The sequence below is a fragment of the Dermacentor albipictus genome, chromosome 1, assembly GCF_038994185.2.
Source record: "Dermacentor albipictus isolate Rhodes 1998 colony chromosome 1, USDA_Dalb.pri_finalv2, whole genome shotgun sequence".
Classification (NCBI taxonomy): Eukaryota; Metazoa; Arthropoda; class Arachnida; order Ixodida; family Ixodidae; genus Dermacentor; species Dermacentor albipictus.
The window spans coordinates 457884730-457956818 of record NC_091821.1 but is presented as its reverse complement, the minus strand read 5'-3'; the positions used below and the strand labels follow the sequence as shown (position 1 = coordinate 457956818).

The window sequence follows — 72089 nt, the reverse complement described above, 5'->3', positions numbered from 1 at the left end:
GTTACTTGCAGATACCTTCCACTTTGCCTGAAAAGAAAGAAACACCAATTTATTAAGGCTGTTCACTTATTACCGCCGTCATCACCATTGTTACTCAGATAAACAATAAATGATTTCTAATTCACGACTGTCATTACAAGTGCTCTCGTCAAAAGGAATGGTTCAGACTACGCCATGCTGGTATATATTCCTTCCTAGCCTTATAGCATAAAAAGCTTGAGATGGAAAGGACCCAAGTAAATTCACAGTTTGCTTGGGGCAGGCAAAGATATCACGTGCACATTATGACATTCAGATATTACATTTCCCGCATTTAGGTAGAGCTGTCATGGCCACATACTGCGGACCAGAGCTTTCAACTTTCACTGCTCCATTAAACAACTTTGCAGATTTTACTGTTTCCCAAAACAAGGTAGCACTCTTGAAACAAGCTCAAATCATGCATGTTGTTTACTTCTGATTCAGAACAAGCGAGACAAAGATACTGTCTAGCTGGCAGGCTGGTAGAATAGAAACAATACAAAGAAACCATGCTTGCACCACAACCGTGTCACAACAGCCATCAGCCCCTTTCAGATATGTTGTGTCACGAAAGTATCAATGTGTTATATACTTTTTACTCAAACAGTCTACATTGAAAGACGGTCGTGAATGCATCAACACACGCTTCCCATCTTAAAAAGTGGTAATATTGCACTGTGTTCACCGAAAAATTTGCACTTTTGTTGGTGCGTGCTTTTCGAAGCAACTGGTAGAATTTTCATGACTAAAGAAACCTGAAACTGTGCCTGGACCCCATACATGGCTTTTGCAGGCAGTACTGTTTATTCTGCCCGTTTCTTGACTTGCAATTCCACAACCAAAGAAATAATGCAACAGGTATTTCAAGATTGCGTTACTTCATGTGAATGTGCTTAATTCGGGAACTTTATGAAATGAATCAAGCTTCTGAAAAATTTTAGAGTAGACTAATTCATTACGATGTCCAAACATGAGCACTTCCTGTATATATTGATAGCCAACGAGGACAGAGCTATTTGCTCAAATTTCTACAACTTTCGTGGCGACAGGATGGCCAAATTCTGTGCTGGTAATAAATGCAAAGAACAAAAAACTTTGGCCAACTTGTGCAATGTTGCGTTCGAAATTTTCTCTTCTTTATACCATAGTGGAGATACTCTGTGGTAATTAGTTGGAATTAATGCTATTGACCTGCAATCTGGGACAAAATACTTTTGAACCCGCAACGACAACACTTTTTCTTTGAAATGAAGATTCTGTATAATGCAGGGAAAATGCTTCTAACTAAACAGGTCACTCTATATTGTTTTTTGCAGAGACACCTTTTTTCTCTCGTGAAACTAAGGTTCATTTCATTGTCGCCAGGCTCAGGCAGCAAAATAATTTTTATGCGAAGCATATTACGAGGGCTCAACCCAGCTCCTCAGGCGCGGCGGTGACCATGAAATCACGTGACACCGTGACGTCACGACAGAGGAGAAGTGGCTTTGGCTCAACTCTTGCAAGACGGGCTGGGTGGGAATCGAACCAGGGTCTCCGGAGTGTGGGACGGAGACGCTACCACTGAGCCACGAGTACGATGCTTCAAAGCGGTACAAAAGCGCCTCTAGTGAATGCGGTGTTGCCTTAGAAACGAGCTGTTTCTAAGGCTCAGGCGTGCGACGCTTGCTCAGGCGCAGATTTCGTTGCCGCGCCGAACGCTGCGTTGCTCGACGCTCACCGCGTCCAATGCGGGGCGCGTAGTCGCTGGCGGGTCGACGGGAACGCTGTCGCGTTCCACTCTTGAAGGCGAAGCAGGGTAACGCATGAGTTGTTTCTTCGTCTAGCCGAACCAAATATAGCCAAGGAACAGCAGTTCACCAGGCTAAACAGTGCTTCAACAACTAAAATAAAGGCTAGTATGCTTCGCATCCTGGGCTTAACCTTAGCTAAGCCACAGCCATTTTTTTAATCAAATTTAAAAGTGGTCGCCAGGCATGACCAGTTGAAATTATGTGAACATGCCATACTGTTTGCAGTGCACATGTTGCCGCTTTGACGGCCTGCAAAAAGGCACCAATTATATCTTCTAGGGCAAGAAGGCAATGAAATATGTTTCTTAAGGCAATTAGTCACAGGAGTCCTGAATCAGTAGAAGAAAATTCAAAGACTAAAAATTCTTTGCAACAGTTATATCACACACTGCTCAATCACGATCTATAGCTTACCATTAGTCCTAAAAGTACCATCTTTGCATTGTGGTAAATCTAACCTAAGAGACTGAAACCTTGATAAAAATAAAGCTTGAGAATAAGGCTTGCTCAACAAGCAACGGAACGACGAGAAAAGTGATATGCATGATAAATAATAAAAAGGTGCTGTTGAGGACGGTAAAGAACTAGGCACCATGACGACATTTGTAGATATGCAAGCATAGGATAGAGTCCGTTGACGCGAGCCAGATATATTTACAGATTACTAGGAAAGGCCTTCGTCCCGCAGTGGTCATAATGCATGTGAGAGCACTGGGCCTCTTCGATTATGCAGTCCCAGACTGTACGCAAACTGCCTGTGGCTTCCCGTCTGGCTAGCACTAACAGAAGAGTGCATCAGGGTCATGTGACCAGCTGTCTGGGACTGTCCGACGTTTTGTTTGAAAGCACCGTGATCGCAAGTCGCTCCCCTGGCTGCTGTTGTCTGCTCTTAGCTACTTGTAGACAGCGCCCTACCCAGCATATTCAGCAGTCTGGCCTCCAAAATGGTGCAGACTCAGTGGCCACGTCGCCGACACAATCAGAAAGCTTCCATAATGTAATCGCAGCCTGAGCATATTGAACATGTTCACAAAGCTGAGTTCACGTCCCGCTCTCACTCTTCGTGCCCCTTAACCGCTGTATTTAAGCAAGCTCATTCATTTCTTGCGAAATTTAAGCGTCATGGCCACACGGAAATAAGCGAAAACACGGTCGTGCCACCTTCACTATTCACCCTCAAAGCACATACCAATATGCTCAAAGCTTGTGAAACCATCTACTAAAGGCATGACATGTGTCCAGGACAGAGTGCCTCTGCACTGTCTGCTAATCCTGCACATCCCAAAGTAAAAGCTCGAACTTGGGTAACAGAAGGAATCAACGTAATGTCAACAGCAATCGGCGAAGCTTTTATTATACAGGTTGTCCCATTTAAGTTGAGCCAAGCATTACAAATATCCAAATGCGACGTAGCTCGACAGAACCAAGGTAATGTTTGCCGTCGCTTGGAGATACTCAGATTTTTTTTTTCGTTCTGCCAAAACAAATATTTCATCTTCGTTAATTAATCAACATTTCAAATATTATAATTAGATCAGAAGTGTCCATGAGAAAATTGTAGAGCAACATGAATAGCTCTCCATACAGCTTTCTGTTGTTCGAGACATGCAGCATAGAAGTGTTTTTCCGAACGCGAAAGAGGCTCGCTAAAAGTTCCGCGAATGGCCAGTCGCGCAACGATTTTGTGTGAGTTCGCAGGCTTCTAACACTTTTATGTAGCACGTAATAGTGCTACATAAAGAACGACGGAATTGCGACGTCTTTGCGAATCTTTGAGAAGTTGACGAATTAACGAAAACTAAGTATTCATTTTGGCTGAATGAAAAAGAAGTATGCGTATCTCCATGCGACAGCAAAGACGATTACCTTGGTTCTGTCCAGCTACGTGGCAGTTGCGCATTTTAATGTTTGGCTCTTTCAGGAAGTCCAGAGAAATGCCTTACTTAATCTCTTAGTACATGTGAAGTGCAATGATATTGTCTGTGACCGCTGTAGCCAGCCTGCAGGAAGCCTTATTAAAATGTTTAGTCGCCAATATATCTGTGATATATAAGTTACGTGAGACACCCTGTGCACCATCCCAGCTACCTGCATTAAATATCAACATGCAACATTATGTGTTTCCTGACACACTAGTTTCACTCACCTGAAAAGCGAAATCTACCTGTTTACTATGCATATGAGAATGAGCATGACTCTTCTAGTCTCTTCTACGGCTTCCTTCAACGCACGCTCTTCCAGAAAGACATGTCATCCATCAATATGAGGCTGCTGCACTCAGGATGAAACTTCCAATGCTGACGAGAAATGGAGAGGCTGCAATGAAGGAGCGAAACTCCGGAAAAAAAATCCGGAGGAAACGGCACAAAGCAGCAGGCAAAGAGCCGGAAATGCTGCGCATTACCACAAATTGCCACATACTGCAAGGCGCAATGGAATCAATCGTGTCCAACGCTCTTACGCTCTCCGAACATGTCGAGAAAGCCGACTATCGGGCTCTTGCATTGGCCAGGGAGTGCTGCGAAAATGGGGCTAAAAAGCGCCCTCTGTCCTGCACTGGGTAGTACAAAGTTCGGTCGTCTGCTTCGGAAAGCACGTTTACAATATGGACCCGCCACATTCGGTTTTCTTGTACCACGGCTTGGAGAGAATATCGGGCGCCGAAGATTTTTTTCAGGGGTGGCACGCTGCGTAAAGGCAATAAATTAATTATGCAACGCCGAATACGTATGCGCCGTTAAAGAAATTAGCAGCGAAGTTTTAGCGCGGTGTCAATCGCAAGTGAAGCGAGTCGAGTACGAAGTTGAACTTCAAGTACGGTTTGCAGGCTGCTAGATTCAGGCGCACAAAAGCGAGGAAATGCTTGCTATAAATGATTTCACAGCAGCGATAAGCAGACATCATGAGTACGGAACTGCTCGAGCGCACGATCGTACGCGCCGCGACTGCAGCGGTCTTTCGACATGCCGCGAAACGGCGGGCCTGCTGCAATCTTTGTTGACTGCATGCCGCTAGGCAAGTAGTTATGCCTGCACTGTAGTAGCGGCCAAATGTCCCTTTAGCAACTGATAAATAACTGGTGCAATGCATATCAGCTCGCAGTAACGTATACGTGCGAATCGCGCTGCAGCGCGAGCTCGTGCACTGCTCGCTTGATGTAGCTTTTAATGACAGCGGTCGAATGTGCCGCAATCAATACTACCTTGCTGCGCTGCCTCAACGTGCTAGCTTGAGGTCAAGGATGAGCACATTTAACTCTCTAACCTGTGCTGCTCGTAGTGGGGTAGTGAATTGTCACCGAATCAGCCCGACCATTTGTGCACGGTCATTTGCATACACCTGGTCGCTTCGCACCAGTCGAATTGTTAACTGTCGCTGTGCCCGGGTCTCGAATCATGAATCACCAGCCATACCTGCTGCTATGTCGGTCTGTCGTCGGGACTGTAGGTGCAAAAGAGCGAACTTTAGAACGCAGATAATAACGCAAGGTTCAAGAAAGGCGAAGCAGTCAGCATGGCGTGAAGTTTCGCTTACCCAGCGCGACGAACTGCAGCTATCCAGCGCACCCGACGCTCCGTTTCGTGAGGCCTTGAAGGGAAACGATAGAATCTGATGCTGGGATTCAGGCCTTCTTGTTGGTGGCAGCCGACGACGCAGAAGTAACGGCGGTGACGCCTTTTCGAGGCTGAGCTAGGTCTCCGGATCGGCTTCGCCGATTCCTTCTGCTTCCAGCATTACGTGTCATGGTGAGTCCGTTTTCGTTAAACTATAGGCTGCGGCTAGCTCGCAACGGGGTCGCCGTCGTCTGTGAGAAAAACTGACGAGCCTTCTCGCACTCGCAACAGGGCAGAAAAAAGTGCGAATCGACTCAAAACTCGGGCTAGAAACGTGCTTCGCCACAGCCAGGGCTCAATACTACCCACGCCGGTACTACCCAGATAACGTTTCGCGCTCCACTACCAAGCTCTGCTACTATACCTCAAACTCCAGCGCAAGCCGCCCATTGCAACAACTGCAACGGCAGCAACCACTGCTGTAGAACGGAGCAGTGATGCCATTGTCTGTTGCATGCGCGCTTTGCGCTAGTTTTCGCATAGTCGGTCACATGACTTAACACCGCGGTTTTATTGGATCTCTCCGCCTTTCTCTGTAGGCTCGTAATGCGTGAAGGTTGGGGCGCCCTGCGCTCAGTTCGCGCGTTTTCTCAGAGCATGGGGTTCATGTCATGTGCTCCTGAGTTCCAGCGTAAACGTTTATCGATTCCAGGTGAACCTTTTCTTCATGCGCTTTAGAGCTACATATCTGCGGCGGCTGTACGTTTTACGCCTATCAAGAGGTAAATTCAGTTCATGAAGTCAATTTTTTTTCTATTAGCAGCCCTGCAATGTTGCATTCGACTGAAGTGTTGTCGTGTTTGCGCGTAATCGAATGACGGGCATTGTACATCCCTATGGTTTGCCGCGACGATAGCACCAATCAATGATTGACCATCCGCTGTGCGGCGTTTGGTCACATGGTGCTGCTTTTCTGAAAACTTCCAAGCTTACTCTGTCCTGTATTGTTTCTGCAGAGCGCTGAGGTCCGTCAAAAAGAAATTTCTGAATTCAAAACTATAGAACAGTTAAATGCCATGTAGCCCACAGGATGGGTCCGCGAGCTTTATCGTTGTAGCTTTCCTGAACAGTGGCGAATAATAACAAAATTAATATAAATGATAACAATTTTTCTTGACACGCCCTGTCCGGGATAGCCTTGCTTGAGCTTCGTTAGCTTTTTGTTTGCGTAACCGCGATTGAGAGAGAAACCGTACAACTCTGTGAGGTTGGAATAGCTGAAATTTTGTACGTATTTGCGTCGCCGTCAGGACACTTGCTGCACATTATGGCCGGCCGCGCGGCTGAATTTTAATACGCATGTCCTTAGGTCTGCTATATTGTTCTTGCCAAACAGTGCCATGCATGTTTCGAATGGCAGTATCGAATGGTAGTATGGTGGTGACATCACGTGAAATTTGCTCCTTAGCAGTCTGTGGCAAACGAAACTTTTGCGCCGATTGAAATGCTCGTTCACAGGTGGTCGTAATTTTTAGTACGTAACAGTGAAACGTTTTCTAAGTTGTCGGTTTCTTTCACGCGCTCATAGTGATAACCATGTAGATTGAACTTTGGTACCTGTGATGTTCGCGTTTTGTTTGTGTAATGGTGATTGCCAAAGTAATCGTAAAACTGCGTACGTCCGGAATAATCGAACGATTGTTGTCTTTTGTATCGCGATCTGAAAATTTGCTGCCAATGATGGATCGGTCGCGCTGCAGAAAATAACCACGCGTGTATTTAAGGCTGGTATTCCGTGTCCTAATGACGAAAACTTTGGGCTATTTCTTAGACGCCTGCCTATTTACACGTGAACGGATTGTTCCAGAGAAACTGGCCACCCTGTGTACGCAATGCCGCATGACCTCGAGCGTACCGGAATCTTGGAAGAACGCTAACATAATCCTAATCCATAAGAAAGGGGACGCCAAAGACTTGAAAAATTATAGACCGATCAGCTTACTGTCCGTTGCCTACAAACTATTTACTAAGGTAATCGCAAATAGAATCAGGAGCACCTTAGACTTCTGTAAAGCAAAGGACCAGGCAGGATTCCGTAAAGGCTACTCAACAATAGATCATATTCACACTATCAATCAGTTGATAGAGAAATGTGCGGAATATAACCAACCCTTTTATATAGCTTTCATTGATTACGAGATAGCGTTCGATTCTGTCGAAACCTCAGCAGTCATGGAGGCATTGCGGAATCAGGGTGTAGACGAGCCGTATGTAAAAATACTGAAAGATAACTATAGCGGCTCCACAGCCACCGTAGTCCTCCATAAAGCAAGCAACAAAATCCCAATAAAGAAAGGCGTCAGGCAGGGAGATACGATATCTCCAATGCTATTCACAGCGTGCTTACGGGAGGTATTCAGAGACCTGGATTGGGAAGAATTGGGGATAAAAGTTAATGGAGAATACCTTAGTAACTTGCGATTCGCGGATGATATTGCCTTGATTAGTAACTCAGGGGACCAATTGCAATGCATGCTCACTGACCTGGAGAGGCAAAGCAGAAGAGTGGGTCTAAAAATTAATCTGCAGAAAACTAAAGTAATGCTTAACAGTCTCGGTAGAGAACCGCAATTTTCAATAGGCAGCGGGGCACTGGAAGTCGTAAGGAAATACATCTACTTAGGGCAGGTAGTGACGGCGGATCCGGATCATGAGAAGGAAATAATCAGAAGAATAAGAATGGGCTGGGGAGCATTTGGCAGGCATTCTCGGATCATGAACAGCAGGTTGCCATTATCCCTCAAGAGAAAAGTTTATAATAGCTGTGTCTTACCAGTACTCACCTACGGGGCAGAAACCTGGAGGCTTACGAAAAGGGTTCTAATCAAATTGAGGACGACGCAACGAGCTATGGAAAGAAGAATGATAGGTGTAACGTTAAGGGATAAGAAAAGAGCAGATTGGGTGAAGGAACAAACGCGAGTTAATGACATCGTAGTTGAAATCAAGAAAAAGAAATGGGCATGGGCAGGACATGTAATGAGGAGGGAAGATAACCGATGGTCATTAAGGGTTACGGACTGGATCCCAAGGGAAGGGAAGCGTTGCAGGGGGCGACAGAAAGTAAGGTGGGCGGATGAGATTAAGAAGTTTGCAGGCACGGCATGGCCACAATTAGTACATGACCGGGGTTGTTGGAGAAGTATGGGAGAGGCCTTTGCCCTGCAGTGGGCGTAACCAGGCCGATGATGATGATGATGGATGCATCCTTGAATGGTGTTAAGGTCAATGTCACGTCCCAACTCTTTAATGAAGAAACGTGTGCGCTGATTAGCTCGTTCGCACGTGGTAGCATTTTTTTTTAATATGAAGGTTTGTCAGTGTTGACTGTCGCGCGCTTGTAATGATTAATCGTGTCGGTTAAGCTTCGTCTGCCATTGGCGTTTTATTTGCGTAACGATTGCAATACCAATCCTACAAATGATCAATTGATTAAGATTAATTAATCAATTAGGATTAATTGAATTTTCTTCATTTCTTTGAATGCTCTGAATGTCACTTGAGGCGTTACAAAGAGGAGTGGGACTCTATACAGTAAGTGCAGATCGTTGTTTTGAAGCACGATGGAAGAGCTTGTCGCTGTGCTTAGAATGAATGAATAAGCGCTCACGTTTGTGCGTGAACTTGTGACGTGGAATACAGATGTAGGTATCGATATCACAATCAGAGCACCTGTTGCAGGTGATGATTAATTGGCTGGCTGAACTGCTGAACTTTATCACGCTTGACTTTACGGCAGGTATATTCGTGCCACACACCGTGATGCACATTTTTGGAAATTACCAACTTAATAGCATGCATCCAACCACATGCAAATAGACAGCAGCCTATTTGCATGTGGTTGGATGCATGCTATTAAGTTGGTAATAAGATCAAGCTTAGGTCTCAGCTTCCTGTAACTCTAAATATTTACGCTAGTTAGAGTATAGCTCCTTCGCACGTGGTCGTATTGTTTAGTATTAGTAATAGGATACGTTTGTCGATCTTTGTGGACCGCTAAATTTTTGTCACGCGCTCGCCATCAATGATTAACCGTGTGTCTTGAGCTTCGCCTGCCGCTTGAGTTTGCGTAATCGCTATTGCGAGAGCGATTGTAAAACGGCATACGGTTCAAGTAATTAGGTTTTTGTAGGCATTTGTATCGCGATCGCAGCACTTGTTGCACGTGATGGTTGGACGGCGGTGCTACTGAATTTACTACGCGTTTCTGTCAAACCATGCCGTATACGTTTGTTTCTGAGAATAGCGAAACTGTAGGGCAACTTGTGGACTGCTGCTTATATAAACGTTGTCGGGTGCATGGTAATATGTTTGTGAGGATAAGATTCTACGTATCAGCTGTCTGTTAATATAGAAACGTTTGCGCTGCTTGTTAGACTATTGCTCGTTCGCACGCTGTCATAAATTTATTAATGGGGAACGTTTGTCTCGGTTGACTGTTAGTTAAATTTACGTGACGTGGCTTCGCTAGTTAAGCGTGTCGCGTAAGGTACGTCTGCTGTTTGAGTTTCCTTTGGTTGACCGCGCGATTGCGAGAGCAATCGTAAAACAGCGTAAGGTTGGTATATCTAACCTTTTAAGTACTTGTATCACGATTCGAGTGCTTTCTGCTCGTGATGGTTGGGTGGTCAAGCTGCTGAAGTCTCGCGTTACTTCTGGGCGGGTATATTGCTCGCGAAAAAAATGCCGTGCGCTTGCGTTTCTGGAGATTACGAAACTTTTGGTCGATTGTGAAAATACTGCTTTACACGTTCTTGGGTGCATGCTAGTATGATGGTGAGGTCAAGCTTACATCTCAGCTGTCTGTAATGGTCAAAACGTTTAAGCTCCTTATTAAACTGTTGCTCCTTCGCAGTTGTCGTACCTTTAGTAATGGAGTTCCGGCCACGGCGCCCGCATTTCAACGGGGGCGAAATGCGAAAGCGCTGGTACACTTAAATTTAGATGCACGTTAAGAACCCTAGGTGGTCAAAATTATTTCGGAGTCCCCCACTGTGCTGCTGTCATAATCAGATCGTGTTTTTGGTACGTCACACCCAATAATTTAATTTATAGTTATGGAGAACGTTTGCCTCTGTTGACTGTCAAATAAACTTCTGTCAGGTGATTTACTGTGTCGCTTAAGCTTCGTCTACTTTTCGAGCTTTCATTGCATAACCATGATTGCATGAGCAAGCGTAAAACCTTACAAGGACCGAATAACGGAACAATTTTAGGCATTTGAATTTCATTGGCAGCAGCTCTTACACAGGGCTGACCAACCGTGCCGCTTCAGTTTTGTTTTCTCTTGCATTTTGTATCATTTGGGCCAGTGTCTGTGCTTATATGTGGGCCAACGCGCTGGACAATATTAGCTGTATCCCCATATTTTCATTGTATTTTCAGTGAAGCTGTACGTCGAGATTTGCCTGATTTTTTTAATATTGCTATTGAAGTTGTAGGCACACCCCTGACGAAATTCTGCTGGTGCTAACGTGCGCCGCGGTGTGTTGTGGCTTCCCGAGCGGCTGTTCTCGCGCATCTGTAGTGTCGGAGGCTGCGTAAACTTGGCTCTGGAAACGCATTGTGGCGGGAAGCAGCAAGAAGCGATCGTTTGTCGCTGCTACTTCGCTTCATCATGCCAGCGTTCCTATGGCGAGTTTACGGTCAGTGAGATGTGTTCATGTCTGGTTTTGCGCACGACACCAAGTTTGTTAATTTAACAAGGAAGGGAAGGTTTCTCTAATGTACACTTGTGATGACACGTACAGGTGCCTAATTATAGTTGTCTGGTAATCTGCCGTCGCAATCACTGCTTCCCTTTTCGGGTAAAATTGCGTCATTTTTTACGGTTATCGCTCGTTTGACGAAGATATGCTGACGTAGAGACTAGAAGAATTCCTTTTATCTTTGCGGACTTTTGAATTTAATACACGTTATTTTCTGATTACTGTAGCTCAGGAAGTTTGCATAAAGCTACAAGGAAGCAAGTTATTGTTAGAACCAGCAGATTACTGTTAAAAGTGAAGGTTGTTAACACGCACATTGTGAATAGTAATTTTCGTACATGTTTCTAACACGTCTTTCTTGCGTACTTTACAGCTATGTTGTGTTCCTGCCATCAGCCTGGTGTCTGTTTGGGTTGACATCATTCTTTGTTGACGATCAGTACAAAATCAAGCCCACAGAAATCTGCTAGCTTTTTTGGTACCGCTGACCTTAACAGTGCATTTTTGTGTTTGCGGCCACTGGAACTGATCCTGCAGGATGACTAGTAAAATGTGTAGTGTGCCCATCGTTTCGTCTGTTCTGGATTTGCGACCATGAATGAAAGGCTGCAACCAGCGTGTGGTAAATTCCTTATGAGCCGACGTACCTGTAAACTCTGGGTTAGGTTTTGACTCTGTGACTCTTGAAGGGCGTTCACAGAAATGCCTTACTTAATCTCTTAGTACATGTGAACTGCAATGATATTGTCTGCGACCGCTGAAGCCAGCCTGCAGGAAGCCTTATTAAAATGTTTAGTCGCCAATATATCTGTGATCTTTTCAGAAGCATTTGTATCTGCTGCCATCAAAGAAGAGTCGCACCCTTCCTCTGGTACCTCCCATCAGGCTGTCCATACCACTGAATTTTCATGATGAACTTGTGTTTGTGTGTGACCGCTAAAGCAATCCCACACCAATCCTCTGTTAACTTTTGGTACAGGGGAACTCATACAATGCATTTCTTTGTCTATGACTGCTGAATCGAGAATGCTGCAAGCCTTTGGTTATTTCTGTAGTCGCCAAGGTACCTGTGACAGCTTCAGCAATATTTGGCTATCACCACGGGAAGCACGCATGCAGCTTGTGTTTACTTAACTAGAGGCCTTCGAGCCTGTGAACACTTAAGTTGAATTTGTATCTCTGACAACTGAAGTACAGCAAATATCTTGTAACGTCTAGTACCTGTGAAATCAGTTTGGTGTTGTGCTGAAACAAGTGCCTTGTAACTGCTTTTGTACCTGTGAACTCTCCGGTAATGTTCGTCTCTGCAACTGCATAATTGATAATTTAGTAATTTATTGATGCCCAGGGTATCTATCAATATTTAGTACGTTTACTGTGTGCGACCACTGAAGCAGACCTGCACAAACTCTGGAGTAGCTTCTTTCATGGCTAAGACACCTGTCAACTTTCCAGGAAACATTCGTATTATGTTCCTGTGACCGCTGAAGTGAAACAGTCGGGAGTAGGCCTTCTACTATCTTCCTTTGTACACCCCCATCCTTGCAGAGGGATTTTAAAATTCTTTTACTGACCGACGTGCATCTGCAAAATATTAGCTCAACTGAAGGGGTCGCTTCACTACACGAAAGTGTCAATGTTTGTTCTGGTGACCATTCCCAGAATTTCTTATTAATACAGAGCGCATTTGCTAATTAAGTGGATGATCACACAGCAGCTGTACGGGTCCATATATGACCACTGAACTAGTCCTAAGTAATTTCGTTAATGCCTAATGTAGTTGAGACGACTTTAGCATAATTCGTGTAAATGTTTGTAACTACTAAATATGTCCTAAAGAGAGGCTCTGGCAACTATCCTAAGTAAGTGGCTAACATATCCTAACTGTTGAGCAAAATTTTACATTGATGTGCCTGCGACGACGAAAATGAGCCCACAGCAAGACTCATGGTAACTTCTGTAGTGGCCCAACTGCGAATTCTTAAATTTTTTTGCAAACCAAATTGAATTTGTGAACAGTTTAATTCATGCACACTGTAACTAACCGTGGTGCATCATAACTCCTAATGGCCGAGCTTGTATGATGAAAATATTAAATTTAAATTTTTTGCATTGATGCGCTTTACTGAAAACTGCTGAGTGCATTTGAGAGTTGAACTTATGATCTTCCTGCAACTATCCTATTGAAATAAATGCTGTATTTTTAAAGAGATTGTCAAATAATTCAGCAGCCTGCAGAACCTAATTCTGTAGCTCCGTTCCTGTTAGCTAAAAAAAGTAGAGCTTGCATGTCTATATGTTTTCATTTAATGCTGTTTTATCAAGCTGTATGTAATGCATTAGCTTACCGGAGCAGGAAATTGTGTGCACCATACCTAACTGCACTTCAGCCTTGTTTAGTATGCTTTGAGATGCGGTGGGCTTTATTCCTGGCATGTCGCCTGGTACTTGAGCTTTAACGTGACAAAAATGTTTGGTCACATTATTGGACGGCTGGGATGGATCTTCAAGAGCCATGCAATTCCTCTTCATCGTTGCCCCACCGGCCAACACAAAACCATGCCAAGCTTTGTTAATGGTTTCTAAAGTGCAGGAAGCCTGCTGCACTGCTAGGGCACATTATGAGGAATGTTCCTATTATGCTAATTTGTAATCAGTGTGCACGTCCTGTGTATATCTTAAATTCACCACCAAATGTCCCACAAATGTTATTTGGACGATAGTTAACACAAAAATGTCCCAGAAGCGTTCTACATCCCGGCAGAATTGTCCTTGGGACGTACTAGGGATTATGCAATAAAAAGATTTCATATTTTGGCATCACTTAGACGTCCGAATATCCCAATATGACGTTTGCGGGACGTGTGTATGAACGTCAATTCGCGTGCATGGGACAATCCCATGGAGATCCAAGAATGAACCACAGGTTCCTTACATATCTCCTAGGGACGTTCGAATGTCCCGTTTTGGATCTCTGTTGAACATCTGTAGACGTTGGTGGTCCAATGGGTAGTAATTACGTCACAGCAGACGCTCTACAACAGCAGTTGGCTGAAATATGGTAGGTCTCACTGTTGCGTTTGTGCGCTTTCTCGTTAAAATGTGCGTCACAGGATGCTGCTACCACCATTGTTGCTAGCATCCGCCTGCATATCCCCAGAAGTACATGGAGAATTTCTGCGCGTACCGTAGCGTACTGCCGGGAGCGATCTAACGAAATTTCTGCATTGTGTGCAATTTCACAACTGCTCCGAAGCCGCAAGTTTTTCTAACGCCCCAGCGAAGACAGAAACGAAAGGATTTTAATTTTATAGGCGCGCAATATATGGAGGAGCAGGTCTATTGTCTAATTCGGCGTTAAAATCTGCCACATTGGTATCTTCCAGCTGAGACTAAAACGTCGTTATATAAGCCTTTCAGTAATGTCGCCTAGCCTCCCTGCAGTTTCAAAGAATATGCTGTACGGAGTAGCAAGACGCCGTGACTGCTACAAAACTATGGGCATTGTAAATAAAACAACGATAAATGAATATGAAGAACAAAAGCATTGTATTTTTATTAATTTTCTCTTTTTCTGCAGGCGGGAGGGTTTCTAACGAACATTTGAGGATCGCTCTACACGAGCTTACGTCCGGAGAAACACACAACGTAAGAAGGCACTCACAGGCAGACCAATTGGCGGCTGCGTGGTGATGCAACTTCATCAGTCGGCTTATTCAAAGTCAACTTGCAGTCGACTTTTTCAACCATATTGGGACATTAGAACACAGAAGCAACCTCGAAGCGCGCAACAGAGCATCACGTCTGCTAAGGGGGCTAAAAGTACATAAAATGGAACTAATGCGGATATAGGGGCAACGAAAATTGCAATCTGGCTTCCTGTTGGCATTGAAGCAGCACAAGCTTACATTGGACGCACGAGCAGCAACAAAAACGCCCGAGGACATCTAAGCACATCTTATGAGTTGTGAATGCGAACGTATTAATGTCCAATAGAATGCCACTGAGCGGTCCTTCAGGTACGAGCACCTCGTAGGCTAGCGTGCGAGTTGAGACGCTTGGTCATTGCCTCTTTGATAGCAAAAGAGCGGTGCACTTCTATCCGTGACGCATTGCTACCTGCCCAACTGCCATAGAATCTAGTGGGGACTCTTCCGACCGCTTTCGTCACGGCGGGTTTTGTAATGAAAATTCCTATACAGTGTCCTATAATAATTGAATTGAATGTTGGTTGTTTGGTGGCGGAAGGGCCAGGTGTGGCCAAAGAGCGCCCAGACACTGTTAGTGATGTCGCGGTGGAATGATGAGTTCTGTGAAGTTGATGTGACGTGGCTGTAAAGTGCGTAAAATCTACGTGCAATAGGATTATGGCGATGACTAATGATGAGTACTATGAGCCTTGCATTGCATCGAGGAAGATTGATATGATATGCAGAGCCTGTAAAATGCAAAAATTAGCTACAGCACAACTACCTCATCAGAGCCCTTGAAACACAAGGGCCTGGAGGCAAGGGCTATACAGCACGACTATCACAGCGGCATCCTCTGAAGAGAGGAAGCGCTACGAATGTATGGGACTAATAACATGTAAGACCTCATATTTCAGGAAACCTAGGACTGTGTCTGTATTAAAAAGCGGTTCTGGACCGAGAAAAATTGCCTAATAAAGAGGAATGTGCTGCCGGTATGCTAAGGAAAAACGTCTCTTTCCCTCAGATTTGGCTTCCCGACACTCCAGGAGGACGTGGAGGACGGTCAGACTCTCCCCGCATCTGCACAGGTTGGAGGGTCATTTCCCGTGAGTAGAAAATTATGGGTGCCAAATGTGTGTCTTATTCTGAGACGACAGAATATGACATCTGTTCGGCGCGATGTTGTGGCAGCGGGCCAGAATCATAACTGTGGCTCTATCAGGTGGAGCTCATCATTTGTGTCCGCGTCCCACATGCGTTGCCAGTGGTTTCGCAGTTTCCTTCGTAAGGAAGGCCTGCGATCTGTGACAGGCACATCAGCGGTAGGGTTAACAACTTGCGATGCGATTGACGTGGCCATCTCGCCCTCCAGAACGTTACCCTCGATGTTGCTGTGGCCAGGCACCCAGCAAATAATGATATGTTGGTTAGATATGTACGCTTTACACACGACGAAATAGAGTTAAATAAATACTGGATTTTTTGCGTGTATAGAATGATATCAGGCCTTCACGACCTTAGGGAGTCTGTATATATCGCTGATTTTTGAAGTTTTGATTTTCCTGTATGCTTCACACGAAGAATTAATGCATACACCTCGGCCCTAATGATACTTGTTTCCGGATGCAGTACATCGGATTCTGAGAAGGATGGGCCGACGGCTGCATAGGACACCCCGCCATTTGACTTCGAAGCCTCTGTGTAGAACTCTGCGCAGGAGTGCTTGTGCTGGAGTTCTAGGAAATGCATTCGGATAATTACTGGAGGGAATTCTGGCGCTGCAATCAATCGGCCACCATGGGAATGATGCGAAGTACATGGATTTGCCTGACCTTCGTGCCTCTGTATTCAGACCTTCTTGTGGATTTGTTTATTACGCTTTGTATGTCGTCATTGTTGTAAATATCAGAGCAATGTATACTTGTCTAACTGCAGAATCTCAATTAACCTCCGAATAAAGCAGTTATTTCGGGCTGAAGTTTCGTGCCCGGTTGTTCTTTCCAAGAAAAAGAAACAAAAGCCCGCGAAATACACGAAATATGAAATATTTTGTGCATTTTGTGCAAAACAAAAGCTCGCGCGCCACTACTCAAGCGCCTCCAAGCAACCTTTGAAAGATATACGCCTGCATTGGTTTGTCGCCACATCGTATAAGGCTTCGTCCTGTAGGATGGCTTGAGAGGTTTCGCGACCTAATTTGCGTGGTGCGATACGCGTCACACAAGGATGTTGTGCTCGGTCATGGGGCACTCCGGATGGATTTAACGTTCGCGTATCATGAAACGAAGCTACAAAAAAGTTTAATGAATGCTTAAAAGGAAACAGTGCGCAAAAGAGCACTGAAAAAGAAGGCAGCTGTGGAAGAAACAGGAAAGAGCTGCTCGGGAGTTTATTTCAGTAAAAAACAAACCAAGAGCACGTAAGGCTTCTCAGCCGCCCAAAGGTGCAACCGGTTTAGCCATTTGCCCTTTCTATCTCATGAACTCCGGAAAAGAGGCAAAACAGAGCAGTTTATTACCTATTGCTATCTTTGTCGCAAGCTTTTTTTTTAATGAAACGATAGGGTGACATCATAAACGCGCGTTGAACAGTCACGTTTTACACCTGTTTTGAGCAGTTTTTCCCCCTGTCAGTTGTAGCACGTGCTCAAGTAGGTCACAGATTTAAGCAATACAGTACTTACTTCTTTCCAACGCTTGCTCTGTTGCAGCTTTGACCAACGAGATTGGAATCTCACGGAATACTCTGGTTACTTTTGCCATTAGGTCGTCCGGCGTGATAGTTTCGCTGCTATACATGCGATCTTACACGTAGCCCCACAAGAAGAAATGCAGTGGTGTCATGTGCAGCAGCCTATACAGTCTAGGGTACAGGTCCGTGCCGGCCAAGTCACTGTGCAGGAAAACGCATGTCGAGCTACGTTCCCGGCTGACTACTGCTATGCACAGGAGCATCATTGTGTTTAAACCAGATGTTTCGAAGGTGCGCAAGTGGAACGTTGCAACAGACGTCCTTCGCGGGGCCCTTGGGGATGTCGTTGACCTAGCGTTGCGTGGTTAGTATGTTTTCTAAAAAGATGGGTCCGGTGATGTAGCCATAAAAAGGGCCGCACCACGCATTAAACGACCACTGGTATTGGTGTCGTGTTTGTGCCAACCAGTGGGAATTTCTATCACTCCAGTACTGCGCGTTGTGGAGATTTACTTTGGAGTTTCTGAAAACAATTGGCCTCATCCGTCCTATGTACGCGAGTGATAAAGTCCGGTTCTTCACATTTGGTGAAAATCCAATTGGCAAAGTTAAGTTTGTTTTCAAAATCTCGGTCTTCAAGTTTTTGTTGAAGATGTCGATGGTACGGGTGCCTATGACCTTTTTTTTTCAATCCTCTACACTGATGACCTTGTGGTTCCAGCCTCCACACTGGCGTCACGCATACTACCCTGAGGGTTAGCAGCAAAGAATGCGAAAACATCCGTTTTCGCTTCCTGAACTACTGTCACAGTCCTGTGTCGCTTTCTTGTGAAGCCACCCGTCTCGCAGAGGACTCTGTATTGTCTAAGTGTTGTTGGCGGACTAGGGCGTCCTCTAAAATGCCACATCTGCAATAGCTTGGCTGCCTTCTTCTTGTCGCGGTGCGCCGCCCCATGAGCCAGGATCATTTTAGTCTTCTGATTATGCGTGAAGGGCATGACTGTCTTCTCGAAGAGCAGGTCGCTGGCGTCGTACTGTTGCAGCTCCAGTTATCATCTACGCCCCCACACGTCAAGCAAAAATGATTTACGTAATCTACAACAGGCATATGCTAGCCGCATCAGATGGACATAGCTTGTGCAAGGATTATTTCTAGTGCTAAAAGGAACAAAAGCAACATTATTTCAGGCGCGCCTATCTACAGAACAGGATGATGGCGCAAAATTACAGTCCCAAGTGCGCCGTCGCGGTTTCCAGGCTTCGAAATCCTCCCTCCCCCATTACCGCTCCGCTGCGCTTACCATTGCGTCAGCGGCGTGTTCTCCATGATGCCGCGACGATCACGTAGCGTGGAGTGTTGTATCCAGCTGCCGCCGCTAGTAAGGCCGTGTATCCGCTTGGTAGCGTCTGAGTAGCGGAGCCGAGCGCTTATCTATTTCATATTTTGGGTGTTTCGGCGCTTTTGTTTTTTCTCGGAAAGAACCACCGAGGCAAAGCTGATCACGAAACAAACGCTTGATTCGGAGGTTTTTTGGAGGCGCCCTACAACATTGTAATTGATATGTTTGCGATCCAAGCAAAAAATAAAAAGTTCAGTGGTTAACAACACTTCCTCAAGTAATACTTCATGATGAAAAAAATACTGGCTGTAAATACACACGAGTACGGCTACTATGCAGTCGGTACGATTTATGTAGAACTCTTGTGTGTTTTTTTTTTAAATCTTGGTCCAAGGTAACTGGGGACCAGTTAACAAAAGGCTGCGCAGCATTACGTTACGGCAGCGCATGTAACGCCACATGCAATAGCTGTGCTTCGCTGTTTCTTTTTTTGTTGTTGTTGATTATGAAACTGTTAGCGGGGGCGACTGCGGTGCGTGCGGGCGGTCCGCTCACTTGAAGTGATGTGAGGATCACTATGGCAAGAACAAGAGCAACAACACTGCATTATCTCGGTTCGGTAAGTGCTTTAATTATACGTAAGTATTCCTAGTTTGCTGGAAATCATGTTACACGATATAAACGGTAGTGTTTAAATTAGAGGAAAACGTTTTTAGTGCGCAGTTCCTAGGAAGGAAGCAAAGAGGTGACAGGAGAGCGCGAACACCAGTTAACGTTTCAGAGTATCGCTTCGATGCAGTTGCTGGCGCAGCCTGCTTCAGATTGCAAATTTTATTAGGTTTTCTAGCATAATTTTTTTTATTTTGTCTCTTTGTAACGTGAATATGGTGATGACTTGGATGCTATGATGGGAGCTCTATAATTTTATTGCTGACTCATTATGCTGTGGCCGATGGCCAACCATGTCCTCTTGTTAAATAGCTGCGGTACTCCTATTCATCATCATTTTTCAGCATTGTAAATAAAACATGATCGCGGAAATAGCTCCTGGAGGGTGCTTCTACAGATGAAAAGTAAGCGACACCATAAAAAAGTATCATTAAAGTCGCCGCAACACCTTTGGTTGACCTGGAAAATCGGAGAAACGAACTACTAATGTAACTTCCCTGCATTTAGCTCATAGCAGTTTGTCCACTCCACTGCTAGGCTTAAAGGAAATCCAAATTAAAGCAACGTAATGAGGGAAGCAGGTGCGGTCGCGATAGGTAACGGCCGCCCGCGGTTGATGCCTCTTTTCTAGAATGATGCCACTAACGAGATAAGTTAATTACGCTGTTTTAAAGATAGCCTCACAGGAGTAAATCAAAATCCTCAGAAGCTCGGGCTGCGCCTCGACATAACATATATATGCAACATTTCATGAAAATTGAACCTTTAAAACAGCAGTTCAAAAATCAGTCCAGCACTGCTATTCTACATGCAAAAGAATTAGATCATTTGCACATTAACTTAGTGAAACTTGAGTGCAATTTTAAGAGCTTTTGCACGGTCGAACTATCTTCAGCGTTCCATTGTGAAATCGGCAACTCATAGTAAACTTTAAAAACTTTCACATGCATTAAGTGCTTTAGTTGGTGATGCTATAACTTATTTTGAAAATTTGTTGAACTAAGACACCTAAGTCTTCAGTTGGCTTTCTTTATATTTACTGAATGTTTACTGTGCTGCACTGACCCATGTCAGTAACAACACAGATGTATTGCTTGCAGTGTTGTGTCACTAAGTAGTGTGAATTCAATGTTGTCTGCATCGTTCTCCATTTTTGTTGTTCCGAGCGCATGAATAGTTTTTTAAGAGCAGCCGTCTTCATTTGGAGGTTGCATTTATAATTCTCTCTAAGCTATCACTTTTCATATGACTTTCTGTGCCCATAGTAAGTACATTCTATGCCGATGTTAGAGTGCAGTTCGGCGCCATTTCTCACTGCAAGAGGAAAACATTGGAAGAAGCGGCTCATAACTCTCATTGTATTGAAGTTATGTAAGGTTCATTTGGCAGCACAGGAAAGCAAGTACAATATATTTGCGACACGAGCAGGAATAGTGCAAGGTTCGTTTTGTTTGTTTAATCGCGAGCTATCACATTGGCACTGTTTACTTGACATAAACCAGTTCAGCTTGACGCTATCAGTAGCAATTGTGCTTTTATTTTCCTCTTCTACTTGTGTGCTACCTGCATCAGCTGATCATTTTTTAAAATCAGAGGCTACAAGAAAAACAAAATGACAAACGGTAGCTAATATGCTATCATACTCAAAAAGCAGCGCTAAGCAGCTGACAAGACTGCTGCTTGAGGGTCATCTGCGATTCAAAGGTAAATCTAATGCATTTTATAACGGTAATTACGTTCAATTCTTACTGCGTTTTCTCACATATACGAAAGTGAGTTATACTCTACTTACTTGTAGAAAATCTTGTAGCTTTTTTGCATAGTTAGAAATGTGTCTCAACGGTACCTTACCAAAGTATGACGTTGAAATGCTGTCAGCTTCAAGAAAGGGAGCTTTATGTTGTGCTACATGTCAGTAAGGAAAATAGGCTTTCCCTTTTGAAATTTACTGCGTGTAATGTGAATTCGATATCAAATGAATGACAGTGGGGTTTTTCGTGATTGTGTCTGCTGACAGGGAAGTACTTAGTTCTTTTTTAGGGGCATATCACAAAGCTTTTGTCTGGTTTTTGCACTTGTTCTCGATAGCAGTCAACCCAATATTTGTGTTATGAAGCATCGTCTTTTTGCTTCATAATTCAGTATCAATGATAAGTCATATATTACCTTTTACTGTGAGAGCTCAGAACATGCACCTAGTGTGGCTTCGGAAGGGAAGTAGGAGCCTATCGTTGTCACCAAAACTAGATGTCGGTGTCTTGTGTTCCACGACAGAACTGACACACATGCACACACTATGACCATGCTGCGAAAGCAGAGATCATGCAACACTCGACAGAATATCGGGAGAGAGAGCCCTTCACTTCAAAGAGAAGGGCGAAATTGGAAGGGTCTATTAGACAGCGTTTAGCGACGCGGTCATTGTGTGACTGTGGACTGTCAAAGTGAGGTACGGGAAAACAACATATAAAGCACAAATGCATTTCTTGAAAGTTGGGACAACTATTTCGGTACTGCTGCTGCGTTTTGATAAAAATATTCTGTTGCATTGTGTTTCTTGCGCCTTTAGATGATGATCTGGGACATTTGCTAATTTTACAATAGTACAGTGGCATGAAATGAAGGGCTTGACAAGAAGCTCATCGGTTACGGAATGAACTTGTCACTAGAACGACGCTGTTCACAGTCAAAAGGAAAATTTTACTGTGGCCGTTGCCTTTCTTGTGCTGTTTTAGTTACGTGTTGCCGAAGTATTCAACCTTCCAGGATTGTAAACATGGCAAGCAGAGCTAATAGCACCTGCTAATCCGAAAGAAGCCTGTATGTTAAATGTTTATATTGCAACTACAGCAGCGCTCCCCAAGGCGGCTGCGACCGTAAGTCGAGGGATCATTATCTGCGTGACCAACTGGCTTGTAGACGTCTGGGCTGGAGTACAGCTTACGAAAGAGGGTTACTCGTCCTACTCTTAGCCCGATCAAGCCAGAAGTTAGATTTCTACTAACTAGTTACCTGCTTCCTGGACATTAATGTTGTCGATGCTTTTGACGTTGTTTTACACCAACTATAGCTCATTCTCAGCGCATGCTCTATTGTACGTATGTGCGATGTTTGAGGCTTAGTGTCATAATTGTCACTTACGGCTCCTTTGTTCCGCCGGCACTGTTTTCATAAGCATGAAAACGCATATTAGCACACAAACGCGCCCCCATCTTGTCTAGAATTTCTATACAAACAAAATAATTTATTCCGCGTTCACTATATCGTTGCAACTTGCGACGTCCAAAATACATGCACAGATGCCACTGCTCTCAGAATACCCGCGGAGCGCAAAACCTTGCACGAAATGCCCAGCACTGCTGTTGCGCCACAGCTCCGTGGTTAGCATGCTCGACTCCCAAATGCCCATTGTTTATCACTGGAACCGCGGGTTCATATCCTACTGGAGGCGGTTGTGGAGAAGTATTATTTTTGTTCATGCTTTACCAATGGCGAAGCTGGGTATGTATGACGAATAATCCTTACGAAAAAAAAATGCGCAGAGCACATCTCCCGATGAAAGGGGTAGTTAATGCAATTACCATTGAAACAATGTAGTGACAGACCGCATCGCCACCACCAAACAGGCGTTCTGTACGAGGCGCGTATGCAGCCGCGCTTGTCCCTCGCGCTTCCTGCCTGGAACGCCCGCATAAGCTCCCTTCGTGGAGCCAGAGTTACGCTTCTCTTCCTCACGCCGCTCTCGATCGTGTGGTCAAACAGGTTCACATGCGCTGCCCAGTAGCCAACACGAAACCTCGCAGGCGACGCCAACGCACCTTATCCTCCGGTTGTGCTCTAGCGCATTTGAGATCGGCACTGTTTTCTGCTGGGTAAGCAGGTGCTCGCAAGCGTTGACGTGTTTGATTGCGCAGCCCTCAATTAATTTCTATGATCGCTGTCGCACGGCGCAGTAAGGGCTCTGGGAGTATGACGCGGTGTAGAGTGCCAAGCTTTCACAACAATGGCGAATGACGGAAAAGCCCCTTACCCAATGCCACGCGGGAGGTCGGCATCGGTCGTGCGGCGGCGACATTAGTCTGCTCACGTCAGACGAATATGAAGGTCTATGACCCATCTTAACAACAGGAAATAAAGGAAGGCTGATTTTTACTTATGCGGGCGTGGCGCCGCTAATTGAAACAGGACCTGGAGTCGTCGAATGCGCTTGTGCTTATCCGGCACCTCGACTTCACTCAGCACGTTAGCGATACAAAGAGTACAAAAAATTCGGGCGACCATTGAGGTTTGTGTTCGCGAATGTACAGCGACTGTTTAATGCACGCGTCCTAGCGCGGGTAAATTCTCTACGTGACATACCAAATCGGCCAAATTGGTGGTGGAGGGCAATGCCGTGAAGCGGCGAGTACATTTTCTCGCAGCGCGGGCACGAGTTAAATTGAGTTCCTGCATAAACCACGCAGTGATGGATGCGACCGTGCACGCCGTGTTTACGCGGGAAATTCGCGTCCTTTGGGTGCTGCGAGCCGTAGTCGCATGGCTGCGTGATCAAAATTTCAGCAAGTCATTGCAAGCTTGATATTTCCCTCGGCACCTAGCAAACTGATTTGAAAGGTTCGTCGAAGCAGCCACGCTATGTCGGTATATGCGGTGCGCAGCGTTTTTAGTAATCGTAAGTACGCAATTCGGGTGCGCGAACTGCAATATGTGTCACGTAAATGGGAAGTCATAAATATAAAGCGCAAAAGTGAGGGGGGGTGGGGGTATAGTGACCAGGCCGTGGCGAAAGCACTCCATTTTCAGTGAAAATTAGGTGACTGATTGTTATGTTGATGGCAATGATAGCGTTGACCTGCTTGATGTTTTTTTTTAGGTTTTTAGTTGCACCTAAGTGCCTTGCTAATGTTTTTGTGTGTGTTTGTGTGTGTGGCTACGGAGTTGGGCTGCTAAGCACCAGGCGGCGGGATCGAATCGCAGCTACGGCAGCCGCATTTAGATGGGAGCGAAACGGGAAAACACCCGTGTACTTTGATTTAGGCGCACGTTAAAGAAACCCACGCAGTCAAAATCGTTACGGAGTCTCTCACTACGGCGTGCCTCATAATCAGAGAATGGTTTTGGCAAGAAAAATTCCATAATTAATTTTTTTGATTTTTTTCAACTACAGCTGTAAGTAGGATCATGAGCTGGCCACTAAACAATGGGAATGGCATAAGAAAACGTAACCACAGGTCGTTTAAAACGAAATCCGCTCTGAAGATGGTGCTTTACCTGAAAAGTAGCTTTGATGTCACTCAGATGACTCATTAATTAACTATTCAGTATGTCCTTAGAAGTAGCGACAATTAAAGGCGAATGATATCACCCTTGGAACAATATGTGTAGGAGAAATTAATTTGAACAATGCTTTTTGGAGAATTTTACCAAATCAAATTACTTACCATTTACGTGATTAACAGTAACATATAAGACTGTAGTGTAAATTCCCTGTGTCATCATAATCATCATCATCATCGTTATGCCCACTGCAGGGCAAAGGCGTCTCCCATACTTTCCCAACTACCCCGGTCATGTCATAATGACCGGGGTAGTGACCGGGATATCGTCCCTGTAAACTTCTTAAACTCATCCGCCCACCTAACTTTCTGCCGCCACCTGTTACGCTTCCCTTCCCTTGGAATCTACTCTACAACCATTAATGACCATCGATTATCTTCCCTCCTCATTACATGTCCTGCCCATGCCCATTTATCTTTCTTGATTTCAACTAAGATGTCATTACCTCGCGTTTGTTCCCTGCTTACAAGCAAAGGTGGCATATTCTGAAGGCCAAAAAATGTCCACTTCCCTTAGAGTACACTTTCTAACCTTCTGTTTGTCTGTAAACGAATATTTCTTGCTCATTTCTGTAAGCGTTTGTTTTATTTTTGTTGGGGCTGCACTGACTTCTTCAATGCCTCTCCAGAGTTTCAGTGGGTTCAACCTTTAGTGATGCTTTAGTCATTTCTTTCCCTCACATCAATTATATGCCCCACAGCGGAGGATGTACAGTCAAGAATATTATTACTCTTTAAGAATACTTCTTTACAAACATAATAAAGACCTTTACAAACAAACTTCTCTTCGGAAGGTTTCTTCTCTGGAATTTCTCGCTGGCTCGTATCAGCGCTTTGAGATTCTGTGACTGCATTCTTTCAGTGCAGGAAAGTTGCTGACACTTTTTTACCTTTACGGCTACCCCAAAGACAACGAGGCTTATTTCCTAAGAATGTCATCATTTATTCAAGAATGACAGCAACATGTAATGCTACCAGCGCTATGGCTGCTTGTATTGGTACCACTACTGCTCCTAAAACTATCGGTGTTAATACTACTGTTATTATTATTATTATTATTATTATTATTATTAATTCTTCTTATAACAGCCCATGAGCAGCTGCTTAATTTTTTAGAGTAAAGATGAAGCAGAAATTATTACCAGAGAAAAACCGCACGAAGGAAAAGTAAGAAGAAGAGGAACCAGAAGAAGAATCAACCGATTGGCGAAGAGCAGCTTTACAAGGCTCATCCAGAGACCGTCGAAGGCTTGTAATTTCTCCTGCAGTGCTGAAAATGATGCACGAAGATGTGCACCGGGAGAAGGAGGCACACCGTCCAGCCGACGCTGAACAAGAGCACGACAGCGGCGATGAACGTGCAGGGGCCGGAGGCCAAGCTTCGCCCACCGGAGAACCAGGGGCGCCCATCGGAGGACTAGGGTCGCCCACCGGTGGCCAGGGGTCACCCACCGGCGGCCTAGGGTCTCCCACCGGCGACAAGCCCGCACACAAAAACGGTGAAATCCGGCACCAGGATGGCGAACCCGTACACCACCGCGAAGGCGGTAGCGGAGAACAACACTCGCCCGAGAAACCCAAGAAGCCAGGTGAGCCCGGAGACGCAGCCTCTGTGATCGCACGGGAAGCTTTTGAAGACACCATACTGCTCGACGTCAATCCCATGGTAAGTCGACGCATAAACCATACAAGGTAGCTTAGAATAACTTGTTGCTGGGCGAGTGACTGCACATTAGCAAACAGCTTTATAACTGCGCGAAGAAACGACCACAGATGGACTGCGCCTGTCTTTGTGTGCTCTCTCTCTGTGGTCGTTTGCTCGCGCAGTTATAAAACTGTTAACCATGCAACGATCGCATAAATGAACACATCGTAGATAACTGTATGGTTATCTAGGAGGTGTGGCTATAATGGCCCAAAGAAGCTGAAGCGTCTCAGAAGGTAACGGATTTGATCGCATACCGTGGCGTTTCTTTCTCAAAACGGCAGTTTACGTGCAGCCACAATGGCAGTAAAACGCATTGTAGTGCATGAAAAATGTTTTCACAGATTTTCGAGTTTGTTCTGTCTCGCAACAATAATCATCACTCTTTCGAACGCTTCCTTTACGTACCGCGCTGAACTAGCTATGCATTCCTGTCAGGAGCCCTCAGTCATGAACGCAGATATCCGCATCCAGTTAGGGACCTGTATATACAAAAAAAAAAATTATTCAGGATAAATCATTTGTTTAGGAAGGCTAAGAGTAGGAAGGCTAAGAGAGAATTGTGTGTTGAAGTAATATTAATGGCATACATATTAAATAAGGCGGCACAGGCAAGACGGAAGACTATCAAGCGCCGACTAACAACTTTCTTTCTTGCGCTCCTTTATTTTACTTTATGTACAAGATTTTGATAGCCTCGTAGCGCGAGTGTAAACCGCGCCGCTACCCTCGAAACCAGGTGCTGCCACGTGGTGAGAGCTGCGGGAGGCTGTGGCAGACGGGAGAGAGTGTCTGCACCTGCCGTGCGTTCTCGCATGTTGCATTTTTAGAGGTATTCTTGCCACATCTGCTGAGTGGGATTTAGAAATGTTATTCGTGCGGGCGTCCCTGGGTCGTCGTTGGCTGCACCAGCAACTAGCGATAGAGCACGGTGCTTATTCAAAAGCCTGGCGACGTACGCGGATACACGAGGAGCGTGTGTTTGTGTGGTGTGTATTCGCTGCATAAGGTTCCCGCGGCGATTGAGAAACGCCGTTTAAAAAAAGGAAAATACTCCGTGCCCAGCAAATTAGTGCGGGTAGGTATTTGTTTTGCAGCGTTCCACCTTTCCACGCGGTGGGCCGGCGATAACAGCGCCATTTACGGATTTTTCGGCGCCTTTACTTTTGGGCCTTCTCGGTCAACTTTCGGAACGGAAAGTCCACGGATGACAACTGTGCCCGAAACTGCGTTTTGGATACGAAAGGCTTCGTCAACTTCGTACCTTGCGCAAATAAAGCGACTGCAGGGAAGCCTACGGTTCTGATGTCCTATGTTTTTTTTTCGTGCACGTGAATAACCCGCCGTCAAGCACTCCTGATCGTGAAAAGTGAGAACCGCATACAATTATCGTGCAAAGGGACAGAGCTCCACACGCGTCCAAACTTCACTTTAATCTTCTTTTCTTCGCGCAGTGTGTGGATGGTTGAACTGTTATAGTTGTGCCTAAGATATTGCTCTAAATTAAGTACAAGAGAAGCATGTTCAGTCATTCTTAACAAAGCTAAGGTTCCCTTCAGGGATTTCGTACATCGATAACCAAATTATTGTGGGCTCTCTATTGACTAAGAGGGAGAAAATCATAAAAAGCCTGTAACTAGCTGCACACGTAATATAACACTAAATGCTAAGTCAAGTGCATAACGCGGGCGCACCTTCTGCGGAGCGCGGTTACGCTACGCCGGCGGAAAGCGGACGGTCTAAATTCTTGCGGATGCGGGAAGGAATAAACTGAGGAAATGCCGATCTGGAAGGGGGAGGGGGGGAGGGGCTGCAAGCTTACCCAATCTACGGGCTAGGAGAAATGTGTGGAGGATGTCATGCGACATTGTTTTGCTGTAGCGGCCATGTTGTCGAGGCACAATCACGGTTTTCTTATGGTGGCGTGAGCTCAAGTGTGTGCTGGTTCGTTGATGTGCACTGGTACAGACATCGTAGGTGTTGTTTTTGGGCTATAGTCTCCGGGTTCTGTGCCGAGGTGTAGCTAGGCCGTGCTCTTCCGGCTGTTGGGACTAGGTTGCACTCGAAGAAACAAAAAGCGTGAAACGAGAGCGCACACAATGCTGCACACCACGTACCGCAATCACGGCCGACATGGGAGTTCTGTTGGGATCTTCGGTGGATTCATGCTATGGTGTCGTCAGAGACTGAAAGCGCTGTGCTTCAGAATGTGCAATAAACACATGGAAGTGAGTGACAATTGCGCCGTGTTCCTTCTCTTGGCGATGGCTGATGCACTTTCGGCTCGCAAAACAGCCATGCAGGTGGATGAGAAGAAGCGGCTGCTTAGAGTAATAAAGTGACACAAATGACCGCAGACATCTTGTCTGCGCGCCCTTGGCGCGCAAGGAAGTGAAAGTTCGCGGATGCGGCGCGAGAAGAACGTATCAGCGCACATCAAACGGCTGATGGTCGCACGAAGGCTCGGTCAACGCACTAACTCCATGCATATGCGCTTACGGTTCAGCACCGCGGAACTTTGTTTCCGTGAAGCTTCACTTCGCGTGAGGACAATATACATCACGCTGCAGCAGGCGTGTAAGGCGACAGCGTTAAGGACCTCATGTCGCAAAAAATTGGGCGGCGGACGCGACGCCGGACGAATTACTCACGAAATTCCGTACCACGCATACCCAACCCGTCTTCGACTAACAAAGTTGCTCATACCTTGTCTTTCATTCTTTACAAATTATTCCTAGGAATTTGACAATGTCAGCCCACAAACAAATGTAATGAAAAAGAAAGAAAGCACACCGCCAACGCATATCTGTTATCTTAGCTCGTCTCGGATGGAAATATTAAAAGTGCGAAACAATAACAGGAGATTAGACCCACGCAAGAGGTCGAATTTCTACCAGAAAGCTGGCCTTCGTGCACAAAGTTCGCCGCCAGAGTTTGCCGGTAAACGTTACGGTTAAATAAGCTGCAGTTGTTGGGAAGCATGAAAAGCAGGTAGGGGTCTCTGAATGCTATGGCGCTTTTAAACGCCTAATGGCGCTTTCCTTTGCTGCCCTATTAACGCGAAAGCGTTAAGGGCCCCTTGTCGCAAAAAAAAAAAACCGCTGTCGGCGTGGGACACCGTTTGGCGAAAGGTCGTTCCGAACCACAACCACGCAGGTCCTGCGAGTGGCGCAGACGCTTTACTGAACCAATTGAAATCCTCAAACTAATATACGTCAGTAAAATCGTAAAATGCGACCTAAACACAACCTACAGAGGTGATATCCTCGGAGTTTAATTTGAATTTACCAGGCAACATAATTCTGTTACGCAGAAACTCAAACAAAAACGCCTTTTCCGGGGAGCGCGGCTCCTTGCAATGACACCATCGCGCTCGCGCCTCCGCGCAACCGCAAGAAAGCTGCGCTTGCCGGCAAGCGTGACAAGCAGCCGGGGATCTTTGAAATCTGTCGCGTTCCACTCTTAGAGGCGAAGCTTTAAGCGTAATCCAGATTTCTTGAAGGCGCGCTGTGCGATGGTCACGTCTCAGCGGCACGCGGCAGCTCGAAACTTGTTATGTAAGTGCCGAAAGTGCCCGATAAGGTTATATGGCCGCGCAAATAGTTCTATTATAGGCAATAAACCCATGATCTCCAGCACGTGCCACTAGCCAATGCCTGAGCGATCGGCGGCAGGGGCGCTCTCCTGCTGTTCAGAAAAAAACCTCAATTTCCTTCGGGATAGTAATGCATTTATAACGCCTACACATCAATTTGGCGCAGTGATTTCTCGCGGTTTTGTGACCTAGCGTGAGAGAAACGTGGGTGCAGCCCGAATGTTTTATTCCAATAGAAGAGGGCTAATGGTGAAAAGGTGTCAAATGAGAAATAATTATGTTTCTTTTGTTCGGTCTCATCATGCATAATCAATGTGTTCACGTCAATTTAGATGGGGAGCTATTGCGGTTTCCCTGACATCGCGTGAGCGACAGGCAAAATGGGGTTGGTCCCAAAAAATTTTCGGCCGATCGTGGAGGGCTGATTGCGGAACGGAAGAGAAAACATTGGAATAGCTTTAGGTTGTAGCGTCCCTTGTTAGACGAAAATTCGTAGTCTTTCGTTCGTAAGACATACGTGTAGTTTTTTAGGCGAAGATGTTTTTATAACGAAAGCGCTGTGTAGCGGCGGCATTATGGCCAGTTCACAATTAGCTCATATGATTTCACCGTTTCGCTACGATTTTAAATGAACGTAAAGAACTGTGTACGTGCCAAGTCGAAGTATGTCAGTAGTTCGTTGATAGTGTTTCGTGAAACAACCTAACTCCGAAGGGAAGCTGCATTTATTACAATAAAATTGTCAAGCGGGGTCTACTTTTCAGGTCGCAAGAAATTATTGCTTCAAATGGAGCTTGCTTTCCCACAGTCACATTTTATTCTCGCGTCCTACAAGTTTCCTTTTAATACTGCTCTTTTTATTGGTAGGTTTATTTACTCATTTTGCCTGACGTCCCAAGGCAACACTCGGTCTATGAGTGGCCGAGCTGCGACCCGGTCCACCCGATCGCTCACCACCAGTGCCATGACCAATCAGACCAGAAAGTTACCCTTGCAGGTGCGTTACCCGTTGCTGGTGTTCAACCTGTTCCTGTGGTTCCTGGGAGCCATGCTTATCGCCACCTCCACGTTCCTCTACCTGACCGCGATGAACACGGCCGAAGACGTGGCCTTGCTCTCACGCCTGGACCTGATGGGCGTGCTCATCAGGCGCCTCGAGACCGTCGTGTTCCTCGGGGGCATGTCGCTCTTCATGATCTCCTTCTGCGGCTGCGTGGGCGCGCTGCGCGAGAACAGCTTCCTGCTCAAGCTCTACTCGTACGCCCTTACCGTGCTCATCATAATCAACATGCTGGTCGGCCTCGTCGTACTGTTCATGCCCGGTGCGTGCCTCGGCTCATTTTCAGCGAGTAGCTGTTTAGGTCCATACCGTGTCGGGTTTCCTGGTGACCGGCGGCCTTCCAGCGCGCACAGACTGAGAGAAGGGCGCCGGTTGGAGAAATAGAGCACTCGCCGGGCACGGGACGGCCCTTCTCCTCTGCTGCTGCCCTATCCCGCTGTGGTGGCTGCGGGAAAAGAGGAGGGTGGTCGCAAACCGTGCCGCCGGTCGTACCCCTGGAGTCAGTACGCGTATAACGAATTCTCTTAGATAAGATGTCCCATTTGACGTTAGTCAAGCTGTTTAACGAAAAAATAAATTAAACGGCACCGTGCACGCTGCAGTTCTAAAACCTGCGGTGTTCGGTCTTCAAAAGTCTGGTAGCCGAACGCCGTAAGTCTTAGAATGGTATCTTGTACATTGCTTTTCTAACCTTACTTCTTTTCGTGGAACAGCTTCACTATAGTTAGCTGGACCGCACGGTATATTGTCACCTGTACTACCGCTACCAATGTGCTGATGACCGACTAGGTTCATTGCGGAATACGCAATGAAGTAATAAGGGCCATCTAGATGACCCCACTTCATTTCTTTAATAAAGTGAATAGCTCCCTAGAAGCTTGGCTTTCGTCTTGCCGTTCGCTTAACCGTTGATTTCGCCAGCCCTTTGAAGCTTGTAAATGATACCGCCGATAGAAAGACACCTATACAAAGGGTACCTGCTCTGACGCAAGCAAGTTGCAGGGCGCATTTGTCGCCGAACGTGAACTATTACAACTATATATTAGATATGACAACTCCACAGAGCCTTGGTGAGTCTGAAGGTTTGCAAGCAGCTTCGTTGGTGCTCTCGCGAAATAATCTTCCGCTTCTCCTTCCACCAACCGTGGCAGCTCTCGACGCCGCAGAAAGCACACACGTGAAAAATCGGCCTATCTGTATAGACCTTACCTACTACTGTTAAAGATGTGTAAACAGCTTTCTTGGCTATGGAATTACGTATTAAAAGAAGAAATGCTACCAAAATATACTCCTTTCATCAAATATAAGCCTCCAAGCGGATTCCTTTCATAAAGTTAATAGCGTTTGAGAAGCGTTCGGCTATTCGCTTTCATTGACAATCAACGTTGATTGCTGATGCACAGTTATTCTTGAATGAGAGCCAATCCTTAGCTAATCCAAGGCTGACCGAGAGGCTAAATTTAGTTTGGTTGCGTCATGCGTGGTTCGACAGCGGCGCCATCTGCTCACGCGGCACAAGTATGATTGAGCAATAACTTTCTTGCTTTATGCAGCAATGCCAATGTAAGGCGCACACCATTCGTTCACGAATTACAAAGCCTAAATTCTTCATTCTGCTACAGCTGGGGGGTGGGCTGGGGGTGTAGAAGGATGTCATGCGGCCGAATCTTGCAATTGTGTTCGCTTCTCATTCGTAGTGGGTCCGCCGTAGTCAAAGGTGGTATGTGCATACTGGTATTCTTCTGTCTTGCTGCCCGAGTCCCTTCACGCCATTTCTGTGCCTTACTTGCAAACGCAAGGGTGCCATGGCTTAAAAAGGACGAAATTTCTTCAAAACATAGCACATTTTTAGCCATTTTAGCTCCCGATGAGCCTAACGAAGCGTGTCGTAATGTTCACGCGTGTCCTCGTCAGTTTACAATTACCACATGTTTAACTTTCATCAAATATGCCTACTATGGCTGAGTGAGCTTAATGAAATTCTACCACTCCCGCTAGGATCAAAAGACGTACTTCCGAGCTGTGCCTCTCTGGAGATGGAAAGAGAAAGTAAATTAAGCCGTGATCGCGTCATGCGTGGTCCAACAATGGCACCATCGGTGCAAACGACCGATGTATGCTCAAGTAGTGGCATGTGTCCTTTGTAAAAGGACACCAAGGTTGCTTGCGAAGGTACATGTGATAATAGTATGACAAGTTATTACGTGCGCGTTTAGGAAGCGACCTCCTATGCTGACCGAACTGAAAGACGTTTCATCTCAAAAAGAGAGTAGAAATTAACTATTGGAACACGGAGGAGAGAATGAGCTCGACTGCACTGTGCAAACATTGACGTTCACTCTGTTCAACAAGCAAAACAAATGCCAAATAGGAGGAAAAATGCGGAACCTTATGCGATGTCAAACAGCAATTATACATGTATAGACATCAGAAGAGCATGGACTTCACTATCATCCGCTAAATTCAAAACTGAGCAATGACAAAAGTATGCTGTAGGTTGCTTCTAGCAAAAATAAATAAATAAATTTCTGCAAGGTAAAACATGAGTTTCAAATAAGTGAGGACCTAAAATTTATATTCCCATTAGGAAAAGAAATAGTCGGATTTCCAATGAGGTATTAAAATGATAAATTGTGCGAGAGAAGCGTGCGACTACCTGCAGCAGAACGGTGCACATGAGCTTCTCCATAAAGAATAAAAATTCAATGCAAAAATGTTGCGTAGAAAAAAAAAACACTGTGTTAATATGTGGCTCTCTTTCTCTTAGGAATGAGCAGCCTCACAAAACGCACAGCAAGGCTGTTCCCAAAAAGTGTCAGTGAGAATTGTCATCCCATTTTTATGAATAAGTAGCAGGCAGTGCAAGCGTAATCATCGTATGCTGTTTAAAGTGTTCTAATGTGATAACTATACCATATTTTTATATGAGTCAGAGTAGAAACCATTTCTGCGTGAATTTAGGGATCGTAAAGAATCTTATCGTAATCGCACTTAGTGGTTACCTGATACTATAGCAGACTTGAATTGCACCAGACAGCCAAGTGTAGAGCATCAGCTCATACCATGCTGTTGAGTTGAATTGCTGATTTAGGCAAGTTGGTTATGCATTACGAAATGATTGTCGTGGTACAAGACAAAAACGAAAAAGGGGATGCACAGGACACACGAAGTATTACTTACAACTCGTTTATTTCGAAACACAACATGCACGAATGTATAGGACATGGTATAGTAAGGTAACTTTGAGCACGCACTGTGGAATAAGAGACGGAGCACTTTGAACTTAAGGAAACACGACAGACGTCCTTTCGCTTCGAGCGCATCAAGAAGACTGCTTTATTTTTCACTAGAAGGTATGGGAAATGAGAGAGAGTAGTGAGAAGGAGAAAGTCACAAAACACCATGCCACACAAACATTCTTGCACCACGTACGTGCGAAAAGCCATCGCCACAGGCCGGGCTGGCAGCGTCATGAGCCTCCGGGACATGAACACCTGAGTGCAGAGGGGCTGTGCGGGGTCCAAGGACCCGCGTGTCCGCAACTCCCCTGTGTGCAATAAAGTTATCACCACCATCTCCACACTTGGAACGCACCACCGAAGTACCGCACCGCCGGTTCGTTTGTATACGTCGCGCCCGCCAGTAAGGCACGTAGTTCGAGGGGTATCAAGTGTCCGGCGCCTCTGAGAAGAAGTTCTCCTTGCCACTTCGTCGGTGGCCCGCAGCGCGGGGTTTAGCAACTGTCTGGCGCCGCTGGGGCGGGGGACCCTGGCTCCAGAATGGAGGATATACAACAACCTCCCCCGGATGAGCGAACTATTATTGAGCTCATTGCTCTACAATCTCCAAGGGATACAGCAGCTGTATCGGTCGCTTCACCTCAGTTCCCCGACTTAATACCAGTTTGCAGGACCGCACCCTGCCGTCTCTACCCTTAAATGTTTCCTTAATTCTGGCGGTCTTCCACATGTGGCGTTTGAAGCGGTCTTCCCTCAGGAGCACCAATGCGCCTTTCTTCAGATCACTCGATGTCGTTGGTCGGCACATATGTGCCGGTCTGAGCTCCAATAAGTACTCTTTCCGCCACCGTCTCCAGAAACTGTCGGCCATGGCAGTCCGGTACTTCCAGCGTCGTGAGAGATGCATGCCACCGCCAGGAATTTTGTCCGGCAGCAGGTGTGGAGGAAGGGTCGTCAACCTTCTTCCGACAAGGAAATGAGCCGGTGACAGTGGTTCTGGCTCTTGAGCATCATCATATATGAAATTAGGAAGGAACAGCGCCAACTAAGACGAACACAAGAGGGGAGAACGACACAGGACAAGCGCCATCCTGTGTTCTCCCCTCTTGTGTTCGTCTTAGTTGGCGCTGTTCCTTCCTAATTCAAGTATGCACCATCTAGCCCAAATGAATGTTCTCCTGAATCATATATGAAAGTCAAAGGGCGTGAGTTGATCACGGCCTCCACCTCATAAAGAACGGTGGTCAGTTCTTCGAAACTCAAGCTGCTCCGACCTAACACCTTTCGCAATGCTACTTTCACAGATCGCACCATCCGCTCCCAGAATCCACCCCACCAAGCTGCCCGTTCAACAATAAACTTCCATCTGATCTGGTTTCCGGCGAAGTATGACTGCAATTCCTCGACTTGCAACAGCCTGAACATTGATTTAGATCCCTGGCTGCACGCTTGAATGTGAGCGCGTTGTCCGAATACACCGTCGAGCAAATTCCACGGCGTGCCACAAAGCCTTTAAAGGCCAAGAGGAAGGGTGTAGCCGACAGGTCGCTGACGAGCTCAAGGTGGACGGCACGTGTCACAGCACAGGTGAAAATAGCGATGTAGCATTTTTTGCTGTCGCGTGACTATTGACAAAACAAGGGCCCTGCAAAATCGATGCCAACGATGTCGAACGGGTTTCCCTTTGTCACTCTGTCAGCTGGAAGTGGTGCTACTGGTTCCGTAGCGGGAGGGCAACTTTGCCTGTGACAGACGAGGCACTGCTTGATAATTTGCTTTACGGCCTGGCGTCCTCGAATAATCCAATACGATTCTCGCAGCTGTGCTAGAGTATCGCGTACGCCCGCGTGCAGCATTCTCAAATGTTCCTTCCGTATGAGCAGTGACGTGAGGGGGTGCTGGGTTGTCTGAGCCTGGGCAGTGTCTCCAATCCCCGGGATCTGTCAGCGCCTGCAACTCTGAGACTCGATTTGCCAAGAAGGGCTTCCATCTGGCAGCGTTTCCCTTGATCCAGTACATAGCTACTGTAGAGTCAGTCCAGAGAATGGTAGCAACGTTCTTCAGATCCAAGGCCTTGGCAACGTAGTGGCATAGTCGCGCGCCAATAAGGGCTCCCATCAGCTCCAATCGGGGTAGCGAGAGGCGTTTCAAAGGGGCCACTCTTGATTTAGCCATGACCAAGCTGACATTTGTTAGTCCGAACGGAGACTTGGTCACGATATATGCGACAGCCCCATAGGCCTTCGGGCTTGCGTCACAGAAAACATGCACCACTTTCTCCGTAACATCGTTTCTAAAGTCTGCCGCTAGCAGTCTTGGAATAGACACTCCTTCAATGCATGGAAGCTCCCTACACCAGCAGTCCCACTCAGGCTGCAATGTTTCGGGCAAGGGATCGTCCCAACCAATTCCCAACTCCCACAACTTCTGGAACATTACCTTTACGCATAATGTTGTGGGAGCAATAAATCCAAAGGGGTCGAAAATTCTTGCCGAGACCTGCAGCACAAATCTCTTGTTGTCAGCTCTTGCGGAGAGGAAGTCGATGAGTGAAGTTAGGTTGTACTCAAAGTGGTCAGTCTGAGCATTCCAACCCACTCCCAATACCTTTGTAGCTGCAGCATGTCCAGCATCAGCGTTCCTTCTCTCCACATTGCTATTCTCCAAGAAGTTGACGAGATCGCGGTCATTCGACATCCACTTGTGTAGCCGCATCCCTGCTTGAGACAATATATCTTTGGATTCCTGGCACAAGACTTTACCCTTGTCAAGGCTGTCAACACCAGTTACAAGGTCGTCCACGTAAAGTTGCTTGCGCAGAATACCCGCAGTTTCAGCATACCGTTCCGGCAGGCCCTCAAGATGATGTTGCAACGTTGCAGCCAAGAGAAATGGGCTCGACGTGACACCGAACGGCACGCGAGTCATGCGATAGGTCACCACAGCTGGAAGCTCTTCCCCTTTCTTTGGCGTCATAGCGTACCAGAGAAACTGCACAGCGTTCCGATCGCCCTCTGATAGTGATATTTGGAGAAAGGCCTTTTCAATATCCGCAACGATGGCAATGTTGTAAGTGCGGAAATTGATCAGCAGATCAATGAGCTCTGGGTTTAGGTTTGGGCCACTTTCCAAAACACTGTTCAGTGAGAGGCGATTTTTGGCACTTGATGATGCATCGAAGACTACCCTCAGTTTTGTCGTCTGGCTTTCGCGACGAACAACTGCTTGATGTGGCATATAGTACACCGGACCTTCCGACGTGCCGTAATCCTTGCTGGCTGGCTCTGCATAGCCCTTTTCTATGTAGTCTCTTATGCAGGCGTCGTATTCCCTAATCAACGAATCTCCTTCCAAGAGGCGCTTTGTCTGTGCTTTAAGACGCCTTGCAGCGCACTCGTAGTTGTCGCCAAGCTCGTAAACCATCGAATTCCAAGGGAACGACACCTTATAACGGCCATTCTCAAAGTTGACGGTTTCTTTATAGTGCTGAAGGACTGCGTCCTCGGGACGAACTGGCTCATGTTCCTTGATACCGATGTGCTCGAGCTCCCAGAAAGACTTTAGCTGTGCTGATATTTCCTTGTAAATTTGTTCACTCACTCCTATCCGCATCACGCCAGCAGCCGAGGAGCAGACTCCTGTTGACTTCCTTGTGCCGACCTGGCCCTGGACTGTCCATCCGAATACTGTCTCCACTGCCATCAATTTGGAGCTGAGACGCTTAGTGGATCCCGTGACAATTTCCCAGTAATGATCAGCGCCAATCAAAAGGTCAATATTTTCACTTTCGCCGCCCTGCGAGCCGTCTGCGACTTGGAAGTGAAATTTTGAAAGTTCAAGTAGAACAGAATTTGATGGAGCAGCCATGATATCTGCACAGATGCAAGGAACTTCCAGCGCTTCCACTCGCACCCCTTTTCCGTCGTACTGGCTTCTGAGCCACAGCTCCACTTGACGCGTTTTTGTGCGCGTTATGGCTGATTGCTCACCAAATGCAAATATTTTAAGTTCCTCTTCTCCCAGCACTTTTAACTGCAGCTTTTCGGATAGGTTGCGATGGATGAAGGTTCGCTGACTGCCACCGTCCACGAGAAGCCTGACAACTGTGCGTTCATGTGGACCCTCTGTCCAAGCTCGCGCTGTTTGCAGGAGAAACTGCTGCTCTCCTGTGCACATCAAGTCATCTCCACTGCCTAATGAGGACTTCAACACCGTGGCTTGCTCAATCACCGGTGACGAAGATGCATCCCTTTCATCGGTGTTGCGGCGTCTCCTCAAGTCAGGGTCGCACGTTGTAGTTAAATGTCTGCCCTTGCAATGCGCACACCTGAGCCACTTAGCTTTACGGCATTCTCTTGCCTCGTGCCCTTTTGTTGTACACCGGAAACATCGATGGTCACGCTTCAGCACTTCTCTCTTATCCGCCACAGACATCTTTGCGTTGCAGTTGCCGGTCTCATGGCCGTTCGAATTACAAAATAGACATCCTGTGCTGTCCTTGATCGTGGTGTGCAGTGCCGCTGCAGTAGGCATGTTCGCCGCTTTAGTGTTGCTGTTGCGCCTTTCCTTTACCAATTCGGCACTGCTGTCTCTCGGAGCTTCGGCCCGCTGTATGATCTCCCGCGTCGCGACCTCTTTTCTCAAAAAACGCAGGAACTCCTCCAGCTCACTTCCCTCGTTCGTAGCCTCGCTTTTTCTTTGGTATTCCAGACGAAGGTCGGCAGGCACCGCTTTCTTTATTACGGTCAGTAACAAAGTTCCTTAAGTGCCAACACTCACGCCTAAAGAAGTGAGACTGCGTACACCTGTCTCTACTTCGTCCACGAGGCTGCGCAGTTGACCGAGATTTCGTGAGTCACGCACTGGCTTGATGTTAAGCAGCCGTGACATGTGATCTTCTATAATAACTTCCTTTCTGCCGAACCTCTCCTTTAATAGCGAGAGAGCGACATCGTAGTTGCCCTCCGACAAGTCACGTCCTGCTACCGCAGCCGCCGCCTTTCCTGTCAAGTAGCTGTTGAGGTACTTGAACTTGTCTACGTTTGAGAGGTTCCGGTTAGCGTTGATAGTCGACTCAAACTGACTCCAGAACCCTTGCCACTCTCGAAGCTCTCCGTTGAATTTGTTGATTTCGAGCTTTGGCAGCTTTACGGTGGGGCGTATCTGTGAATCGTTTGCGCTAGATTCTCTTTGATCTGAGGAGTTTAGTGTGCGATCTGATGAAACATTTGTGCAGCTACGTAGCATGCGTTGTACCTTTGTTTTCGCCACGCTGATCTTTTCTCTGTACATTTCGGAGCATGCAATTTCCTCTTCGAAAGCTTCATCTTCAACGCCTTTTTCTATCTCCCGATCTAGCTCTTTCAGTGAGTCTTCTTTAAGAGTAAGAAGATTTAGCTTTTCTTCCAGCTCCCGATTGATGCGCTGTCGTCCATGGTGGATACTTCATTGATCAGCTTGGTTGTAGATGATCGCGCCACGGCCCTTTTTTGCTTGACTCTGTCGATGTCCATCTTTTGAAGTCCCTATTCCCGGGTTTCGGCACCAAAAATGTTGTGGAATAAGAGACGGAGCACTTTGAACTTAAGGAAACACGACAGACGTCCTTTCGCTTCGAGCGCGTCAAGAAGACTGCTTTATTTTTCACTAGAAGGTATGGGAAATGGGAGTAGTGAGAAGGAGAAAGTCACAAAACACCATGCCACACAAACATTCTTGCACCACGTACGTGCGAAAAGCCATCGCCACAGGCCGGGCTGGCAGCGTCATGAGCCTCCGGGACATGAACGCCTGAGTGCAGAGGGGCTGTGCGGGGCCCAAGGACCCGCGTGTCCGCAACTCCCCTGTGTGCAATAAAGTTATCACCACCATCTCCACACTTGGAACGCACCACCGAAGCACCGCACCGCCGGTTCGTTTGTATACGTCGCGCCCGCCAGTAAGGCACGTAGTTCGAGGGGTATCAAGTGTCCGGCGCCTCTGAGAAGTTCTCCTTGCCACTTCGTCGGTGGCCCGCAGCGCGGGGTTTAGCAACTGTCTGGCGCCGCTGGGGCGGGGGACCCTGGCTCCAGAATGGAGGATATGCAACACGCACTAACCTCCAGGTAAGGAATTTCTTTGTTTGAAAGAGGGGGAAGGCACGCTTACGCAATTGTTACCGAACTGTCTTATCGCCATGGCTTCGGTGATTTCCCTGGTGCATTTGTCCTTGCTCCGGCCTACTGAATTAATATCTCGAAATTGATGTACTCCTGAGAATTCATTCCAATTGAATGCGCGATTAAACTGGGCTTGCGAAGGCAATCCCTGCAGTGAATAATAAAGATGACCGTCGTTTTTTTTTTGTTGAAATTTATGGTTGTGCACTTTCATACGATTATTAGGGCACCACACTATATTACCAGCGCAACTTTGACCACTCGAGAATGGGATGTGGTAGATAGCTACCGGTTTGCAATTGATATACTTGTCTTTATGTTTTGTATTGCCATCTGAGGGATTCTCTTTGCAGGGGCACAGGCGTGAATGTTTCAGGGGCGCCGAAGAATCACTTTTACTCAGGCTTGTTGCCCGACCCTTTTTAGAGTGTGTGACTGGCGATGAATACAGGGTGGAAAAAACACCTTCTGCCTTTCTCTGTTAAATGGTTGTATATAATTCGGAATGCCAGAGCGCATGTTCCTGATTCTTTTCAGCATCCCTTCGGCTGTAGACACGAACACGAGTTCTGGAAAACCTGCGTGCTTGAGACCTTTTGTCTGCTTCGAAAAGAGGACCTCCGGCCTACGACAATGTGACTTATTCAAAGCGTTTGTATAGCACAGATTTGCAATGCTGCACTTCGCCAATTTTGAATGCGCTTTGTTATAAGGTAGACGTGCGTAATCGAATTGGTGCGTGTGTGCGTCTATGGATAACACGACGTCGATGTCATTGTGTTTGTAATTTATGCCGTACATCACGGCGAAGGCGACGGAAACGGCAGAAATGCGCTTGGAGTGTCCATAAAACTGTTAGTTCAATACAACCCTAGAGGGCAGGAGCACCCTTAGTCTATAGAGGAGTGCTGCTGTCAATGCCGAATCTACCAATACATGGTGGGGAGGGCACAGGTTGCAGTGGACAGGTAGTACCGGGTGGAGAAGGAGCTTAGAGCAGGAGGAGAGTAGCGCTGCGGCAGCTGCCCGTAGATGTATGCAGAAGCACGGACGAGGAGCGTGCTGCCAGTACAATCGAGCAACGCGCCACGCGTTTGGAAGCGCGTAGGTTGGCGCAGCGTTAACGCTAATGAAATGGTGTCAAGCTCAGAAAGCTAAGCGGTACCGTTGGTTCAAGGAGCATATAATTACAAATAGCAGCGTGAAACTCAAAAGAGGGCCGAACCCACCCATGCAAAGCAAGCAAACTTAGGCAGCTGAAGGTTTAACGCGAGCAACGACCCCAAATTTTCACATATTGCTTGTTATATCAATCATTACACCGCTTTATTGCGAGCTGGTTGCATGTGCGGGACAGTAGACGGGATACTGGTGAGACAGCGACGTAAAAACGTTTAGTGCGCTCAAAACGGGAGTACACACTGCGGGTACACGAAGCGCGTCAAGAGATAAACTGCCCCGTCCCCCCCTCCAAGCTAGTAAACAACGCTCAAAACATTTCCCGGAGCAAAATTCCTAATTTGTATTTCCTTTTTTTTGAAAAACCACGGTTGCTAAACACTTTGCGTGTGAGCAATCAGTTCGCAACAGCTGCCCTCAAATGATTGTCAACTGTTGTCGAACGTCGTCAGATCGCCTCCACATTGCAGCTACGTCTGCATTGAAGCCAGTCTTCTTTTGTGCGCGCCAAGAGTGCGAATAATAGCATTGTTCTACTTTTCGGCTTTCGTCTTCTTCTCCACGTGCATTTAAACACCGATTGCCACGAGATGCGTTAGTCCTTTCATATCGCCTAACGAAAAGCAACTTATAGAAATAAGTGAATATATGTGCTGTAAGTCTTCTAGAAGAACTAACACTTTCATTGCGACTTCTTCTGCTTGTTTCTTGTCGACAGTTTGGAAGAGCTTCGCAAAAGAACTTAGGCAGTTCTGTTCAAAAAATCGCGTTGGCAAACTTGTGACTTATTGTGGGACTTCGAGCATCGCTACCAATCGCGACGCGTTGTTTTGCATACGTACTTTGTGCAGGGACTCCGATGGTCATGATGGTCGAGTTCCCGTACGGAGGCTGGTGTTTCGCTGGCTGAAGTACGTCGCTTCCCCAAATTGGGGTAGTCGAGGCACTGAATTTTTGGCTGTGGGGCATGGCGCCTGCGCCAACCCCCTGCCCTGACAACCAAAAACAAGGAATTTTTGTCTTGTCCTCTTGCGACCTGCCGCTGCGGCTGTAAGCGATGTGTGCTTGAACGTGCGCATCTCTGAGGAGCTTTATTTTCGGAAGCTCCTACCATATCGGAAAAATAAAACTACATTGGGAGAATTCGCTGCACTGAACTGAATCATGTTTGAGGAATTGGAAAGAGAATTAGGTTCGCGGATCCAACTAACTTGTTGGAATTTATCAGCATGGAAAATCTTAGTTCTCACTTAAAGTGTGCTCACACAAATGGACACGTCTATGTCTTATATAACTTAAAGCAAGGCAACGTCGAAGGCCGTATTTAAGCCTTTCAAGCCTCTAGCGCATCCAATGAACTGATATGAATTCGGTTGTGACCTTTCAGTGCAAGATAAATTTGTTACACGTTTTCAGATCTTCTGTGAGCCTCCGCATAGGGTCCGCCTTCAGGTGCCATTTCATGCGTCCTCTTGAGACGCGCGGCGTCATGCTGATAGAATGCAGCCGCGCGCATGTAGTGTAAAGCAGCGTTACGGGGCCCCATGCGCTGTCGTTCGTCAAACGATGCCCTCCACATTCCAAACAACCAACATAAAAATTGCAGGCTCGTGTTTCTCTCAGCCAACTCCTCTCCACGACAAAAACATTGATTTCACCTGACACGGTGCGCGTCATCAAGAACTGGCAGGATTTTCCCGACTTGCGACCTTGAATCGTACCTCTGCATAGTGTGGGCGCTCTTCTGTGTTCAGTAATTTGGTGAAAAACCCAACAGCCACCGGAAAGCGTCGGGGGTACGCAAAGCAAGCATCGCTTTAGGAGTTTAATACTCTATTGCAATAAAGAGATTGTTACTGCAGAATTCGCAGTTCAATAATTAGTTTCCAACAGACTTCCGGTATCATGATGAAGCGGCGTTAACACCATGACCATGGTGTACAGGCTAACGCCTTAGTGCCCACTTCAAGCAACGCGTGTGGATATTTTTGCCACGCCTGGAGCAATTTCTGCCAAAATGCAATAAAAAATTAGATAAAATCTCGTCTAGCCATGAAATAATTTTTTGTATTAGGAACATAAAGGAGAACGTCGACCAAGAGTAGCACTGTATTTCTCACTCCCCTTCCACGAACAAGGCTTCTGCGTAAAAGCCGAAACACGAAACCTTCTGACAACACCATTTTGGTCAGCGTTTTGTTTTTCTACTCTTAATATGTATTTCTGCTCGTTCGGCCAGCTTCTCGGGAACTAGGCTGCCCTCGGCTCGCGTTTTCTCTCCCCGAGAGCAATGTTTGGGCTTTACCTCAACGCTTTTCTGGGGAATGATACTTGATATCGAGTGCCGAAGCCCTAGACACCAACGTGGACCGGTCTCTTTCGTGACGCGTCTCGCCACGTCAGTGGCTTCGAATGGCGTCGCTTCAAGCGAAATTTGCTCCCTTTCACTCTTCGTAGCTCGTAGTTTGAAATAATTGCAGCACTGATTGCGCTGATCAACTATGAAAAAAATGCTTGCTATTAAAACTGGAACGTTTTTAGCCGCCTGACGTATCTTTCACATGATTCAATTTTCATCGCACTGGCAGTGCGATTTCCGTCGCCTGCGACTAAAATTGCAGTCGCAGTGGTGACCCCTCCCCCACCCCCTTTTCGACTTTGAACGACTGGTTGGTCGCATGTCACGCCGATCGCTGCTACTAGTCGTCAACATTGTGCCGAGAGTTATTTCGCGGTTTGTTTTGGGAAATGGCGTCTCGCTCAACATGTGTAATGCGCGGAGACGTGGATTGCTGAATCCGGCACGTAGGTGCGACACGCGAGGGAGAATAAAAAACTTGTACCGCAGGTTCCATTCTCCCATTTCTGTGCGTTGGTTCATACGCTACGTAGCAAATGAGGTGCATTTCCGCGTTTTCTTCGTATGCTATAGATCTAGTACTTACTACACAACTTTGCGAATTTGGACGTCTTCGATCCCCACGAGACGAAATGGTCTTTTGGGGCTGTCACAATCTTTTTCATTGTTGAGTAGGATACAGAATTCGCGCGTTTAGATAACTTAAGTAATTGCCACCTCGGCAACGGCATACGACGACACAGGAAAGTACTCGAAGTTTCTGCGTTGCGATGAACGCGCCACCGTTTAGTTGCATTCTTTTCCTGCCGATTTTCGCTTCGCACGCCAACTTACTTATGCATCTTGAAAGGCTATGTTACCTCACCTGCCTATTAAATTTGACATGCCAAATGTGCAAGCTGCCGCAATGAATTTTCTACGATAGCATATTTGACCACGTGGCTAAAAAAAAACAGTGTCGTCAGTTTGTTTTCGAATGTTTAATGCAAGTTGAGTTGTATTTCTTATAATTATTTTTCCCTGCACCAAAAGCAATAAACCTTGAATATGCAGAGGACGTTGTATCCTTACTGCACCTGTATTAACCATTGCTTTGTATGATAAATAACTATACAGCTACATGACATTACTGCTTACTTTAGTGGCACAGTGACAACAGACCCTCTCACAACGTCATGTAAAACTCATCCAACGATGCGAAGAGCAGGCAGACAACCTGTTCTCATGTAGGTGAAGTAGTAGAAGGCAATACGTTGAAAAATCAAATCAGAACTGTGAAATGAAGTGAAATCCTTTGTGAAAACGGCTCTTTCACGTCCGCAGCTAATCAGTTGTGCATAAATATCGTTTCTAATAAGTATGTGACCACATTTATTAGCGTGTAAACTCCTGTAACCATATCGACTATCTTCATATGTAGTGAAGTACCATGGTAATTGTAAGAGTATTTCTCCCTGTGATTTTAAAAGAATTTTCTGCATTTGAAGTACACACGGTATGCAGTTTATTCAATAAATGACCACAAACAGCTGATTTACAATGATTCATTTATTCCAAGGCTTACTTGCAGCCATGCACGAAAAAAAAAACGTATCTGTCGACAACAAAATTATTCTTCAATTTATTCACCTCTCATTCTGGCTGTGGCGTTCTGCTGCCAGCACAAGATGAGGGGTTGAATTTTCAGCCGTGTCAGTCACACTTGGATGGGATTCGCAGGTAAAAAAGAGCTCTTGCACAGGCACATCATATATATTAGCATATACAAAATTTAACCAGCAATACCAACACCAACCGAAAGCAAAGGGCAAATTCTAAAACAAGCATTTTCCCGATATTTCACACGTAGAAAGCATTAATAGCGTCAATATGTATTGCTAAACAGCGCTGCACAAATAAGTACGATCAAGCATAGTAAATATACCATCAGGTGGCTGGTTGTACAGACGTATAAATGTCGCAAGACGTGCCCATACTACATTATGCAGACGGCAGAAAGAAAACCTTTTTCAAGAGTTGTCCCTTCTGGCAGATATGAGTGGGCGGTAGGCAGCAGAAGTTTTATTATGGCACATTATGTGATACCGCCTACGAAAGAATAAAGAGTGTACCTATCAGCAACGCTTCGTGGAGAGCGCCTCCTTTACAGCAGTGACTGTTTTGCCCGATTTAAAAAGAAAGAATGAAATGGTACCAGTCGTTGAGGCTTAGTGGATATTGCATTGCGCTGCTGAACACGAAGTCGGGGAATGTAATCCCTGCCGCCGCAGCCACATTTTATTGGAAGAAAACTGCAAAAAAATGGTGCACTCTGCATTGAGTGCACAGCTTAGAAACCGCGGTTGTCAAAATTAATCTAGAATCTCTTGGTATCGCGTGCCTTGTATCATATCGTGGTTCTGGCGACGATACCCGACGATTTCAATAAGCTTTCATTGAAGAATGAAATGAGCTTCTTTGTTTTGTAAGGATCCCAAACTATTTGTCTGGCTAATTGAATGAGATTTTCTGTTATGGATGCATATTCAAGCTCTGAGCTAATTAACATTTTGCAGGCCACTCATTTACCGTCACTGTTAAAAGGAACGCACAGAACGGCGAAGGGAAACCAATATAGAGATGGCAGGCTGTTAAGTATCGCAAGAAAAACAAGTGAGGTGAACACCCAAATTTTTTTAAAGGGAACAGTATTCAGACACTAGCCCTGGAGCAGTTTTGCTTGTAGAAAACGAGTCGTGTGGTTGCTAGTGGAATTATTCATACTGATAAGCCGTATAGTTGGTCATAACCTTTGTCTGTCCAGGTTAAGCGGTGAGGTAGAAAAAAAATTGGAAAAAGATATGTGTGTTACATGACATTCCATTGCACCATTAACTTTCTATCACACAATCATCGATAAAGTGACGCAGACTAGACGAAATGCCATCGGGGGGCTTATTCATTTAAAGGAAAAACAATAGGTGTCATCGCCCGGGGAGATCCTTATAGCACTGAAACGTCAGAGGATGCTCTGCTGCTGCTTACAATGTATTGAAAGTGAAGGGAAACGCTGTTGTCCAGGTGATCACAGAGGAATCAATGGTCATTGCTTTCATTTCGAAGATGAAGCGTTTCTGCTAATATCGATCATGTAGGCGTCTACAATAGAATGTGTGCCAGAACGTGAGTCATTAAAAAGATTGAATTTTACAGCACAAATTACATTCCACGTTCAGTAATCATACACAGAATATTCGCGGCTGCCTTCAGGGGAGGCGTGTGCTTTAGTGCAGGGGTATTCTGCTGCGTTTGGTGCAAGAATATGGCTAGGAGCAGGCACAAGTTATGGGCATTATATGTATAGATTATCGCAAGTGCCCGGATGGATGACCCAGACTAGCGCTAAGCTTGGATTTCACGGCACAAATTACATTCCATGTTCAGCATTCACACACACATTATTTGCCGCTTTATTGAGGTATTTGATGGTTGCAGTTGCGTTTGGAGCAAGAATATGGCTAGGAGCAAGTAACGCATATGCGCAATCACGAGCAATATAATACGCATCATTTCTTCAGACGTTGACTTTCAACACGGGTAGCGCGAGGACCTCGTCGGGCTGACAGTAGTACTTTGCTGCAGCCGAATAGGGCGTATATGGTGAGGGTAGCTATATGGGCTCATTGGTAGGTTATGTTGTTGTTGGTCGTAGCGCAGACAGAACGGCACGGACGTAGAAGCCACACGAGACAACAGACAACGCTAAACAACCAGCTGCGAGCAGCTGTTTACGTACGCTGTGTCGCTTCGAACTGAACTCGCGAACCGCTCCTTGCGCACTGCAAAACACAATGAAACTTGTAAACGTTCTTAAATTTTAAAATATGCGTATTATTTGCTCCTAAAAAAAACAGGTCAATAGTATTATAAGGTACAAGGTTTCTTTTTTTATTGGATTATTGGATTTAAAAAAATTATGCGGCGTGTGTCATAAAACCTGGCAGCAAGCAACCCTAAGCGTCGCAGGAGTCGCATTCTCGGAATCGCGATCGTGTGAAATGAGCCCTCTTAAAATCGCATTGAAATTGTACGATTGCACCGATATTAATCGCTCCAGTCTCAGCCTGTGAAACAGCCTTTCGTTTAGGCTTCAAGATGAGTGACCATTTTGTTGAGATTGCACGCAAATAACATTTGGCAGTTTCTCCCGACGTGTGCAGCACTGACAGCGATAGCAAAGTTTAGCGTTACGCTTGCACCTTTCGGACGCTGTTCTAGCTACACGCAGTTGCACAGGCTGGAGATACGCAGCGCGCAAGGCGACTTCTGCTTGGCAGAAGTAACAGTGCCCTGGCCCGCTACAAGGCGTCTCGCAACGCTGCCCTTATGAACGCGGCCAGAGGCCTTGCAGGCGCGTCACTTCGATAATGCACGAGATGAGACTGTCGAGATACTGTGGGCGTTAGTTGCCGCCCGGCGAAATGTTAGGTAACGTTAGCCTGACGTTTACTGCTTCGACTAGAGCGCTGCAGCTCCTACGCTACGGTGCGGTGCGTTCGCACACTGGTCACGCAAGCAGCGGGAGGCGACAACGCTGCCCTTGCTCCACCATGGAGGCGATTGAGGGTAGCGTTGGACACTTCGTTGTTTTTGCGGGAAACCCACTTCTTGCACACTTCACGTCTCTGTAGAACCTTATAACCCCGTGGGTCGCGAGAAGCACCCTGTAGTATAATAATAATGTAACGCTTTTCAATCCGTTGCAGGAACTGAGATAGACTATATATATTGTTACGTGTGGAAAGACACAGACGAAAGATGCTATTTACACGCTATTTACACTGGAGCCAGGCAGCCATGCTGACAATCGCTCGTGCCAAGGGCAGCGACCAACTCCTTTGTCGTTCTCGTGGCGGCTCGTCTCTTGAGCATCGCTCCATGATATCGTAATAATATGTTTCGCTTGCGTGTAGTTTTAGGATAAATTTGCTCACATCCTTGTTGCCACTGGGAACGCGGAAATAGAACAAAAATATAGTACACACTAGCTGCGTTTGTTCTATCGTTTCATACTCATACTCATATTTGCTTATTTGTTATTTTATATAAGATAGCTTTCAAATTGAAGCATGATTGGGGTTTACTTTCCAATTGTTATCGTCATCCTAATAATCATCGTCATAAGTTTGAGTTCAACTGCAGAAAACAACAAATCGTCGTCACTGCTGAGATGCACAGCATCAAATGTGCAGCACAGCGGTGTCACTCTTTTTGAGCGCCAGATTTACGGTATTTTGCAGCGGTCTTCAATTGATCTTTGATGGGCAAATGAAAGTCTTTCTATGTTCGCGTACTGTGCTAGAGAACGCCATTATTTGTAATGGGGGATCTCTGAAGCGTCACCATTATCGCAACCGGAGTCTCCCTCTAGCAGGTAACTGAGCAGCCAATCAGCTATGCGAGTCAAAATCGAATTCAGCCACGTGAATTCAAGCATGGGCACCAAAATCAATTTCAGAGAAAATACTCTTGAGTCCCCTATCAGACTTGAGTCTGTGCAGGAAAACGTTTATTCAAGTCAATTCCTCATAAGGGACGCTCATTATGTGAAGGAAATTTACAGAAAAATACAAGTAGGTTACAGGGTATGCGCCAGGCATTACTAAATCTTGACTGGATGCTTACCACTGTCGCTGAACAGAAAAATGCACAATTATTGCATTCTACCGTTGCTAACATATGGAGCAGAAACATGGACGCGAACAAAGGAGTTCGAGACGAGGTAAGGACCACGCACAGAAAGATAGAGCGGCAAAGGTTAGGCGTAACGTTAACAGACAGGAAGACAGCTGTGTGGATCAGAGAGTAAACGGTGATAGCCGATATTCTGGTTGATATTAAAAGGATAAAATGGAGCTGGGCAGGTAATATAATGCGCAGGTGAGAGAACCACTGGACCAATAGCGTTATAGAATGGTCCCCAAGGGAAAGAAAACGCAGTCGAGTACGGCAGAAAATTAGGCAGGATGCTGAATTTAGGAAATTTTCAGGCACAAGTTGATATCAGCTGGCTCGAAACATGGGTGTTTGGAGATCGCTGAGAGAGGCCTTCGTCCTGCAGAGGAATACCTCAGGCTGATAGTGATGATGGCGACGTCACAGTCTTTGTAAATAATTTATCGCAATGGGCTAGCAGACTGTAGTGATGTGTTTTAGCTATGACAGGAGACCCACACAAAGAATCTATAACATACAGAGGGCTCAGTTACGGCAAATAAGACTGAGAAATGCAGCAATAATTACGTGACGAACACCTGAGAGGCATGAAAACTCATTGCACAAGCGACTGAATCTCCAAATCTAGAATGAAAAAAACGTAACCTTTAGGTGGAAGACAGTCAAGACAATAAAGCTTTGGGCATTACAAAAAAAAAAAATAAAACAAGCACCGCAAATAGTCCGCGCGTTGACGATCACGCCTGCAGAGTATTACACCGAGGGCCTTTATGTGAACCGGAGATAAGGGGTTGAGTTTGTTTCACAAGCTGAGATTTATCTGTGCGCCCACGTAGAGGCTAGCTGGTAGGGCGGAGCTTTGGTCGAGTAGCGATGAGCCAATTTACACTGCACGCGGTAGGTTTACCCAGCCAGACGCATTTGAGGCGCTTATGTAAACGCGGACGTGTCGGGTCGGTGGTTCGCAGCCAGCAGCAACTGTCTTATTGGTACCCTCAACGCAGATTTCGCAACCATCTCGACCCGTCATATGGACTCGGCAGTGCCCTCTCCACCTTGCGGGCTTCCGCAGAACTACTACGTCATAACGTAAATCTATTCCAAACTTTTCTGTTTCAATTCTGCTGTCAGCCCTCCACGACTGGTTAAAAACGTTTTTGGACCACCCCCACTTCATCTGTCTGTCGCGCGACATCACGAAAACCATGGTGCCTCCCTTTCTGATAAGATGTGTATGCACCAATTATGCATGATTTCACCGGAAAACGAATAACAGTTACTTCTGATTCGACGCCGTTTCGCCATTAGCCCCCGGCTATGGGTCAAAAGTTTTCGGGCTACACCCACTTCACCTGCCTGTCACGCGGCGTCAAGAAACCGCCAAAACTCACCGCGTCAAAGTGACGTGTACGCATTAAATATGCATTAATATGCCGAACAAAGCTAAATTTTCTTCTGACTAGCCGCAGGCTGCCCCGTTCCGAAAGGAATAAAAGATGGCTGCCGCCGATCCCTCAGGCGCTGGCTACACGCACCTGCCGGAGAGACTGGGTTTATCTGCTTATAATAAAACTTCTCGCATGGCCGTGTAACGCTTCGAGCACCTTCGGCACGTTTACGACCTCATTCTGCCAACTCTTCTTTGCTGAGGATCTGTTTTAGTGTCATTCTTAAGCTTCCGTTGCATGCCGCCGCAATTTAGGACCAGCCACCGCAAGCTAATAAGGGAAAACGGACCAATCGCAGACGCCGGCACCACCCTCTTCATCTGGTTATCGATTTTCGCTGCACTGGCTCTGCCACATCGAATTCCTCTCCACTTGAGCCTTCTCCTCGCCTCTTGTCAGCCAATTAGATACCACAAGCCGCTCAGTGTAGGCAGTGTTTTTCGTTTTTCAAGCAAACAAAAGTGACTTCCTATGCACGAGGAGAGCGTTTCATTGGTCTGTTCAGACAACCCTGCGGGTGACCGCCCGGTGCTTGCGTCGGGGGTTACGCAAATTTGAGGTCAGGAAATTGGAATAAAAACATATGGGAATAGTTTTAGGGAAAACGGACCAATCGCAGACGCCGGCACCACCCTCTTCATCTGGTTATCGATTTTCGCTGCACTGGCTCTGCCACATCGAATTCCTCTCCACTTGAGCCTTCTCCTCGCCTCTTGTCAGCCAATTAGATACCACAAGCCGCTCAGTGTAGGCAGTGTTTTTCGTTTTTCAAGCAAACAAATGTGACTTCCTATGCACGAGGAGAGCGTTTCATTGGTCTGTTCAGACAACCCTGCGGGTGACCGCCCGGTGCTTGCGTCGGGGGTTACGCAAATTTGAGGTCAGGAAATTGGAATAAAAACATATGGGAATAGTTTTACGTTATAGGGCCCCTCAATTGCAGAAGAGCCACATGCTCCGCCAATGGGATGACGTCAAAGGGAGGGTGCTGCCGCTTCGTGCGCATGTCGCCAGCAGCGTGCAGCGTGCGAATGGCCAGCGGTAGCGCAAACAACTGCTGGGCTTCCGTGAAAGTCAAACTTGACAGCACTCTCTGTGCGTCTGGGAGCAAAAACACAAAATAATAAAAAATATTGTCGCAGTCGTAAGTGCGGCGTCAATCTCATGGAGATACCTATACAAAAATTGCCAGATAGAACTTGGCGCTATATGTATAGGTTACCTAGCCTAACGCAGCACAACCTAACCTAATAATGGTGCTCCAGAAGCACTGAAACGATCACAAGTACGTTAATTTGTGCAACATTTTTCCTGTGTACTTCAACCGACTTTGTTAACAAAGTCGGTTGATCGATTTCCAATGCAAATGATCGACTTCCAATGTAATTGCACTGGAAGTCGATCATTTTGAAACGAGGCACTGCATTATATATGCAACAAGTCGCAATGACTCTCGATTTGCCTAGATACTTAGCGCGCACTATTTCAATGGCAGCTCAACCACCTCAGCGCTAACTGTAGTAATTTTTGTAGGAAGCTCTATGATGCAGAGAATGCCCTGCTGATAAGCCGCTTCTCTTGCGCCGACGTTGGCACAAAAGCCTAAAATATCGACGTTTTGGACATGCTCTCCGCAGGAAGCGTCAAGAAGGTGATCAAGGACACGCTGTCTGAGTCGCTAGTGATCCACTACCGCGACACCGTGGACACGGAAAACATCGTAGACGCCCTGCAACGCCATTTGCGTTGCTGCGGAATGAGCCACAAAAGCTACCGGGACTGGGAGAAGAACATGTGCGTACTGAAGACCATTAAAAATGCTCAGGATGCCAAAAGAGCCTAACAAGTTTACGTAATTACAAAAGGGCAGATGTGATGCTGACCTTTAAGCCGTTCCCCAGTTATTACGCTCCCGTCGGAAATATAGTTTGCTAACACAGTAGCCCTCGCCTGCCCGCATATGCCAGCCACGTGACTTTGCAGACACAACTGTAGTCGGCGACATCATCAATGTACTGTGACAGGCATACCTCTGCCTAGCTCGTTCATAACGTGGATTTCTACGTGAGCAAACTGCGCCAGCTAATTTCTGTGAATTAGGTGTGGAGGCGAACTTCTTGGCACAAAGTATGCTTGGAAAATTACTGAAGACGAACCTTGGTACTTCAGTCACTCAGCTGCGATAGGAATGATAGTACCTGCACTTATCTAATCTTCGTACACTTGTGCCTTTAAACGTTCTTGAGGCTTTACTTATTATACGTTACGTTTCTAAATTTCAAAGCCCTCACAGTTTTTTACCTCAACAAGATAATCTGTGCACACATGTGTCATTGTGCAATTATGACGAAATGTTTTGGTGAAATCCCTCAGCTCGCAAAGCTCCAAAGTCGTTTGATGCGCTAGCGTCAGTTCCCTCTAGAGATGTTTGCAGAAAGCTCTGTGCTTCTCTAAATACCATATTCTTGCGAGAGCCCTTTCAGAGCGTGGTAGAGCCGCAGGTGGCAGACACAGGGCAGTTGGGAGGGTGGGGCCCCTACTGATTACTTAGGCTGTCACTGAGTAGAGTACACAGCACTTAGAGCTGACCGCCATGAACGGACTGCTTTGAATAGCAATCGACCTTCTGCGGACGAGAAACAACTCCTCCCGTTGCGTAATTCATTAGACGGTCAGAAAAAGTTCATGAGCACAAGGGGAAATCGGTTTCTCTGGGTGTTTCAAGGTAATGGGTTTACGGTTTCGGTTGTGAGGCAGGTGTTCTTACCACTGTAGCAACATCGCGTGAACTACGTGATGCAGTTAGCGGCAAACGTGGCGCTTACGTTGGCTTGATCGCAGTTGCAAGTGCTCGTCTACATATATCCCTTTCAATAATTGCCTCTGTATAGAGACGCAATTTTTTAACGTTACGATGAGTGACTACAAGATATGAATGCAAATTTGGTCATTTGAAAACCAAGAACAATGCCCCAGATTTCTGTATTACGGTGCGAAATTCAAAACAATGATATCGTACGAGGTGCACTACAAGGCTTGACAGAAAGTTTGCCATGTTGCTCTGCTTCAGTGCTCTTAATTCGTATTCGCTCTTGCACCTGAAGGTCTTGAACCCAACACATTCATTTGTAGCACATATTTAATTTATTTTCATAACATCATGCATCATCCATAAGAACTGAGCATCTGTGATCAGCATTTCGTTTTTTGTAAATGGGATGACCGAGCTCTTGTGATTGAAATATTTATTCTCGAATAAAATAATTTTGTCAAGTTTGCAGCATGCCTCGGGAAGGAATATATAAATTTAGAGGTCTTGAAAACAAGCAGTCATAATTCGTGACTAAAGATGTCTTTCTCATTCCTGAATACAGCTAATGGGCACAAGAACAGGCGTGTTTCAATTTGTGCAAGTTTTCACGAGAACCTATAGCGAGAATGTGCTTTAGCGGGTTCCATGCATTTCCCGGTACATCAAAATTTATATTCATGACGAATATTTCATGTAATCGCGCGACATCTTTAATGAATGAAAGCTAATACTGCCACGCTGTCACGACGGTGAGGGATTAAACCGCTACCGGCGAACCGCCAGACGCAAAACTAACTCTAGTCCTCGAACCTGTGCCTACATAAACAAATTACACTTAAGCAGAAAGATACTTACGGGCACATGCGTCGATACTCGATATCTGATCTGCAGGTGAAGCGCATAGAATATTTACACACGACTCGTTGAAGCTTCCAGCGTGATTGCTGTTGCCCGCCCGGCTTCAATAATGTACATCACAACTCGCGGCGCGCCTTCAATCTGATAACGCAAGGTTCTGTGTCAACATCGACAGCATATAAAACCAAATTTAACCCTCGAGAAAGTCCCAAAGCACATAGGCACCTCTTGGGCAGAGCGATAACATTAAACTGATGGCGGGGTAAAAACGGTCGCCGCACTAATAGAAGTAACCGTTTCAATATGCAAAGGAACGGCGCCAAATTGGAAACCAAAATAACGAGAAGAACAAATAATAGTCAGCGTTCGTTCGGTTCAGCACATGGAAAGTATGTATGTTTCTGTTCGCAATCCTAAGTGTGTGAAGACTCGAAAGACGTAAAAGGGAAAGCGAAAAGGGAGCGTGTCGTCGTATATACGTATGAATAAAAGAAACGTTTACACGAGTCAACCCTGATGCGCCAACGAGCATCTACTGACACCTGAAGCGCGCATGGTGCTATGCTCTAGTGTATTTTGAGAGGAAGCTCTATTCCTCTAGGTAAATGTCGAAAGGTCGGTCACGGCACGCGTTTGACCTACAGCCGCCGGCGCGCAAGTGTGATGCTGTGACGTCAGGTCACATGATCCATAGCGGAGAGGCGTCGCAGCTGCGCTCACTCGAGCCTCGTCGCTGTGCACCACGCGGCTAGGCGAGGGTTTAGCAGCTGCTTAAGGCCGATCCACACGATGGACCATGTCCGCGGGCCGCTCGGTCACGTGATGCGACGTCACGGCCCGGCGCGGTCCGGTCCGGCGCAGAGCACATCAACACGGCGGACCGCATAGCAGACAGCAGAGCAGACCAACCAGCTACACTCTCGGCCAGAGTGTTATCATTGTTATCATTCCGGCTCGAGCCCCACAAAGCCGGGAACTGCTCAACGAGGTATACAAAATGAAAAAACCTCCTCGTCACTCCAAGAGGACACGGTGTTTAAAAAATATGTCTGCTGCACGCACGTGTAGGTGGAACGGCGGACATGAAACTACTGGCTTGACTGGCTTTTGCTGAGCCGAAAACTAGATTGGATTTGGCTGACGACACTCTGTTGCCGGACAACATTCGTTGGCTAAGCCAGAATCGCTGCGGTTTGCATGCGGTCCGCCGCCAAAACGAAAGCGGGAAAAGCCTCGGCGATTTGTTGGACCGCGAGGGCCGCGGTCTGGCGCGGGCCAGCGGCGGTACGCAGGAACTGGTGACGTCCTATCACGTGATGCGCGGTCCGCAGTCCAAAAGAGCAATTTGGTCCGTCGTGTGGATCGGCCTTTAGCCTGCGCTTAGTCGGTCAGTTTCGCTATGGACGAAGCACGCACTGGTGCGAGCGCGTCAGCTCTTCGCCGCAACGGCTAATGACGCCTTACATGTGCAAAAAAACATTTAAAGAAGCAAAACCGTGTCTAACAATGCTTAACAGATCTCTCGCTCGTATAACTAGGTTCAAGCTGCATTGAAGCCCAGCCACTTTTTTGCGCAGAGCAGATGAAGCAGGCACTCCTCTGCTTCTTTTATATATAGGAGCGCCATCTATACACTGCTATTCCAGCCTATCCGATGGCTTACTTATGCTGGTTTGCCGGAGATGGAGGTATAAGTTTGAAATGCCTTGCCTTCAACGGCCACAACTGCGAGCATTACCTGCCTGCGTCATTCACAGCAAAGCCGATGTGTGCGTCGTCAGCGGCGACGCCGATGAAAAATGTCGAATTTGCTGCAACCTAAACGCGGCGCCGTGTGTGACCGCTATGGTAGACTAATGCAATAACATGTGAAGGAGCACCGACGATGGCCGTGAGCAGTGCTAGCTAAGACGCCCCGGGCTAGTTTATTTCACATAGCTAAATACCGAAGAAAGTTCATCGAATGATGGCCATCGCCGTAGCTTAAAGCACCGCTCAGGTAATGTCGAAGTTTTGGGTTCGGCTACCACCTGCGCAAGTTTTTCGTTTACTTTCATTTCTATCGATGTGTGTATTTTAATTGAACTCGTAATAAACATTGTTACGGGAAGGCAGAAGCGTGCGTATATTCACAGATGGCTTTTAATGGCTGATCCAACAAGCGTAGAGCAGCGATACTAAACTCGTCTTCGTCGTCTCCAAGACCAACATCAGCGTCCTCTTCTTCCCACATTACCAACTGTGACATCACCCCCGTCGGAAAAAAGCACCTTATTGATGCGGCTCATCGGTCTGAGAAAGGTAAGGTTTGAGACGGCTGACGTGCATGATGTCAGGAAGAGGTGAATGCACTGTGGCATCCAGCGGAGACACTTCATATGTGACAGGGGTCATCTGGCGAAGGATGCGGTAACGGCCACGATATCACGAGAGGAATTTCTCCGAAAGACCAACACGCTGAGTTGGATACCAACTAGCACAAGAGCACCTGGTTCGTATTCCACGTCGTGATGGCGCTGGTCGTAACGGCACTTCTGGCGTTTCTGTGAAGCAGAAAGACGAATGCGGGCAATCTGGTGTGCTTCGGTCGCTGTGGCTATGACAACCCGAGTGTACTCTGTCGGCGAGTCGAGTGTGGTCGAAAGGAGAGTCTCGAAAAGCAGTAGGTTCACCGCCGAAGAGGAGATAGAATGGTGAATAGCCAGCTGTGTTGTGGCGCGTGGAATTGTAGCCGAACGTGACAAATGGTAGAGCAATATCCCATTCGCGATGTTTGGAGGAAACATACATTGCTAGCATGTCAGTTCAGGCGTTCGGTAAGACCGCTAGTTTGAGGATGGTAAGCGGTAGTAAGTTTCGTGTTTAGTAGGACATGATCGAAGTAGGTTGTCTATGACTTTGGCAAGAAAGTATCTTCTGCGATCGGTAAGAAGTTGTCAAGCTGCAACGTGTTGTAAGATAACGTGGTAAAGCAAGAAATGAGTGACGTCTGTGGCGCAACTGCTCGGAAGGGCTCTAGTAATGGCATAGCCAGTTGTATAGTCTGTAGCGACGGCAATCCACCTATTTCCGTCACTTGATATCGGCAATGTTCCGAGAAGATTAACGCCAACGCAAAACAAAGGGTCGGTCGCTATATCCAAAGGCTGAAGCAGACTGGCAGGATGCACAGCTGGTCTTTTCCGGCATTGACACGACTCATACGCGGCAACATAGCGCCGGATGGAGCGGTTGAGACGGGGCCAGAAAAACTGTCGCCGAATTCGGTCATAGCTCCGCGTGACACCAAGGTGTCCAGTGATGAGAACGTCGTGCAGCTGCTGCAGTACAATTTGTGGAAGATGAGACGGAATGACGGTTAGCAGCTCGGGTCCGCCGGGGTGCATGTCGGGGCGATACAAGATGCCATTTTGTAGCACGAGCATGTGAAGGGATGGGTCAAACGGATCAGAGTGCAGGCGTTCGATAATGGGCCGTAACGCGTAACGATTCATCGCGTCGTTGTTCAGCGGCAATCTCTTGCAAGGCAGAGAGCGAAAGAACGCAGATCGGTGCGACATCCACTAAACCGTCTGGTACCTTGACAAGATCACGAGACAGGTAGTCGGCGTCCTGTTGTATAGACGACCCGACTTGTAGACTTGTAGAACCGACTGGTAATTTGAGCGGCGACGGTAAGCTGGGGATGCAGAGCGACGCAGCTGGGGCGTACGGGAGCGGTGACTATGTGGTGATGGCGAGCGGCTAGTCGCGGTGGCTCGAGCGTTGTCAGGTGCGTCTTCAACCTCGATGGAAAGTGATGGCGGGTGAGGAGTCAGAGGGGAGCGGCAGTAGGCGGGAAAGCTTGGTCGTGAGTGGGCTGTCCAGGAACATCGACAGTGGCGAGAGATGTGGCCCACACGTCCACAGTAAAAGCATGTAGGTCTATCGCCATGTGTGCGCCATTCGGTCAGGTTGCAATAGCTCGGATATTGACCGTATTGGCTCCGGTGAACAGGGGCAGAGGCAGCAGACGAAGCAAAGTCAGGACGTCTGGCGGAGCAGATGGACGGAAGACCCACACTGGCAAGTTCTTGGCGAACTACCGACTGAATGAGAGACCCACGCGGCTGGGAATCGTCAAATCACTGCGTCACTGGCGTGGCAGGAGACGCTGCTTTGATTTCTCGCCGAACGATACGTACGACGTTATCGCAGGAGGTGCGCTCACGCGGTGGACAAATGTCTTCGCACGTCGATGAAGCTTCAGTATTGGGTAGACGCGTAAACTGTTGAACTATGTGGCGACTCTTCGCGTCTTCGAAGCGGCGACATCCGTTAATGATCTCATTGACCATTGTTACGTTCTTGTAAGCAAGCAAGTTAAAAGCGTCGTCCGCGATGCCTCCTAAAACGTGGCTCACCTTGTCTCCCTCTGCCATATTGTTATCCACTTTGCGGCAAAGAGCGAGGACGTCATGGATTTACGCCACGTAAGATTCAGTGGACGTCTGTGCACGGGTGCCAAGGTCCTTCTTCGCATCACGTTGGCGGGCGCCGGACTTGCCGAACTAATCTCTAAGCTTCTGTTCGCACTGGTCCCAACTTGTAATCTCTTCTTCGTGTGTTTCGAACTAGACCCATGCTGTTTTCTTGAGGGAGAATAATATATTAGCCAGCATAGGTGTGTTATTCCACCTTTTGTATGCGCTGACCTGTTCGTAATTCTGCAACCAGTCATCAACGTCAACGTTGTGAATACCGGAAAACATGCCAGGGTCGTGAGGCCGGGCCAGGATAGCCGTCGGTGGCAACGACGGGGCCGTGGTTCAACTCTCTCCTTCGGATGACATGGCGGCCTGGTTAGGTCCGCTGTGTACCTCCGTCTTGCGCAAGTGATTACCCCGCACCTCCACCAATGATGCTACCGGAAGCAAGAAGCAGGCGTCTATTCACAGATGGCTTTTAATGACTGAGACAACAAGCGTAGAGCAGCGATAATACTGAACTCTTCGTCGTCTCCAAGGCCACGATCAGCGTCCTCTTCCCACATTACCGGCTGTGACAATATTTACCCCTACACTTGCTTGGAATTGTAGTCTATTTTCTTCATAGTCTTGTAACTCACCTCTTCGATACCAGTGAAAGCAACTACTCCTGAGTGAAAAGTTGCGAGGCGTTAATTCGCGCGCCTTTATCTGCCTTGACCAGGGTTTACTAAGCTTCAAAAAAAAAAAAAAGATATCATATCTCGGCTTAGCCGGCGGTTAAAAATAAAAGATGACTGCGAGCATTCTCGCAAATCTTCGTAATCATTTGTGGACACTTTTTCTAAAGCACGCCTCAGCGAAAATTTCTACGCATTCAAATCCCGCGCGTTTATCAGCCTGCATCCTGTATTACCCTGCTTCCAAAAGAGGGCAACACTTGGATCAGGAAGTGCTGAGATGTCCGTTAAAAGGGGAAGTGGACCGTGAGTAAAACCCTTCAGACTTTCTAGAGTAGCGACACGCTTTGAAGAAAGGCGCCTCCTCCACGTGCGCTTTGGCTCAGGCCGACGCCGCGTTGCTATTGGCCTAATGGCATCACGTGGACATACGCACCGGCTCCGTTTGTTTAAAGTCGCGTTCCGCCGCCAATCTCGCTTGAGAAGCGTCTACCGACTGGCGACGAACGCACGTTGACACCCTTGCTCTTTCTTCCGTGTTTTTTTCGATTTGAGAACACTTTGAACTAAGTTTTCTGGCAAGTGCGACGTCGCTTCGCTGCATTTTCCGTCGCCATGACCTACTGCGCCTTGGTATGTCAAATAGTTCAGTATGCCCGACGGGTTAAGGAAGGCATGGATTCATTTAATTGGGACAGAGCACTTAATGCATAGTTGACTGAGCATATTACCATTTGTCTGCACGCTTTAAGAGTATTCCTATGTGACGTGTACTTTGTTTATATAAGCAATACGTTGTTGTCATATTTGGTGCGCTTAATCGTTCTGTACGCCAATGGGTTTGAATTCGCGGGCACGCGAGGCTGCGTGCGAAAACGCGATCACGAAACTTTAAGGATTCAGCCCTGTCCTTTTGACAAACATTGAAGCTTGAGCTTGAAAATTCACCTTAGGAATGGCAGTCTCTGCCTTTTGTGGCTACTTTAAGGCTTCTTTAGAGCGAATAGCTTTGTTTGCCTCATTTGTTCGTGTTCGTCGTTGGCGCTCGTCCGCTGGATTTGCGTACCAAGGAAAAGCGTGCGCGCTCACTTAAACTGAGTTACCGGGAACGTTCATCGCGGCACGATAGCATCATAGGTCTTTGAGACGTACACGTGCTAATGCGCGTGACCTTTAAAGCATGTGAAGGTTAAGATGCGGCGGTGGAGTGCTCGCAAATAAAACGTGCACTCGCCCGCTCGTTCAATGGCTCGTTTAGTCATCGTTTGCTCATTTGTTTAGTCGTTTGCTCGTTCGTTCCACTATTAGTTCCCACGGCCACTGCGCCTCTTGGACGCACTTGCTGTGAGGCACTTAGGCTGCCGCGTTTAATTACGTAATGAGACAACAACTGATCCCTTAACATCAACGACTGCATCACTTCAATTACCGCATTTTCGGCCGCATCACACCGCAGTCATTCTTGCGCGTTCATCAGTTTACTAACGTCATATCTCGCAAATGTTATTTCGGAACGAGCGCAACCGCCCTTAATTCAACTTAGTGCAACTCGGTTCACGACCAGTACGACAATTCGTGAACGGACGAGCTAACGCACGATAAAATAGTATTCGTGATCAATCACTAACCTGAAAACTTTCTTTACTCAACGTAAGCTCACTATGCTCCTGTTTGAGTCTGTACGAAGCGCTGTCACCGCGTTCCGGCTTCGCGAACGAATGCTAAAAAAAAAAATCTGATTTCATTTTTTTGGTACGCAGTGCCCTGGCTCGATGATCGGCCACCCGTATTTATGTCGACATTGAGGTACGAGAGAGATAAATGCACCACCGCCCAGCTCTGAGCCATTGTGCGTGCTTAGAATATTGGCAAGGACGCACGCTGGCGGCACTGTAGCGTTTAACACTCCATCGAACCTTCAGAGCAGCGATCGTCCCCTGTAACAGCCTGTGTGCGTGATAGCTGATACGGGTCGCGAAATTGCATGGTAATTAGGGTGGCGCGATATATTTATGTTACTGAGAGCCTGCTGAAGGCCAGGTTGTTGGCACTCGATTGTAAACGTGTTATTTACAACCATTCGCAACAAGATCTTACCAAACGCGCTTGACAAGTGTTCCGCAGATAATTGTAGCGCACGCGATCATTCAGAGTCGTAATGGTGCGCGTTTATGCTTGTTTAGATACTTTTTAACAATAGTTATAAAAACAGGGAGAAAAAAAGCTGCCGTCACTGAATTTTATGTAACCTTGCGTATAGAAATTCTCTACAGCAAACAAATTTCCTCGAAGCTAGAAAGCCGACGCGAGCGCTTAAAGCGCACCGCTTTGCTATGCGTTCATTGTCTCTGCGTCCGTAGGTATTAGGTCTTAGGCTGCATATATATATATATATATATATATATATATATATATATATATATATATATATATATATATGTTGTTAATTGTGTTATTGCGTGGTCTCTGTACTGGAGGGTGTTGACATGTTTCAGCTGCAGGATCAAACTGCCGCAACGTCTCATGGCCAGCTCCACTCGGAAAAACAGCCAGCTCTTCCGAGCCAGCCAGATGCGCTCGGAAACACCTACTGTAGCACGTACTGAGGAACAGAAAGCTGTATCGGGAGTTTTTCATGTCTCTATAATTCTTCGATTTACGTGCTTCATATAATTATAATATTTGAGGCGTTAATTAATTAATGAAATAATTAAACTAATTTTTCATTAGGCGGAAGGAAAAAATAGTTTGAGTATGTCCAAGCGGCGGCAAACAACATTACCTGTGTTCTGTCCAGCTACGTGGCAATTGCATATATTTAAGCTCTGGCTGAAGTGAGCTGGGACACCCTGCATATTTATTTCTTGTCTATGGCTTTGGGTCTAATCAGTATTTGCGTACGCTGTACAAGAAAATGCAGTAATAAACGACAGTCGATCACCTATTTAACCAATGAACATTCGCAGCTATTTCTACTGCAACCTGACGAATCCCAGCCAGGAACGCTGTTCGGTGCCGTACTCGTGCTGCAAGTCCACCAGCCTAGGAGCGGTGAGCCTCAACTGTGGCCGCAACGTGCTCAACATGTCTGACTACGACGCCTGGTTCATCGTCCACATCGGCAACTGCCCAGACGCCCTGCATCGCTACGTCAAGGAGCACGTGATGATCATCGGCGGCAGCTGCCTCATCGCCGTCATTTTGCTTGCGTTCGTCGACATGATCACCAACGCGGTGATCGACGAGATCGACATTATCTGCAGGATATACGAGCACGTCCATAACGCTGAGCAGGACGAACCTTAGCCACAAAGGGTTCCACATACGTAAGATATAGGGAATTGCTGGTCTTGCAATTATCTCGCTTTGTTAGTTCTTCGGCTGCGCGCTGTGTTGTGAACTATGTCTGTAATGAACTGTTTATAGAAAACTTTATTGATTCTCTCATTGAGTGCTTATAGTCGCGATCTTTTCTTTGCGGTGAGATTTACATCGATGACATTTTCTCGCAAAATGTTCTGCCGTTGAAGCATAGCGTTGTTTACTTACGGCACATATAGTTAACCTCAAGCAATAAACTTTGTTTCTTTTGTCAAAGCAAGAAAGTGCCTTTTTTTAATTTATTCGAATTATTGCATCATTCGACAAATACGTTAAGGCTTTTAGTCGATGTTTTAGTTACACTAAATAGTTTAGGTAGGAACAATTCAATTTAACTAACAACAAGCTAGGGGTATGCGGTCGAAAACGCCTGCTATGTGAAGCAGGTTTACCAGCGTCTTCAGATATGTAGTGGAGCGGAAAAAGAATATCGGAGCCATTATGCAAAATAGAAGTGAGGCGTGCAGACAGGACACAAGAGTAGAGAAGTGGACAACGCGTCTTATGGTAGAGGCATGGCATATATATAATGGTGGAAGTGCGTGCGTGAGTCCGCCTTTGATTACTTTACATAAGGAAGAGATTAAGTGCCTTAACAGTTATCTCTCACGTAGACCAGCACGTGTACCCGATTGACACGTGGTGTTACCATTCCGGAGCATGCGAAGATGAGTTTTGTGTCTTCTTTCATTTTTCGCCTCAGTGCTCCCTTCAGTTAATAGTCGGCGTTCGTGTTGTCCACTGCTCTACTCTTGTGTCCTGTCTGCGCGCCTCACTTCTATTTTGCATAATGAATCCTTACCAACTAGCTCAGCTTTCTCTGGTTCTAAAATATCGGAGACCTTCCACTATGCGAAGGTGGACGACGAGCAAAGCTGTATTGCTCAACAGCTATATGAAGTTCTATATTGTGTTTATGCTATAATGGTTTAACAGTGTCACGAAACATATTTATTGTCCTCACCTGTGGTCATCATGGTTACATAGGTAGGCACACACACGGGTATCACATTTGTTATTCAATGTGTCCGTCACGTAAGACAATGAAGGGAGGGCTCATACCCTCTTGAGCAATGACTCATACCCCCGTAAACGCGGCCTCCCGAATACGACACAAGTGAGTGAGTGAGTGAAGAAACCTTTTTATGGATGCCTCAAGAACGGTTAGCCTTCCCCGGTTAGGGAGGCGTAACTGTGACGCGGCCATGAGGTCTTCGCGGCGCGTGGCGCCTCTATTTCAGCGGCGGCCGCACCTACTTCCTTTGGTCGACCGTGCCTGCCCCCTCTTTCGGGGTGGCACCCTCCCTCCGGCTTCGCTCTGTCGTTGCCTTTCGAGGGCCGCCGAGATCTGCTGGACGGCCTGGGCTTGGACCTCCTGATCATAGCACTTTGTTGCGGCCTTGAGCCGTGGTGGCATCGTTGCTATCGTTGCAGCTTCGTTCAGATATTTAGTGCAGTCCCAAAGGATGTGAGCTGCAGTGGCTATTTCCTTTTGGCTCACACAACACAGGTCACTTATACAAACACTTGGACACACGTGCCTCATCAGCACCGGGGTGAATAACGACCCCGTTTGAAGCTGTCGATATAGAACCCCTTCCTTACTGGTCAAGCCCTGATGAGGTGGCGGCATGGTCCTTCGCTCTAGCCGGCACCATTTCACAATCTCGTTGTAGGAAGTCATTTTGTCTTTGGTTTCCCACCACCACGACGGGTCGGCCGCAGTAGCAGCGGCACGGCTGGTTAGTCCTCGCGCCGCCGCGTTCGCCGTCTCGTTGTGGTTTGCGTTGCCGCGATCCGACACATCACTGCCCATGTGGGCCGGAAACCACTTCATCACTACACACCGATTTTCACTCGCGAGATCGACCGCACGCAACACACGCGCGGCTTCACTACACACCCTCGCTCTGGCGTAATTTCTCACTGCCGTCCTAGAATCACAGAGCACTGTCGTGCACTCGGGTTCGGCGATGGCCAGGACTATGGCCACCACCTCGGCTGGATGCGCCCCTCGAGTCCTTACACTTGCCGCTGTTCTCGTTGCGCCGGTCGATGCCCCGATGACTGCAGCGGCGAATGCCTTTCTGTCATGTGGATGCTCTGCCGCGTCCACAAACACGGCACCCCTGTCGTTGGCATGGAGATCGATGAGCGCCTTGGCTCTCGCCACCCGCCGCTCTTTGTGGAACTCAGGGTTCATGTTTCTCGGCACCGGACATACCCGTAGCCTTCTGCTAATTGCGTCCGGTAAAGGCATTTCTGTATTTTTGGGTCCTCTTTCCTTTGGCCCCAGGCCTAGGTCACGCAGCACTTGTCTGCCCGTTTTTGTTTCGGATAGCCGCGTGAGCTGAGCGGTCCTCTCAGCGGTCCCGATTTCCTCCAGGGTGTTATGCACTCCCAGGGCCAGGAACTTGTCGGTGCTTGTGCAATCGAAAAGTCCGAGTGCAGCCTTGTACGCTTTGCGTCTGAGCGCATTGATCTTATTTCGCTCGCACTGCCTCCAGTTGTGGAAAGCAGCAACGTATGTAATGTGGCTTATAGCGAAGAGTTCCACTTGCCGGGTGAGACTGTCTGCCTTCATGCCTGCTGTTCTGTGTGACGCCCTCTTGATGAGGTGGATGGCCGTGGCGACTTTGGCCGCGAGGCGGTTGACCGTCTCGAAATTCTACGCTGGAATGCTGAGCGGCAACTCAGCCAGTTGTGGAAGACGACGACGCTCGAGCCATTGCTGATGATGGTAATATTTTGCACAATGGAGCCAGTTGTGGAAGATGAAGATGAACGCGCAAGCAGTGGCGCTAGCGCGTTTCTGTGGTTGGCGCCGAAATTTTTTTATCATTCATTTTAGAAAAAAAGTTGTACAAAGCACGTTTGTTTTTCAAAAAAAAATATGTTCTTATCCTTTTGCCTGGGACCTCTTTGGGTCCCACGTGTGACGAGGGTAGTTCAAGGGCGCGTTGCAGGTCCCCTAGTCCACAAGGGTGTGCCATAGACCTTGGACCCTTTCTGCACTGTCACCAGGATCGGGCCACATGATGATTTGCTTTTGTGAACACCTGAGGGGGCGGGGGTGGGGAACACATTTTCTTACAGATCCTAGCCATACATATCTTCGCTACAAAAACTTACGATGACATAACATAACATCATAACAGACAATCGCGAAGGGCCAAATTAATTTTGTACAAGCAATATAGCGTGTGTTATAGGGAAGGTAAAAAAAAATCACCGACGATTACGACACTTCCTAATGCGAAAATTGAGCGCAACAACATATGTGTTTTCATTTCGATATATATTGGCTGGCCTGGACAATCTGTCTCGAGCGGCACGTTGCAAACGGAGCAAAGTGTAGCGAGATTGGATTGGTGAAACCCTAAAGGCGCCCTAAAGCGAAACAATAAATCAGTTTAGACTAACGAAGAATTGTTTCAGAACCCTGCAGGCAGTCATTTCAAAAAAATAGTTTATTAGATGAGAAAATGAAGGTCCAAGTACCAGTATTTGAATTTCGCGCCGAAACCCCAGCGCCGGTACGTCAGCGTGATGTCAGGGATTCCAAAGTATGTTTTCGCATGTGGGCCGCGTTGGCTGAGTAAAGGTTCCCGAAACATGCCATGTTTAATATTTGGATCATTTAGAACACAATGTAGTCAACCTGTACCGCTTTATATAATTAGTAGGCCCTAGAAGATGCCATAAAAATCCATGACGTCACAGGCACCAGGTGCGCGAACTTAAGTAGGCGTCGCCACCCGTATTTCGTTCTTGCGCTTTTTCTGGCTTACCAAACGTCTTATCGTTGTAAAAGTGGTGTTTTTGGTGTTACTGATGCAGAAAAAATCATTTTTCACTTTAGTGTCCCTTTAATAAAGGTCCTGCAGGGCGCACTTCAGCGCGCAGAGGGTGCCTCCCCCGTACGGACCGACAGAGGGTACCTGGCGGCCGCTGCGCGAGCCTGCTGGAGGGCCATTGCTGGTCTTGTAGGAGCGGGATTCGTAGGGTCTTCCACTTGTCGGAGGTAGAGTAAAGCAGAGCATTTCTGCACACCCAGAGCACGTGTCCGAGTGTCGCTGTGACCCCGCACGAGGGGCACGCATCGTCGAGGTAGACATTCGGGTAGATGATGTATAACTCGGCGGGGTTAGGATGCAGCCAACTCTAATTTCACTATTCAAATAAACGTAATACGCAGAAACGCATTTAGAGGCCACAGCTCGGCCGATTTGAGGGAAGTTCTACTCTAGAGATATATTTTTTTATAGTGACTCAAGCAAGCCCAATTTCGATTTGGAATCGAAACGTTTGTGCAAAAAGTTTGGTAAGGTAATTCGAAAAATGTAAGCTGTAGTTTACGAAATCGCAATCATGCCCTAGAATTATATATCGTAGTTCTGTAAACTGCACTGATTAGAGAATGTAAAGCATACACATTTTACAATTGAATTTAAGGCTTAGGTAAAATTCCAACGTGTTTACAAAAGTTTATCGCAATTCGTACTCGTAAATTAGCGGTGTAATTCACAGCGAAGTAATACACACTGGTGTAGTACAGGGCTTATTTTTTTGCTATCCCTTAATACTAGGTACAGTTTTACTGAACTGTCCCATTGTGTTTATTGCCTATTTGGAATTCTGAAGTTGATGCTTGATTTCTTTTTTAAGTGTACTGGTTACCGGCATGTTTATAAAAATATGGCTGCCTAAACTATGATTATCTTTTTACAGTCACTAGATTTTTCTGCTATCATCAAATAAGTTTGCTGTTGGTGTACGGCGAAACTGGGTCTTGGTTTACTCGACAAAAAAAAAAGGAAACGCGGTGGCGCTTACTCAATCTTTTCTTGTGGTGCGCAATGGCCGCGCGACGGGAGCGACTATACAATCCGTCCTACTAGCATTGTTTGTTTGCGCCGCACGCATTGCTTGTGCCGCTGCCCACAAACACGTGCTCGGCCTTGACAGCGTCAAGAACGCGTCGGCCAAGATGGAAGTTGGCCAATTCCCGCAACGTTAAAAAAATTAAAATACAAAGGAAACAGTAGAAGAGGCCTGTGTTTTCAAACTGGCGCACATGGTTTCGTTGTCGTGGCAGGCGCGTGATAAGCAAGCTATCTGCTGCGAAACATGCTGCAGACACACGTATACAATCACGCGCGCTCCCTGGCGTCTCCGGCGTATGTGTGCTATCTGGTGACAAGGGGGCCGGCGTGCCCCCGCATCCTCCTATGTCGCCGTTCTTTCCGCAATGAGCCCGTGGCGGGTGCGCTTGGCAACCCCGTCGGCGCCGTCGTCGTGTTGCCAGATGAATTGCGCGTCGGACGCGCCTTTTGCCCGGAAGCTGAGCCCCGGGACGATGACGAAATAGAGCGATCGGCCGCTAGTGTTCCCGCTGGAGTTATGCGTGCGCTGTGAAGCGTCTTCACCGGGGTGCTTGGCGTCGACGCACGCAGACAGCGGGTCGCTGAAGACAAACCCGGCTCTCGGCTTGTTGTACGCTACGGCTTCTTGACCTTGGAGGTGCGTGTAGAACTGACCTTCTCTTGCGCGAACAAAGGGGCATTTTGAGCAAACCGAAAAGACGAATGGAAGTTCGCAGTACGATTGTTGATATTTAGGTTTTGTTTAGGATTGTTGATTTTTAGGTGATTTTCGCTGCTGGTTTCTTATTTAGCATTTTTGCATGGGTGCCCTTGTGAGCATGTGCACTGTTCGATAGAAGCATGACCAGTTGTTTGGTTGCAATGGCTTTGAAGTTACCGGACAATTAATGAACTCCCGTGAAATGTTATAGTCGGAAATATATATATATATATATATATATATATATATATATATATATATATATATATATATATATATATATATATATATATATATATATATATATATATACCGTAAAAGCTCGTTAATTCGAACCGCAAGGGGAAGCCGCTTCAGTTCGAATTAACGAAAGTTCGAACTAACGAAAGTGAAGGAGAGCAACAGTACACTGCGATTTGGAAGCAGTAGGGCATGTCAGAAATTTGGCGAGTCAAAAAGTGATTGCGTGTGCCGCGGGCACACGCCATCTTCGAGTCGAAGCTCTGGGTCCGACTGTGCCACACCACCGATGTCCAATGAAACGAACGTTAGCCGAGGCTTAACACTATCACAATGAATCGCGACGGCCGATGCCTCCTAAGCTGAAAACAGAGGTGCACAACCGATAAGACTGCCGAGACAAAGACGCTGAACATGTGAAGGTGGCGAAGGCCCTGATTCGTTGGTTCTTGATTGCAAGCGCAGCTGCGACGTACTTGATTCGCTGTTTTTGGCGCTTGCCGTGCCATCTCCGCACAGCATTAGCAGCTGTACAAGATTTGCGAAGCCTCCGAGATTCGCAGCGGGCAAGAAGTCTCGGAGGTTACGTAGAACGGAGAGGCGGCAGCCGCCGCTGCCTTCTGGCTGACCCCGCGTCGGTTAGATTTTTTTCCGATTTTGCCTTCTCTCGCCGTTCTCTCCGTTTCGGAGGCAATACAGCCTTGTGTGTAGGCAGTAGGCGCGTTTCTGTGGCCGTGTGCCAGGCGAGCGTAGTTCGAATTATCCGTGAGGGAACCTTCTCGTGTTCGAATTATCCATAAATTCGAATTATTGAAGTTCGAATTAACGAGCTTTCACTATATATATATATATATATATATATATATATATATATATATATATATATATAAACGAGAAGAAACACTCCCAGGGTTCTACTAGTACACATAAATACCCAAGAAAGTGGATGGGCAAACGCCGCCGCGGTAGCTCAATTGGTAGAGCATCGCACGCGACATGCGAAGGTTGTGGGTTCGGTTCCCACCTGCGGCAAGTTGTTTTTTCATCCACTTTAATTTCCATTAATTTATCATTACTTTATTTCATTTATTAAGCACCTGCAATTTCCCCTATGTTGTACTTGGTGTCAATGTTTGTTGGCTTCTCATTATATGACTATATATATATATATATATATATATATATATATATATATATATATATATATATATATATATATATATATATATATATATATATATATATATATATGTGTGTGTGTGTGTGTACATATATATATATATAATTCCCCAAGAGAGTCTGCCTTGTCTTACCAGGCATTCGCTTGGTCGTTCACCAGAGGCAACAGATGAATTTGTGATCCTTTTAGCTTTCGTAAGCCATTCTACAGTTTCGCCTCCTGCGTGTATGAATTAATTTCCAAAAGGAAGCTCATCCAGCTTTCTCTCTTTGCCTGACGTCGTGTCTGCGTTCCCTGTGATTTAATTTTGTTAAATTGAATGAAATTTTCGTCATTAGGCGATCTGCGCAATATGCTCTCATGGCTTATTTCCTCTTTCGCTCCTCGCTAGAGTCTTCGTTCCACCAGGGAACAGGTCGTGTAAGTAAACCACCATTCGTTTGCGGGATAAACTTTTACGCTGCATCAGTAATAAAGGTGGTAAAATGTACAACAGCATCATTTATATTAAAATCATTTATAAAATCTTGTGGTAGATTAATTGATCCATTCAAACGCGCCCAGTCCGCCGATGCTTATTTCCATCGAGGAATATCGGGAGAGTTTTCACGCAGAGTTATCAGGTTTAAAGTTAAAGTATAAATACCACGTGTTTTATAGCCACAAACGAAGATTAGGGTGAGCTTAGATTTATCAATCAAATAGAGGTTCAATGGGATTCGCAGAAAGATTTAAGCCCTTTGTGGAAATTCCCACCCCCTCGTTGATCATTTGACGGGCAGATGCGCTTGTGAAATCTTGGGCATATGAGCATGCTCAAACCTAAATTCACTTTAATATTGATATCGTGAGACTCGTCAATGTAATTATCGACCCACAGGCTTACCTGTGTGCTGACCAACTGCTCGTGGTACATTCTGAAAAAGGAAAAGAGCTTTAGCTCTTGGTCTCATATGTAGCAAACGTTGAACTTCGTTTGGCTTGCTGGCGTGTCGTTTCTTGAAACTCTACGTTTGCTTGTTTGCTGTCAAGAAAATAATAAGTATCGTTATAGCCTAACGCAAAACTACCTTGCGCAAAGCGTGAAAGAAAGGGATAGCACCCAAGAGGGCAAGACGATTGTTGTTTGCATCATGTTACGCGCACTGTACGAAGTGCGCCCCTGCCGGAAATAGCTGGGTACACGACAATACCGTGTCATCTAGTTAATGGCGATTCTCGCTTTGATGAAACATGTCTTCTTTCAGCGGGTGTTAGCATGGAAATTAACGTTGGCTCAAGGTTAGGTTAGGTTAGAAACAAGTTAGGGATAACTCGGTTAGAACAAAAAAATTGCTGAAGCTCCTGGATTCGGTGCGCGAATTTTAAAGCTCGGAATTCCCGGTGAATGTACGTTTCAATTGGGAAACTGCTGTACGGCTGAAAGGGCAAGCCTCACACGGAATATGCAGCATCACCGTGCGTAGAGTGTACTAGAATACGTTTGAGTGGAATGGGCTGCTGGGGCGGCGCATGCATTGAAATGAGGCGCGCGACGATGAGAAATACTGTGGCGGCGCTGCGA

General features: G+C 46.6%; 1 protein-coding gene and 1 pseudogene across 1 annotated transcript; both read left to right on the top strand.

The window, feature by feature from the left end:
• The first annotated feature begins 26004 nt into the window (after nucleotides 1-26004).
• LOC139059337 (tetraspanin-33-like) lies at nucleotides 26005-63735 on the top strand. The gene is made up of 4 exons (XM_070537612.1): nucleotides 26005-26530; nucleotides 31162-31486; nucleotides 52960-53116; nucleotides 63105-63735. The coding sequence occupies exons 1-4, from the start codon at nucleotides 26141-26143 to the stop codon at nucleotides 63442-63444; spliced, it is 1212 nt and encodes a 403-aa protein (XP_070393713.1). The 5' UTR covers nucleotides 26005-26140; the 3' UTR covers nucleotides 63445-63735.
• Nucleotides 42635-42789, top strand: LOC139055054 (U1 spliceosomal RNA; annotated as a pseudogene).
• Nucleotides 63736-72089: the final 8354 nt, after the last annotated feature.

Excerpts from the sequence above, each read along its gene's own strand:
- LOC139059337 (XM_070537612.1), top strand. The coding sequence starts at position 26,141 with ATGATGCACGAAGATGTGCACCGGGAGAAGGAGGCACACCGTCCAGCC. Across the intron at positions 26,531-31,161 it reads TGCTCGACGTCAATCCCATG|GTGCGTTACCCGTTGCTGGT; the intron begins GTAAGTCGACGC and ends TTACCCTTGCAG. Across the intron at positions 53,117-63,104 it reads CGGGACTGGGAGAAGAACAT|CTATTTCTACTGCAACCTGA; the intron begins GTGCGTACTGAA and ends GAACATTCGCAG.